Source organism: Coffea arabica, chromosome 9c (assembly GCF_036785885.1).
Source record: "Coffea arabica cultivar ET-39 chromosome 9c, Coffea Arabica ET-39 HiFi, whole genome shotgun sequence".
Taxonomy (NCBI): Eukaryota; Viridiplantae; Streptophyta; class Magnoliopsida; order Gentianales; family Rubiaceae; genus Coffea; species Coffea arabica.
In genome coordinates, this window is record NC_092326.1 from 9,016,787 (window position 1) to 9,088,875 (window position 72,089).

Genomic DNA, 72,089 nt, shown 5'->3' on the forward strand with positions numbered 1-72,089 from the left:
ATTGGATCGAGCCGGCGAGGGCTTGGTCGTGAAGATTGAATTGCCACGGGGACTGTACTGGGGAACCTTGTGGTATTGAGACCCTTGGTTCCGGTATACTCGAGTATTACCAAAAGCTACTGAATTGGAGTGCGGGCCCGGTTGGGGAATGTTGGGTGGAAGGAATGGAAGTAAAGAGTTGTCTACGGTTGGTTATTATTTAACATTGACGGAGGGTCAATGAGGTTGGATCAAGACATAAGCGTGGAAATGGGCTCTTGAGAGCCGTCCGTATCCTTTCACTGATGTGATTTATTGCTTATTTGCATACTTGAACTGAACGGTTGTGCTTATGTGATCTTAGCTGCTATGGTGGTTGTATTCTCACTGGGCATATAGCTCACCCCGTTTCTTTTGTTTTCCTTACAGGAATATGACTCTTTTGGAATGAATTTTGGTTAAATGGTTGCCGAATGAACTAGATGAATGCCTCATTTGTATTGTATATAAAATGGGACCCTAAATGTTTCATTAGGGCCGTTTTCACTTTTGTTTTGGCAACCCACATATGTAGTGACTTTTGTATCACTTTTAAAGGCCATTGTGGCTTGTAAATGGTTAATGTTATGTTGTATATGTTTTCGAGGTTTGGTTGGGTTTCGGACGGGTCGGTTACTATTCGTGGCCGACTCTGGATTTCGTTTCTTTTATTTTGGGTTATTTTGCCCTTTTGCCTTGTTGCGCGCATTATAAGTTTCAAAACGTGATAGATCGCTTTGTACTGCACCGTTAGTCCTGGCGAGAGCTGGGCAGGCAGTCCGCTAACCCCTTTGGTTCGCCTTAGGGGAAGGTGGGGCTGTTACAAGTGGTATCAGAGCCACGTCGCGTGGTCTCTGCGCGGAGTGAGACTGGGCCAAGTGGTGTTGTGGTCCTAATTTCATGAATATGTCTAAGTGCTCGTTTGAGCGTAAGTTATAACCGGGCATGTGATAAGTGTATGAATCATTATTATGGGACTCGAGGAAGTTAGGTATGTATGTCGGGTAGGGATCTTAAATAAGGATGGTTTACCCTTGGGACCGGCCGGCTCGAGATGTGAATTATCTTAAACGAGATTCTTGCGCCCGGATACGAAAGATATGAAGACCTAGGTTAGAAAGGATTTGGTGAACCAGAAAGGCGATTCTATGGAACTTCGTGTGGTTTGTTCGGGTGTGGTTAAGCGTGATCGACCTTGATTAAGATATAAATATTTGGACGAAGCCCTAGAAGGGAAAAAGCTTTTCGTGAGTTCTTTTGCACTTGTGACCTAGTTGTTCAAAGTACTTTTGGATGACCTTTTGGTTCATGGAATGACTTCGTATGTACTTGACTGACTGTTCCGTATGATTGCTTAACCTGGTTATGTGATCTATGTATATGTGTTATGTGTTTAAATACTCTTCGCGGTAAATGTTTGAGTTGTTTATTCTTGTTTCCTTGTTCCTGTCTGGTGCTACGGAAAGGAGGGTTAGGTGCCCTTTAACAGTGTATTTATTTGATGACCTAGATTGACTTAGATTTGATGGAAGGCACCCGAAGTGGTCGAGGCCGTGGACGCAGGGGTAGGCAACCCACACCGGTTAGGGGTACGGGGGAAACCTCTACTGGACCCAATTTGGAACCGCAAGTAAACCCTAATGTGCAAATAGCTGCTGCTATGCAGCAAATGACAAACCTGCTAGCACAAGTAGTGCAGCAACAAGCCCAGAACCCAAACCTTAACCCTGGAAACCCCGAAAACCCTGGCCATCATATCGAGAGCGAAGATAGAGCTCTCGAACGTTTTCAAAAGTTCGCTCCGCCAAAGTTTGTTGGGGGACCCGACCCGGACGTTGCCGAGAGGTGGCTTGAAAAGATGGTTGACATATTTGCAGCCTTACACTACTCTGACGAACGGCAGGTGACTTTTGCCGTGTTCCAGCTTGAGGGGGCAGCCCGTTCTTGGTGGAACGTAATTAGGCAGAAATGGGAACGGGAGCAGACACCGAGGACGTGGGTGAACTTCATCCGGGAATTTAATGCCAAGTTTTTCCCTCCTCTAGTCCAGGAGAGGAAGGAGGACGAGTTTATCCGGCTCCGGCAAGGGGCTCAGACTGTGGCGGAGTACGAGAGTCAATTTACCCGCCTGTCCAAATTCGCGCCTGAGCTAATCATGACTGAGCAAAGACGGGTCAGGCGCTTCATTCAGGGTTTGAACGTTGAGATCCAGAAAGACCTCGCGGCGGCTCAAATCACCACGTTTAGCGAAGCAATGGAAAAAGCCCAACGAGTAGAGAATGCTAGGCTCCAGGTGAAAAATTTCCAGACAAAAAAGAGAGGATTTCCTGGAAACAATTCGGGACTGGAGGATGATAGTATCCCTCCCAAGTTTGAACGAGGAACGGGAGGAGTGAGGATGCCGGGAGTGTCACCAGAGAGGCCGTCAAGAGGAGGCTTAGCTTCTGCAGCACGTGGACCCTGCGGGTATTGCGGGAAACTAAACCACTCGGAGGACAATTGCTGGAGGAAAGGAGGAAAATGCTTGCTCTGTGGGAGTGCCGAACACCAAATTGCTAACTGTCCAGCTCGCCTGCGCGAGCGGGAAGGAACTCTGCCACCAGCTACAACCCACCCTGACCAGTTGAAGGGAGACAAGGATGGATCAAAAGTGTCCTCTCGGGTGTACTCCTTAGAACAACATCAAGTCTTTGACCCATTAGAGGACGTGGAAGGTAAGAATTTACTGAACCTGTTCAGTGAATGGGCACAGATCTGTTAGCCAAGTATAATGCTCAATTTAATCCCAGAGTAGTCAATGATAGGGAATTTCGAGGACGAAATTCTTTTAAGGGGGAGAGAGTGTGAGGACCCGTAAAAACCCTAAATTTTTCCTAGGGTTTTAGTCCCTTAAATTGCATGTTTTCTGCATTTTCTGGCTTAGAAATATTTTCTTGGTGGATTTTATGCGCAATTATAGTTTTAAGATGGTTTTTCTAGCATTGGTGAATTTTTAGAAAATTAAGAATATATATTGGATGTGGGACCCATTAGTGCGAAAAGTTCGGAAAAATTCGGCCAATAAGGTTAAGTTTCGGATACTGTGTAAAATTTATCGGGTGTTAAGAGATAAGTAGAGTGTGTGAAATGATTGATGTGAGAGAGAAAAGAAAGATAGGAATGCATTTATGGAGATGCCACATGTCATCCTCTTATTGGTTGGACTTTAAGAGTTACTATTCACATTTTTGACTTTTTTGACCAAAGGATTAAATATCTAAAAATTGCTCAAAAATCACCATTTTCTTACCTCTTATGGCCGGCCCTCTTAGCTCAAAGAAGAAGGAAAAATCTTCAACTTCAAGCTTCCATATGCTTCAATCTTCCACAAACAAAAGTTTAAGTTAGTTTTACTCCATACAATCTTTCCTTTTGGTGATATTGGTTGGTTTATTGAAGCTTTTTGGAAGAGTTAAGGTGTCCATCATCTTCCTCTCTCTTGTTATTAGGTGAGTGATGCTTCAACCTCTTCCCTATACTTAATGATGGTTATATGATGCTTAATGGTGGCTTGAGTGATGAAATATATGATTTATTTCTTGATTTGATGAGTTTTGGTGAAGTTTTTATTTTATTGGGAATTTTTCTGGTTTAATATGAATGGAAGGTTGTGGCCTTGTATGATTAATGGTTATGGCTGATAATGACTCTATGAGGTGTATTGGATAAGAAAATGCAACCAATTTTGGATTTGGTGTGAAAATTGAAAAGTTAGGGTTCATAAAACCCCAATTCTGTCCGGTTTTGGATCATAGGGTTAGAGGCCGAATTGGACTTTGCTCAAAACATGAAAGTTCTAGGTATTGATGTGTTTGAGGTGCCTGTAAAATTTCAGGTCATTTGGATGAGTGTAGAGTGAGTTATGCCGTTTTTACTGTAGCTGTTCTGTTTTGATCAGAATGCGAAAACTGCGTTAGTAATTGGCCCTTTTGACTGGAATTGGTTTGGATTTTGAAGTTGGTGTCTTCTGATGAAATGTAGCTAAATGTCTTAGCTAACATATGCCTTTGGAATTTCGGCATTTGGACTTGTATGGACTGAGATATACTGATTACAGTTTTCTGTGTTTTGCAAACCTGTTTTGGTGATTCTGGTTTAGTATTTGGCACTTTTGACTAAGTTGTGTTAGGAACTGGATTGAGTGGTCTTCTACATTATTGTAGCCCTGTTCCATAGCTTCGAAACGGTGGGTCTTACACCCCCATCCGATAACCGTAGTGAATTTGACGCCATTACCGCATAATAAGGGCAAAACAGTTTTCTATTGGGGGCCAAGGCTAATGCCATTGTTTGAATTTCTGGTTTGCTATAATGCTTGTATATGCATATGAAACCCTATTGGGGTTGTGTTCAGCATTGTTATGTGACTCGTTATCGAGTCTCATTGCATTTGTTTACGTGTTCTAGGGCGTGACGGTGGTTCACGACATTCTCCTGACGGAAGTGCATGAAATAGCACTTAATTGATTGGTGAGTATACTACTCACTTAAATGTTATTATGTGGCTTTGCTAAATGTATATGTGATGCCTTGAAGGCTTACTTGGATATTGTAATTGATTAAGGTGAGGGTGTACTTGACCGCCCTCACCCCTTTTGATAGTATCACTGATTGTCCACTGTTTCACTGTCTTACTGAACTTGACATATGAGTTATTGCAATTCATTTTATGGAAACTGATTTGGTGTTGTTTGGACGATGTCCAACGACCATACTGTATTACTGAGCTCAACCCCGTTTGGTAGTCAATTGGATCGAGCCGGCGAGGGCTTGGTCGTGAAGATTGAATTGCCACGGGGACTGTACTGGGGAACCTTGTGGTATTGAGACCCTTGGTTCCGGTATACTCGAGTATTACCAAAAGCTACTGAATTGGAGTGCGGGCCCGGTTGGGGAATGTTGGGTGGAAGGAATGGAAGTAAAGAGTTGTCTACGGTTGGTTATTATTTAACATTGACGGAGGGTCAATGAGGTTGGATCAAGACATAAGCGTGGAAATGGGCTCTTGAGAGCCGTCCGTATCCTTTCACTGATGTGATTTATTGCTTATTTGCATACTTGAACTGAACGGTTGTGCTTATGTGATCTTAGCTGCTATGGTGGTTGTATTCTCACTGGGCATATAGCTCACCCCGTTTCTTTTGTTTTCCTTACAGGAATATGACTCTTTTGGAATGAATTTTGGTTAAATGGTTGCCGAATGAACTAGATGAATGCCTCATTTGTATTGTATATAAAATGGGACCCTAAATGTTTCATTAGGGCCGTTTTCACTTTTGTTTTGGCAACCCACATATGTAGTGACTTTTGTATCACTTTTGCCATTGTGGCTTGTAAATGGTTAATGTTATGTTGTATATGTTTTCGAGGTTTGGTTGGGTTTCGGACGGGTCGGTTACTATTCGTGGCCGACTCTGGATTTCGTTTCTTTTATTTTGGGTTATTTTGCCCTTTTGCCTTGTTGCGCGCATTATAAGTTTCAAAACGTGATAGATCGCTTTGTACTGCACCGTTAGTCCTGGCGAGAGCTGGGCAGGCAGTCCGCTAACCCCTTTGGTTCGCCTTAGGGGAAGGTGGGGCTGTTACATAGCACATAACACTTAGCATGCTTGACTAGATGCAAAATCCTAATAAAGCATTTAACATATAACACATAGGCATGCAACTATTACATTTGCTAACTAAAACAAAGGGGAAAGGGAAAATGGACCAAATTACTTGCTACGCCCTATCTATTACAAGCCAAGAGGTGTACAAATACCCCATTAATAAAAATCAAAAGTAAATGGAATAATTGAAAGGAAATAAGGAGAGGCTAGGAAAGCAAATAGACATGCAAATTTCAATTAGCACATTAGTCACATAAGAGAAACAAGAAAGATAAAAGGAATTATACCACTCCCTTTTGTAGTGTTAAATGGACGAGACTTAAACTGGGCTAAGTCACCAACTAACGGGATAGCATGTGCTAAAACCATTCAAAGCAAAGGATTAACGCACCAATTTAATGATGAAATGTAAATAAATCAAATGACATCTATCAAACCATCAAAAAGAAATTTCCTACTAAGGACTCAAACACAACCCTTACCCAAACATTCGAGTCAATCGAACATGTAAGAACTTTAAAGGTCCAAAACAAAGCAAGGGTCAAGCAATCAAACACATAAACATGGAATTGAACAATTAGAAGCGTTTAAATGCCTAATATTTCCATATTCATGAAATAAAGATCCCAACTATTGATTGAATCATCAAAACATCCAAGATCCACACAAATGCACATTACCACATGAACCTAGATGAAACTCTTGAAACTCTTTGAATTCATCCTAAAACCCCTTACCAATCTATCCAAGGGTCAACCCAAAACATATAACCATCAAGTAAGATCCCAGAACGGCAAGGTTAATTAAATAATTCAAGTAATTGAGCCAGGATGGAACTAAAGTAGACATGGAGGTTACGTTACCGTTGTTTTAGGACCTAATTGCAAACACATGAAGTCATTCAAGTTCAAATGAAATGTTCAAGAGTCTCAAAGATTTCCAAACGATAGAATGCCAAACAACGGTTCAAAATTGCAATAAACTTAGAATTCAATTACAAACCAAAGACCCAAATGCAACCACTAATCTTATCAACAAGGTCAATTGAGACATCTTAGGAATTTTAAAAGTCCAAGAGTCAAGGAAGGTCAAGCAAGAGTTCAAATGCAACTATTTCATGACCCAATTGCAAGAATTTAGAGTATTGGTGGGCTTTTGTAGCATTATAGCAAAAATCACAGGGATCCAATTGAAGAAATTATTCAATTGATTGAGTCCTAGTGGGACAAGAGAAGACTTGAGGGGCCAAAGTGCAATTTTCAGAGAATTATTTCATGCAAATTCATGCAAGCTACGTGAGACTTATGTTTCTGCAATTCAGCATTTCACAAACTAGCTTTCCAGCAAATCGAAACAGAAATCCAAACAACATAGCTTGTTCTCAAATTCAGATTTTCAACCCTAACACATATCTTTAAACTAGGCATCAAACTACATAAAAACCATCATCCAAACAGGCAGGAAAACTTAGAGAAACTCTCGTGCAAAATTCTGGAAAAACAATGTAAACATTTGAAGAAACAAAACTGCTGCAACTTTCATGCGTAAGCTTCCACAATTTCAGCAGAACAGATTTAGAAAACAACTATGAAATTTCTCCAATTAAACATGGCTGGATATCCTTTAACAATGCGAAAAATACATAAAAAAGGAACTGATGCAAAAATCTGAGCCAAACATTCAGGTAAAAAAAAAAATGGTTCGGCAACTTGAAGTTCACTTTTTCAGCAACACATTCGAACATGAACCCAGCATTTCAGCCCCCAAACATGCAAACTCAACACCCATTATCCAATCTCTTGCCCTTTATACCAGATTAGACATGCAACTTAAATGTAAAGACTCGATGATCAGCCATAGAAAAGAAAACAGAACAGAAAAATGCAATTTCTTTTGTTCTTGGCTGCGGAATTTTTTTTAGCTATGAATTCGTGTGGATTGAATGCAGAAACGTTGCATAAAACTCACCCTTCATCCACCAAACGTACACACCTTTTCCAAACATCAATCTTAACAGTGAGGAAACAAGAAAAACGTAGCGAAGAAAGCATCAACAGTCACTATTCGAGGAAACATTCCAATTTTTGGACCATGAAACAAACAAAACATTGAAACATCTTGCAACCACGAAGGCTGAGATGTAAATGCCAGCCAAGTATGAAAGAAATCACAACTTCAAACAGCCATAACAAGTAGCATACAGTCCATTGTTGATCAAAGCAAGGAAAGGGCATGAAGAATGCACGGTGAAATTCTATCCCTGAGGGAACCTATAGTGATATCATCAGAGCCCCACTGAAAGTTCACAACTTTACCGCTAATAATCTAAAAAGACAGCCATGACATGGATCCACCATCTCCTAATATAAATGAAAAAAAAAAACGCAGGAAGAAAACTCGCAACAAGTTCGGCAACAGAAATCTACCCAATCATCCAGATGACAGCCTGATGAGCGAGGGAAATGGGAACAGAAGGTTACCTTCGCTCCTTTGAATAGCGGAGAAACAAAACAGCGCCTTTAGCCTGTTGAGAAGGCAGGTCACGGCTTGATATATTCGGAGGATGAAGTCTTTGCTCAGCCCACCGTCAAAGCTCACTTCTTTCTGGCTCCACCACTCTTCTTTCTTTCCTTCTAGCCCGCGGCTTGCTCTCCTACCCACGGCCGTTCCCGCTTTCTTCTCTCAAACCCCCAGATCCACGGTCTTTTCTTCTCGCTATATCTTTTCCCTTTTCTCCTCTTGTTTCTTTCACTGCCGTAGCTTCCTCTCCCTTCAAAACCTCTCTTATTTCTTTTTCTTTTGCCGTTCACTCTGATGAAAAAAAAAACCTCCCTATTCTGTTGCTATGTTCTCTCCTTCTAAATCTTTTGCCGTCTGTTTTCTTTTCTATCCAGATTTTCGGCTCTCCCCTTCTCCCCTCGCGGCTGCCTCCCCTCTATCTATTTATATGGGCATCTCCAATCCCTAAAACCCAGTCCTTTCTCCAGTAATTGCAGCCAAGGAGCCGTCCCAGATTTCTTTTGCAAGCTGCGTAAGTCCGCAGCTTTCATGCTGCGGCAACAATTTTCCTTTTTTTTTTTTTTTTTTAGCTAATTAAAACAGAAATTAATAACAATAAAAATGAAATAAATGATAATAACAAAAATTTATAATAACAGAAATTAATATTGAACAGCAAATTACAACTTCCATTTTTCATCCATTTTCTTTTTTTCCTTTTTTTTTTTTTCTTTTTTTCCTTTTCTTTACTTAAATAACAATAAAATGCAATCAAAAACACAAATGCTTGTAACCTGAAATAATAATATATATTTTTCTCTTTTCTTTGAAAAACAATTAAAATGTATCAAAAAGTAAATAATGCCTATTACGATAAAAACTTTTTCTTCAAATTTCAAACCTTTCACTTTTTTCAAAAATAGGCCAGTATGCATTAAACCATTTTTCCCTTTTCTTTTTCCCCCTTTTTTTGTTTATTTTCACTTTCCTCTTTTTCTCTAAAAAAAAGCTACGCTAAAACTTATAAATTAAAAAAACTAAAGAAGGGAATAAAAATAAAATAAAACCTAAAAAAAACTAGACAAACGAAAAAGAACTAAAATGCAAACCGTCTAAACAAAAATCAACCAATTATCACTAAAACCAAACATACAAAAATTAATTCAAAAATTTGGTGTCTACAATGAAAATCTAGATAGTTGAGTAATTGGTGATATTTTACCAACTCCAATTATTTGAGAAGCTAATACTAGTGTGACTAATCCATACATAAATTTTGTTGTAAAATAGATTGAATAAATTATAAGAAATAAACAACATAGAGCACCTGTGTATTAACAGGATGTGTAACACCACTAACTAGTACAAAAGAACCTATAGTTAGCAAGTTAAGAGTGTGTGTGTGTGTAGTAACTAAAAATAATTGATTTCTACTAACTTCCCAATATTGCTTTAGGTATGCTGTAAAATGAAGTGAACATGTTGTAACATATTAACAATATTGTGTAAATAAATTTCAGTGAATACAAAGCATAAAGGGATTGTGCGATTGTCCATATTTATTTTATTGAATATTATCTGCGAGTTTTAATCAGTTTGTAAAGTAGATCGATTCAAATTGAAATAGATTCAGTGTTATCAATTGTTGGTTTGTGCTTACTAAAGCTTCAGAATGGTGTTGTACATTAATCTATTATAAACTTATTCAAACTGACGGCGCCGTTCCATATACTGCATGATAAAATGAGAGACCAGTGACAATATACATAGGGTGTTACGGATTTGTTGAAATTATAGTACACCTTCGAGATTATAATGTACCAATATTCTAAATCTTGCCTAAAGTAGATGCTCCTGCTATAGTGATAGATATCTAAGTTAAATTTTTACTAAAACAGCTTATATATTACTTATTAGTAATAATAAAAAATTAGTTTTTTTCTCGCCAATTGGTCAAATAAAAGCTGTAATTGTCTAAAATAAGTTGTAAATTGGACTGAATAATATATATGTAAAACATTAACACTAGAAAATAAAATAAACACAAACAGAAGATATATAGCCAGCATAACAAAAACCCAAAGTTAGAAAAACAGCTTTTCCACATGTAGCTAATTAAAAAACAAAATTGATTTTCAACAGAATCTATTATTGCCCTATATGTATTGTAAAACAGACTGAACATGCTCTAAAACATTTGCAATACATGGTAAATAAAGGTCAACAGGAGGTAAAACACCGAGATAATAAAATCAATATTTAGCAAATTAGCCTTTTTGGTTTTTGATTTTTAAAAACTTTTAAGCAACTCATTGGCAATTGTAGACACTAAAATTTTAATTTAATTTTGTTTTAATTTTATTTAATTTTATTTTTATTTAACCAAAGTTCCCGAAATGATAGTTAGCTTTTTTTTTATTTTTTTTATTTATTGAATTAGGTTCATCATTTTTCTTTTTAAACATTTTTTGCATTTAATTTCCGAAAAAAAAGAAAAATTTCACAACTAAAAATTTCAATTTTTTAATCTTTTCAAATTCAATTTTTTCAAAATAAAATGAAAATTTGCAAGGCAAATCTCGAAAAAGAATTTAACATTTTTGTTTACTCTAAATTTTTGCCTTGAAAAGTAAAAAGAAAAAAAAAGAAACAAGAAAATAGGTGGAATGCATGCAAGATAGCTAAATGAATTGAGTGAATATTAGCCATGTGTTTTTGTTTTTTTGCACACCACAACACTTGCTAGAGGTGGGTGGCAAGGACAGCTGTTAAATGAAAAATCTGGAAAGGAAAAAAGGGCTGGCGGCACAAGAAAGAAAGGAAGAAAAAAGGAGCTTCGGGGGAAAGAAAGAAAGGAGGGAGAAAAGGAAAAAAAAGGAAGGAGAAATAAGAAAAGAGAGGAAGAGGAGAGAGGGTCAGAGGACAAAAGAGAGAGAGAGTAGGAAGCGGAAAAAAAAGACCGAGAGAAAAGAGAGGGGAAATTGAGAAAAAGTGCAGAAAATTTTTTCTGCAAAACCCACGATCAGGCTGACGGAGCAGCTAGGTTCAGAGCAAAATTCCGGCATAATTTCTACTTTCCTTAACGAAATCTCGATTTCTAAACTACCTATGAACATAGTAGGACAACTCTTCTTTTGAAAAATTCCAAATAAAACATCTCCAGGGTGACCAAATCAAACCCCAAAGAAGCGCGATCATCAGCGCTGCTCCATTTGTGAAAAGTTTCTTGGCTTCGTTCCAGCAAACAACAAGCACTTCTTGGGAGAACCTCACGTCCATTCAACTGTGCAAGCATTCCCAGGTAGTTTACAACTCCTTCCCTTGTTAGTTTAACGTTTTTTTTATGATGGTTGAAGATCATTGGACATGAGTTCTTGTCGCTTTGCCGTCGGTTCCATCTTCTGGTTTCATAAGTTTTTGTTATGCTTGTTCGATAATGACTGACTATAGGCATGATAAAGTCTCATTGAAATCAAAGAGATGCTGTTGCTCTTCGAAAAAAGAAGAAAAGAAAAGAGAGAAAGAAAAATTCTTGGCTGAATCAGTTCTCTTGTTGTTTCTTCGGTTAATTGCAATCTGCTTGTTTGTCTTGCAATTTATCTGGTTAGATCTCATGGCATGATGTTGGGATAGATTTTGTCTGTAATTTGGGTATATAAATCTCGTGCATTTGGGCCTGAAATCTTGAGAAAACAACCGAAAACCAGGAATGTTGTAGGAGAAAGAATAAGGGTTGCGAAGAAGATGCATGAATAATTTTGAAAATTCCACCTCAGCCCCTCAAGTTCCTCATAATGCTACTATGACCCCAAAATATGGAAAATCAATCAATTTTACCCTTTTGAAATTCAATCATTTTTTTTATGTTTTAATCATGTTGTAGGCAAGTTTATTTTCTGGTTTTAGGAGACAATTAGAGCTTAATTAACTTTTAGAGCTTTATTTTGCTTTGATTTCAACCCCTAATATTTATAATAATTATAATTTAGCCTCAAAACTTCTTTAAATTTTGCAATTAGGTCCCTAGTAGTTTTGATTTCTTAAATACAAGTTGCTTTTCTTCTTTAATTGTTAATTATACTTCATTAAGTGATTTAATTGGTAGATTTCATGATTATTTCATTTCTTTATAAATAAATTGGTGCTTTGATCATTTTGTTCATTTTGGAGCATAAATAGGATAAATCCAACCCCAATTAGCTACTACTTCAAGTGAGGTATCTTTTTTTATATTATATTATATTATTTAAAAATATTTTATGTGCTCCTATGTGTTTTATGTGTAATTGCATGATTTTGAGTGTTTTCTTTATTTATTTAATTACTCGATTTATTTAGCTCAAGTTTCATTTATTTAATAATCATTTGAGAGGCATTAAAATGTTGAATTGTAATAGATAGATGCTCAAGACATGTATTTAGCTAGTCTATGTAATAGATAGGTTTTAATTTTTGCTAAAAATTTATATTAGTTAGATAAATGTAACAGTTAGGGTATTATTTTAAAATTCCCCTCTTAGATTGTAGTTAGGGCCCTAAATGTAATAGTTAGGTCCTCATGTGTGTTTATTTGCTAATGTACTTGCATGTATATGTGCTTACGTGTTTTACCCGCTTTCTTAGGAGATTTGCATCTAAATATTATGTTTATGTGCTATGTGCTTACGTGTTTACTTGCTTTAATTATATTTATATGATTTCTTATGTTATAATAAATGTGTAACGTCACCACACTAGTCCAACGCTAGTTGTAGCCTATTTCCTTGATTTCTCGCTAGCCCAATGCTAGTGAGAATTTATAGACATGGGTTAATCTAATGTTAGACCCTTAGGAACTGTCCACGCTCTAGATCACATGCTTGCGTGACAATTACTAATTTCATGCATACTTTTCATTTTTTTAGGATATTTTCACATCTTGCATGATATTTCCTCTATATATTATCCCCCTTATCCCTATGTGTGTAAAACATGATATTTAGATTTGCATTCCATTTAGGTTAGTTCATTTATTTGACTAGATTAGAAAAGTTATCCTTCAAATATGGGAAATGGATGAGTATGGTTTCTTAACCTTAGCACGCTCGTGTCTCCTCTATAAAAAGGAAAATTGAGTCACGAATCTTAGTCCGCCCGTACCCGTTATGTTACATTCCTCTTTTTTAGGTTACGCATATTTATGTATAATAATTTTTCTTTTTCTTTGAGTCTCGCCTTTGCATATTCGTGACCTCTTCTAAAAATCATTCTTGGGTATCACAATTAACGTGATTTGCACCAATTGAATTTTGAAGAGATATTTCGACCCTCCCGATATCTATTAGGTCTAGATTTGCATCCATATAGTAAAATTCAAATGTGATAAGTTTTACAGGTTAAATTGAGAAAATTTTCGACTAAATCACACAACTAGCCTTGGTTAGGTTGAAAGGGTGCCTTAAATCAAATCTTTGCCTTCTTTTCTTCAACCGTGACTCCCGAACTCTTTTTTCTTGTTTTAAAAGACCTGGATTCGTTTAAAAGGGGTTTTTTGTTTATTTTTTTTTATTGAAAACATATTTTTTGGTTACTTGATACACCTTAACTCAATACCAAGTGGCAACTCTTATTGTTCTTAAAAATCTTTTTTAAATTATTATGTTGGGCCAAAATCGTCGCACTTTTTAAGTCCCATTTTTAGGCCTTTTTTCTTTATTTATTCTCTAAAAATCGAAAACTCATTTTCACTCAAAATTCATAAAAAATTTATTTTTATAACCTGGAATTTGTTTTTTCAAAAAATGGGCCGCAACAACTGGCGACTTCACTGGGGATTTTTAGAAAGTCCAAGTATTTAATTTAGTCGATTCTTTTTCTTTTCTAACCCTTTTACATATCACATTGGGATGTTTAAGTTGCCTTTTTTTTCCTTTTTGTTTTTTAGGATTATTGCATTTCACACGTACAATCGCCTCTCGCTCTCCGTGTATACGATAAAAATTTGTTTACTTACATTTATGTTATCACACTTTTGCATTTTGGGGTGGGGGGAATGTCACCCTAGAGCCTTCACGTGTATTTGATATTAATCCCTCTCCTCAAAGGAGCACTTCATATGTGCATACGCTATTCATTTATAACCTTTCATTTTATTTTTTTAGTGGTTGTCACACCACTCCTCCCTATTAGGATTAGGATCGATCCACTTGAACACGTGGCCGTGGCATGACGTGCGCGTAGCAATGTCTGAGGGATCACTCGAACCATTGACTAAAGGTCTTGGGATTGATTACCCCTCACCTTTTGGTTTGAAGGTTTGGGAGCCTAAAACCTTAATCGAGTCTAGATGCATTAGTGAACCCAACCTCATGCATCAACATTAGAAATTACCTGGAATAGAGTCAACCTTACCCAAATAGGAACACTAGACACGAGGAGAGGAGTTATACCCTTTTTTTTAATTGCCTTCTATTTTTCATATTATTTTTATTTGCTCCAATGTGTTATGTGTCATTTATCAATTGAATTAACCTTTCTTTGTTCTATTGCATTCATAAGTCTTAGAAATAAGAGTTCTGTCATGATACTCTTTTAGAACCTATCTCTTAGAAAAGTTATTGCACGTTTAAATTTCGATGTATTGCATTTGTAGGTTAGTAAGTGCACATCATTTTAGGCCCACCCTGGCGTACAAAGGATCCCTTAGATCATATTTTCATTTCAAATTGCATATTTAAATTACTTTGATAAATTGGCATCATGCATAAACTTTAGAGGGAATGCCATTTAAGGAATCCCATGTTAAGAATAAGCCAGCCCTACATTCCCATGGGTATTTAACCCTGTTTTGGGATTTTCACATTTAAATTCTAATTTAACCGGAAAAGTGGGACCTGTAGGTAAGGTACTTGACACCAATTTCTTGTCTCTAGATGCAACGCTCTCGACGAATCCAGGAAATGCTAGTAGCATCGATTGAGGTGCAGAGGTGGCCCGCATTGCTTTCACCTAGTGAAATTTATCAAGTAGCTTCTCACTTAGGACCAATCAGGGATTTTAAAGATATCAAATCAGACGGCTACTTAGTAGAGGCTTTGGTACATTTGTGGGACCCTATTTGTTCTGCATTTAGACTAGGCAAGAAGGAAATGACCGTGACAATTGATGAGGTATCTGACCTTCTTAATTTACCAATTCATGGTACTGCTGTAATATTTTCATTTGTGTCTAACAAGGCTGAGTTTTGCCATTTCACTGGATTAAAGCAATCCATAGGGTTTGACCAAAGTATAGACGTGAAATTCCTATTCGACCAATTTGCATTGAGAGATGGGTTCGAGAGACACTTAGGAGATTTTTCAGTTACGTTCGAGGCAATATAGGAGCGTAAAAGACTGTGGGTGTATGGATTGGTTATGGCCGGAACTTACCTTTTTCCGAGAAAAGACAAGAAGATAGCCTTTAAACTCACCAAAGTCATGTTTGATTTGTTTCTAGGGATAAAAGATAGGCAATGCTCTATTGTTCCGAATATCTTAGCCGATATCTTTGTAACTTGTACTACTTACCAAAGGAGTGAAAAATTATTTCATGGATCAAATTTAGTTCTGCACAAGTGGGCTATGGAGCACTTTATGAGACGATCACCTATTCTTGATAGTTTGCCAATATTTGGGTATAATTGGATAGTTATGCATCACAAGAGGATTAATGAAAATGGTTTGCCGAATAATGCATCTGAGTATGTGGATTTCTTAAAAAACTTGCCTGATCAGAATGTTAGATGGGTTTTAGATTGGACTAATTGTATTAAACCCATACTTAGCACCAAAGCATCGGAGTTCATTCCATTGCTAGGCACCCATAGTATCATGGTTTATACTCCGAAGAGGTTTCTTTGACAGTTGGGCTGCATTCAAGAATTACCGTATACACTTGATTTAACCGAATTCACCATTATTTTTGACAAAGAGATGTGTCCAAGTGAAATTTTGATGAAAATTCCTATCATTGAGGCTTGGGGAACATTGTCCGACGACGAGCACGTTAAGTATATTCCGGAACTCAAGCAAAAGGGTTTAATAACTCCGCAATATGAGGATTGGTTTAAGAGTTTTGGTATGCAAGAATCGTAAGACGAACTATCCGAGGAAGTCAAGAGATTGATGGCCATTATTGAAGCCAAAGACAGAGAAAATTTGCTACTAAAAGAGTCAGTCAAAACTAGCAAAGAGATGGCAGAGAAACATAAGGGGGCATATGAAGAGATACGAGAGAAATATCAAGAATTGAAAAGAAAATATGGGGAATTGTACGATCAAATGAAACGCATGAGAAATCGCTATACCAAAGAATCCAAAGATGCTGTAATAGATAGGTTGAAAAGGTTTAATGACTTTGTACGAGACCGTCTCCAAGGAATGATGTAAATAATATTTATAAAATTAGAAATTTGAAAATTTGAAATGACTTTTCTTTTGTGCACAATGGTGGTCAAAAGCAGGTTTGATAAACGGATCCTACTTTAAAGGTATTGCATCATGTTAGGCCTATCTTTGGCACAAAAGGGTTCCTCAATAGGACATGCATCGAATTGCTTTAATTTTTACTAACTCGCATTACTCGATATGAAATGCTTGAAGAGTATGTTTACATGACTACTTGAATTACTCGACATGAAATACTTGATTAGCATATTTACGTGATTACTTGAATTATTTGACATGAAATGCTTGAAGAGCATATTTACTCAACATGTCTCTCAATTAACCATTAACCGTTAACCGTAATTACTTACCGTTTATCAACCTAATTGATTACCTACTTATTTGACTACTTGAATTACTTGCTTACCGTAAATCACATGTTTATATGAAATTATCTACCATTTTAAGGCCAGTGTGTACTTTATCTCACTCGACCTATTCAAATGATAAAATTTTACCGTTCGTCGATTTACTTGATTACTTGTGCATGTTGTAAGTTCTAAACTGAACTTGGATCCTGCCTTTGGTTACTGATCTACTCGAGCCAGGATTGGGCTCGGTCAGGTAGATTGGAACCCTGAGCCACCGTTTCGGTATATTCGAGTATTACCACTGGAGGGATAAGGTGATGGCCAGACAGTACCGTGGGGACCGGAAATCATAAGGTGCAGATGATCGAAATGGTTCCAATGGAACACCGTATCCTTCAATGTGTGTTTACCTTACATAATGATAACTGTTTCATGCAAATGTGCTATACCTGTGATATGCTCAAATTGATGAGAATATAAAGACCAAGGCCCATTCAAGCACATGGGGAATTGGAAGATTCAAGAGAAGACTAGTTGATTGCACGAATGCTTGAGTTTAGTAGGATTATTTGATTTTCCTCGTTGATTTTGGTTATTTCTCGTTTTAAAAAGTCTAGGTAATTAAGATAGTTTAATTGCGGCCCATTTGTTAGTAAGTAAGACCCAAAATCTTTCTTAAGTATGTAGGGTAGTCTGGTCAACTTTTGGATTAGGGTTAATGCTTGTAAGGGCTATAAATAGCCCCACTTCCTCTTTGTTTGGGACCAGTTTTGGCTATTAAATGCAATTAGTGAGTTTTCACTTTCTCTTTGGCAAGAGAGTTATCTTTGAATACTTGAGAATCTTCTCAAGTTATTCACCTGAACTTATCAATCGAGTATTTCCTTGATTGTGGCGTTCTACTACCTCCAATTTGGTTCGTTAATTCGAATAGTGACGGGTTGAGATAATTTCAAAATTGTTCGTGACTTCTAGGGATTAGTTGGATCAAATTTCCGCTGCCTAAGCCATGGTGTTTTGGTTGTCTAGATCGGGGTTTCACATCAGTTGGTATCAGAGCTAGTCGACAACCACCAGGTTATATCTTTTTTTTTTCATTTATTTCGAGTCATATATGTTTATCCCAATCTGTTCGTTTGTTTAGATCCAAAAAAAAAAAGAGTCACTATTCACATGGTACTGTTCACACTAACACTGTTCACCGACACTGTTCATAGTTACTGTTCATCCGAATATACAAATCTGTCCAGCCTTGTTGTTTGTGTTATCCAACTTGTTTACTCAGTTTTCAAATCTGAATTTTGGCAAAACTTGTTGGAATTTTGTGAATCTTGAAGAGAACTTACAATAATCTTGAGCTTCTTGCATTTTTTATCACAATTTTGAAATTTCTGAAGTTCTTGACAACTTTCTTGAAAGTTCTTGAAAGATCTTGAAGTTCTTGGTAGTTATTATTTGTGGACTTTCTTGTTTTGTGTCGTGGTTGATAGCTGTAGTCAAGAAAAAAAAACAGAAAACAAAAACGAAAAGAAAAAGAAAGAAAAGAGGAATCGGTTGGCAAGAAAAAAAAAAGGAAAGGAAAGAAAGTGGCAACCGAATTGTTTTGAATAGGGGACCAAATCTGATTTGTGCAATCTTTCTTGGAGTAGAATTTGGAAGTTACCTAAAGATTGTTTCAAGAAGGTTACCAAAAGTTGTTTCAAGAAGATTACTAAAAATTGTTTCAAGAAGGTTACCAAAAGTTGTTCAAGAGGAAAAGGATTTTCAAAGGGTTTCCAAAAACTAACTTATTTCCAAAATCAATTAGGAAACTAAGTAAAGCACTTGGATAACTCTTTGTACTCATTTGGACACTCTCTCTCCTACATTTTTTAGGAAACTTTCCCAAACTCTCTCATCCATTTTTTTTTTTTGAAACTTTCCTAAATTCTCTCATCCATTTTTTAGGAAACTTTCCTAAACTCTCTCATCCATTTCTTTGGGAAACTTTCCTAAAGTCTCCCATCTATTTTTAGGAAACTTTCCTAAATTCTCTCATACATTTTTAGGACCTTTCCTATATTCTCTCATCCATTTTAGGAAACTCTCCTATATTCTCTTCCTAGATTTTAGGAACACTCTCCTACACTTTCTTCTATATTTTCTCATAGTTTTTAGGAACACTTCCCTACACTTTCTCCTACATCTCCATGATTACTCTTGAGGAAGAAGTTGGTGACAATTATTTGGGTTTGAGTAGCATTTCTCAAACTACCTAACCCAACAGGTAAAGGTGTTTGGTAAGTCCATTGGAGTGCTTTGAGTGACATACACGAGGGCGAGTGGATACACGTAAGGGAGCGTGAAAGGCAATATCTTCGGTTTCGTTGCTAACTTTTTGCAGGTTTCCTCATACGTCATGGCGAGTATAAGACGCATCAAAGTTAGCCCACAACATTGTCTTCCTGATCCTAAGGGAGTCAAAGAAGTGGCATTACGTGGTGTAGATGAGCAATTGGACCTCGTCAAATCTCAGTTGCTTGGTTGGTTTTATACTCGTTGCGGTGTCAAAGATAAAATTTGTAGCTTGGCCATTGATGGTAGTTGTGAAGTCAATCTTGCAAGTGCTATCATGGTTGAGAAATTAAATCTTCCAACCATTGATCATCTTCAACCGTACAAGTTGACGAGCACTCATGGGGATGTTTGGGTTACTAAGCACACACTTGTACCTATTCAAATCGGCAATTATATGGATGAGGTGTTGCGTGATGTAGTCCCAATTCAAGTGACACATGTGTTGTTGGGCAAAGCATGGATGTCGAGGCGAGAAATTAAAATTGATGGACATACTAATAAGTATTCCTTCGTATTTAATAGTCGTCGTCTTGCACTTGTATCACTTACTTATGACCAACTTTGTATTGATCTAGCATGAATGAAAAGTGAGCTTGAGCGTTATAGAATGGAGAAAAAGCTAGATGAGGGAATTGTGCCTGCAGAGGTAAAACTCGAGGAAGTTGAAAGTAATGAGATAAAAGGGTCAGCTGTTGAACTAGAAAAAGAGATGGAAAAATCTAATGACATGGTTGGTAAAAAGGAAGAAAGAAGAGAAAGTGGGCTGATCTTGAGCAACCCGGTGAAGGCCTATTATTTTCTTAACAAACTTACCTTTGCTTTGTTTAGTGTTTCTTCTTTTATACAGATCAAGCAAAGGCAAGTTGAGCTGATCTTGGTGCGTTCCAATTCAAAATCAATTGTAGACGTTGCAAGCCTCCATGGAGTTGGTACTCCAAGAGTTAAACCCCCTTGGTATCCATTCATGGAACCAATGTCAACTCAAATCAGTCCACACCAAAGGGGAGTTGATTCGAGCTCATCTTGAAGGGAACACTCCATATTTTAGGAATGGTTGTGTATCAAGGGTTCGTTTAAAGAACAAGTACCTCAATGACCATTATGACTTTCGTCTTGCTCTTAGTCCACATGCAGCTCCAACATCACCAAATCCGCCTTGGTGCCTTGCAAGGGTGTTCGAGCCGAAGTTCGATTTCACGGGATACACTTCATACCACTTTGAGGACCCTTACCTCATAACCACAAACAATAAAGTTGAGCATACATTGAAGATGGTTTGTGAGAGTCAAGGTTCGACGAGGGTTATTTTCCAACTTAGCACATGGGCTTTGCATTGGATGCCATCTGTAGCCATCATAACAAGATTGAGTCGAAGGCATGTAACTCGTCTTGTTACCATTCGTGCTTCAATTTGTGGGCAAATTGCTTTTAAGAGGAGGGGAATGATGAGAATATAAAGACCAAGACCCATTCAAGCACATGGGGAATTGGAAGATTCAAGTGAAGACTAGTTGATTGTACGAATGCTTGAGTTTAGTAGGATTATTTGATTTTTCTCGTTGATTTTGGTTATTTCTCGTTTTAAAAAGTCTAGGTAATTAAGATAGTTTAATTGCGGCCCATTTGTTAGTAAGTAAGGCCCAAAATCTTTCTTAAGTATGTAGGGTAGTTTGGTCAACTTTTGGATTAGGGTTAATGCTTGTAAGGGCTATAAATAGCCCCACTTCCTCTTTGTTTGGGACCAGTTTTGGCTATTAAATACAATTAGTGAGTTTTCACTTTCTCTTTGGCAAGAGAGTTGTCTTTGAATACTTGAGAATCTTCTCAAGTTATTCACCTGAACTTATCAATCGAGTATCTCCTTGATTGTGGCGTTCTATTACCTCCAATTTGGTTCGTTAATTCGAGTAGTGACGGGTTGAGATAATATCAAAATTGTTCGTGACTTCTAGGGATTAGTTGGATCAAATTTTCGCTGCCTAAGCCATGGTGTTTCGGTTGTCTAGATCGGGGTTTCACATCACAAATTACTCGTAGAATGATAATTGTTTCATATTCATATGTCAACGTGTAACCCTAAACCATACATGCGGTATGTCGCACCCCATTTTTTTGAAATAATAAAAATAAAAGACGGGTTTAGAAAAAATGGCTTTTGATTGAAAAATGAATTTTTGATTTAAAAAAAAAGTGAAAAAAAACTTGAATCAAAAGCCATTTTTTCTAAACCCGTATTTTATTTTTATTATTTCAAAAAAATGGGGCGCGACAGCTGGCGATTCCACTGGGGACTTTGAGAGTTCGAGCAAAATTGATTTAGTCAATCTTTTTTTTGTTTTAACCTTTTCATATATCACATTTGGATGTTTAGGGTTGTATTTTTCCTTTTTAGGATTTTTGCATTTCGCGCGTATCAACTCACTACCTCACACATTTGCGTACGATTGTTTGGATGGATGGATGGTTTATTTATGTGATCTCGCGCTTTGCATTGCATTTGGGTGGGAGAAATTTTACCCTAGAGTCTCGCGTTGGTTCTCGATCCCTCCCCTCCAAACGAAGCACTTCATACGTGCATACGTAGTTTTAGTCGCCCTATTTTTCTCTTTTTCGTGGGCGTTTCCCACACCTCCTTGTAGGATTAGGATCGATTGCCTTGGGTAGGCGAATGGTGTGCTCTGCGCCCATAGCGCTACCTAAGGGATCACTCGAGCCACCGATCGAAGGTCTTGGGAGTGATGACCCTTTGCCTTTAGGTCTGAAGGCTTGGGAGCCGAAGCCTTATTGAGTCTAGATGCATTAGTGAACCAAACCTCATGCATCCATATTAGAATTGCCTAGGGTAGAGTCGATCTTACCCTATTAAGGACACTAGGCACGAGGGGAGGGATCCTACCCCTCTTTCCTTATTTATTTTTGTTGCTTTTTATATCATCTAATTGTCCAATGTGTTATGTGATTATATGTTGAACTGACGTTTCCTTGTCTCTTGTCTTTTGCATTCACAAACGTTAGGAAATAAGAGATCTGGCATGATCCTCTTTTAGGACCTACCCTTATAGATAGGCTATTGCACGTTTAGAAATTTCGGTATATTTCATTCGTAAGTTAATAATGGCATGTCATTTTTAGGCCTACCCTGGCATACAAAGGGTCCCCTTAGGTCATATTTCATTTCAAAATTGCATGTTTTATTGCTTTAATAAACTGGCATCATGCATCCACTCTAGAAAGGAAATGCCATTTAGGGGATCCCGTGCTAGTAATAAACCGCCCTGTGTCTCGGATATATAATCCAATGAGGCTTACACGTTTACATTTTGTACCATCCGAAGGGGTAGTGCACAAGGTAAGGTAGGACCCGATCTTTTCGAAGACAGCAAAGCAATCTTTGCGCATTGGAATATGAGTATCTAACAATCATCTTTTGGCCATTTTTAACATAGTTGGTAAAAATCCCTTGCTTAAAGGACATTGATTTGAAGAAATTCACAAATGATTCCTCATTGTTGAGACGACAAATATATTGAGGCCAAATCTTGATTTTAGGGGGGCTCATAGACTAATGCATCGCAATGAATTTTTGAAAATTACCAATAGGTGGACAATTCAACCCATTTTTGAATAAATCATCAATTTCAATCAATTCATTTGACCAATTTACCCTTTTTAGGGTGATCTGGTCGATTTTTAAATAAATCATCAATTTCATTCAATCTATTCGATCAAATGTGTCTATTTTTAGAGCAATCCAGCAAAGTTTATCAACTTCATTCGATCCATTTGACCAATTAGGATTTCTATGTCAAATCTAGAATTGGAACTAGTTGTTTTTAAGAAAATCACCCATTACATTCATTGCATTTGGATAGATTAGGGTTTCGACCCATGTTAAAAAATGTCCAATATGAAGTTCGTCAAAATTAAATTGATTTGTACGCATTCCGGTGCCAACTAAAACCATTCCTTCATTTAGAGGTTTCCTGCTGTTCAATTGGCCCAAAATTTTCAAATTGCTTTCCAACCAACTGTCAATGAGTTGATCGGATTTATCAGGTATGGTATAGTGCCTACCTCAGAGGATTGCATTCTCATGCTAGACCTACCCTTGGCACTAAAAGGGTCCCCTAATAGGACATGCATCCGAATTACTTTAATTTTTACTAACTCCTGTCTTTTTCTTTTCCTTTTTTCTTTCTTTTTGACAACAGTCAATCAAGAAGGGCATCTAATAAGGGTTTTCTTACACTCTCAGGTAGTAATCACAAATATTGCCACACAAAGAAGCCCCATTATTACCCGATCACATAGCCGAATTTCAAGAGAAAATGTAAACATGAGTACCCATCCAGAACCATCTGATAGGCCCGTAACAACATCATCAACTGATTTGGCGAATCTGGGAGCTCAGCTGAACGAAGTTCTCAACCGATTTAATGAGCTAAGCGTTGAAATGATGGCCCAACGGCGCGTGATCGACCAATTGGTCACTAGTGGTGCTAGCAGTGAGCAACAACATGAGCCTTTACCCCCTGGCCAATCTGAACCTCAACCAATACTCTTACCTTATACTTAAGCTCCTGTTATTTCACATGTCATAAATCCACCTGAAGAGGCCTTTACCTATCCCACTCATGGCCCACCACTTACTTATGCACCTAACATCCAAATTAACCCTTCTCATGCCCAAATTCCCCAAAGTTATCCGTCAATTGCTATGAGCATGCCATTCGAACCTCAGGGACCCCATTATTACTCCACCGCTAAGCCATTCACCATAGATACCGTTGCCCAAGGAAAAGCTGAAGTTGGGGAATCATCCGCGCCAGTGGATAAAAACTTGCTAAAGAGATTGGAGCGGTTTGAAGAGTTCATAAGGAAAAACCAAGGTTCGAACAAGCAAGGAGGTTTGGACTACAACGAGCTGTGCCTGTTTCCGAATATGCAATTACCAATGGGTTTCAAAGCACCCAAATTTAGCAAGTACGATGGAACTGGCAATCCCAAAACACACCTTTGGATGTTTGCAAACAAGCTAGGGAAGCCGATAGATGATGAGAATCTACCTATGCGCTTATTTTCCGAGAGTCTAGAAGGCGACATGTTGGATTGGTATTCCAATTTGAAGCCTGAGGATATGAGATCTTGGATGGGTTTGTCAACTGCTTTTATGAGGCAGTACGAATACAATTGCGAGCTGGCTCCCACGAGGACCACATTGGAGGGAACCAAGAGGAAACCATCCGAGGACCACAAGACATATGCAAAAAGATGGAGGAAATTGGCCGCCAAGGTGGAGTCTCCTATGATTGAAGATGAGATTGTTCGTACGTTCATCAAAGCTCATGACCCGCCCTACTTTGAGGAGATTTTTCGCATGACCGGGTGTTCATTTGCAGCAATTATCAATAAGTTGGAGGAGTATGACGAATATGTCAAAGCAGGAAAAATTGTCAATGTATCAGCTTTAAAATCACAGTTGGACGCCTTGCAAGGTCAGAGTAATAACAAAAGGGAGCCTCAACTTCAGAAGAAAGAGGAGGAAACTACTTTTGTGTGGGGCCAAGGACCGTTTTCAAGACCCAGATCTCAACGTTACCATACATATTCATCTCGCTACCCAAACCCACGCCCTGTTTACCATACTACTATCAATCATCCTCGACCTCGGCAAAACTGTGCAAGCCCACCTACAATACCCTTCCCAATGTCTCACAACAATCCTCAAATTCAACCTTGTCTACCTTATAATCCCAGACCTACTCCACCAAACCAACAGGCTTACAACCCTTCTCAAACCAATAAAATACAAAAACCTGGTCGATCTCGAACTTTTACCAACTTAGGCCGACCCATTGACCAACTATACGAACAGCTCAAGGCCGCCGGTGAAATTGATGACATACCTCCTCCAAACTACTCTCGTCGAGGTCTCTCTTCTAGGTACGACCCTCAAGCCGCATGTGCCCACCATTTTGGAGCGCCCGGTCACTCGACCAGTAACTGTTGGGTACTAAAACATCAGATCCAGGACATGATCGAAGCAGGAGATATAGTGTTAAGGAAAAGGGAAGAACAAGGACCGAACATAAGTATGAATCCTTTTTCTGAACACAAGGACACCTTTGAGGCATTTACCCCCAATGAAGAAATTTGAAAATCCTGGAAATGGCTGAATTAGTGAGGTTCCTCTTGAAGGGAAGTTTCAATAAATTTGGGGAGTTGTTTTGGTTAAAACCAATGAAAATCGTTCATACATATGTCTTTTGTTTAAACATGTTTTTTGTAAATAGTTTTCAATCAAGTGACTGCTAAAGACATGTTTCATGATATTAAGTTTGGTTTTTGTCTGGAAAGTCAATAAAATGTACAGTTTTATATATATTGTGACTTATACATTCTTTTCAGATGGCCCAAAATAAAACCATCTGACCCTTTGGATATCACTGTTCAGAAATTTGATGGCAGCGATCTCACGAATGTGAATTTGAATTTCAAAATGAGAGGAGTGGGGAAGAGGCATCCGAAAATGTTTCAAAGAAGCCCGAATGGAATAAAAGAAGTTCAAGCCGAATCGGGATCAAGATTAGGAATAAGAAGCAGTTGAACACAGTCCATCGTGGTTAATATGATCAAAAGGATTGGTCCGTGATTACCATTAAAGGGTCAAATCATGACCATTCAGACGAGAAGGCAAAGCATTAAGGTGATTTTCGTCACTACAAAATGAAGCCAAAAGGAGAGTTTGCCGCGAATTGGTAAGGTGCTCTTATTATCAAAAAGGTATCGCCTGGTGGAGCACTTGTTCCCTCAATCAATCAATTCGGAGATGTGTAAGAAATTTTCATCTGATAAATGAAAGTTTTCTTTTAGAGTTAATGCGAAGAATGGAATGAAAGTCAGGCCCTCTTCTTTTCCCATTAAGACATTATATCTCTAGTTATCCCTTTTGAGCCTTCAGAATAGATCATTTCGTTTGGCAACCTCTGAGAATCGCAAACCCCACACTGGGGTAAATTCAATTTTTTAAGGAAAGTCGAAAGAAAAGGAAATGAACAAAAGAAAGCCTCAATTAAAAAATAAACTGGGGCAAATTTTCAAAATTTTGAAAGATGAATGAAAAAAAAGGGGAGAAAGTCTGATGACGGCTGGGGGGTTTGGCAGAAGGAGAGGAAACAGAACGAGAGAGAGTGTTCTGTGACAGCGGAAAAGGAAAACAACGGAGGAAAAGCGGTCTGGGGAAAAGGAGAGAAACCGAGAGAGTTAGGAGAAAGGATCGGGTAGAGAAACAGAAGCAAGTGAGGAAGCTCGGCTGGAAAAAGAAACTAGAGAAAGAGGGACTGAGTGAGAACTTCAAAGGCTACTGAGGGGGGAGTAGCGAGAAAGCTAAGGAAAAGTCTGGGGGGAAGTAGTGAAACCAGACGAAGAAGAGAAGAAATTCAGAGGCCAGAATTTCAAACCCGCGTTTCTTCACCGAAGTCTGTAAAAATTCATCCTTTTCGATCCCTGTTGGGGCATATTCAATCTCTTACGGGTTCTTGCTGCAGATTCAAGTCCTAGAGCAATTGAAATAGGTAATTTTCAATCTTTTCTCGGTTCGCTTTAAGATTTGGGCTGTAAAGTCAGTTTTGTACATCCGACCAAGCTGCCTGTTTCTTGTTTGTTGTTTTGTTGTTGATGGAACTATCATGGCTATGATTCTTTGGTCTGGGAATGTCCGGTCAGAAGTTTTTTTTTTTGAAAAATGGAGTCTTGCTCAAATCTGTTCATGAAATCTAAGGGCTTTGCTTGTTCTCTTGTCTGCTTGTTGTGCCTTTATGATGGCCTGGCATGGTATTTTTCCTTTTTTCACGGTGATCTGGCTGCTAGCATTTGGCTTGGGGTTGAAACATTTGGAGCTCATTTGAGCCGTGTAAGCTCAGAATCTTTAAACCCGCATGATTACCAGTAGGGAAAGGGAAAGTGAATCTTGTTTTTGGCGATCATTTTCTTGTTCATTTTATGGTTTGGAATCTGATACCTTTAAGAGCTGGAATTTGAATTTTCAACCAGTATTCATGGCTGTTTTCCTGCGTCTTCTTGAAGCCGAAGACAAAGTGCTGCAGGAAGGAAAAAATTTCCAGCTTTGCATGTGTTTTTCTGTTAAATACTTAAACCCATGGCATGTTTGGCATCTTGTTTATCTTAGGGTCTGAGCTTAAGCATGTTTTCTTGAACGTTTGGTTGGCAATTTCAAACCAAAGTTAAAGTTTGTTTGCTGCACTACGTTTTTATAGCTCACAAAGTTAACAGCTTCTAAAGCCGTCGCATAACAGCCCATTTGCATGATAGCTCCCGTTAGCTTTGCATTCGGTGTGTGATTTTGTATGCATGATGGAGTATTTGGGATTATAATATGGGGTAGGAATTTGAGGTTGGGTTTAGCTTTGAAATGTTTATCGACGTTTGAGTGCATAAAAGAACTGCTGCAACAAGTTTAAAGATCTCGGTTTGTTACAGCAGCATGAACAAAGGGATTCTGTTTCCTTCTCTGGTTTGTTCAAGCATGGGTTTGTTTGAAGCTTTGCGTTTTTTTTAGGCTTTTGGTTGGTATGTTGTGTGCATGTTCACTGCGAGTTTATCTTTTCGTGCCTTTACTGTCTTCTTACATTTCTTTGCATCGTAGAGCTGCTGATGCTTGTGCTGTCTTTTTGATGCATTAAACCTCTTGCATTTCTTGCAGCATTTCTCCCTTTTTTTTTATGTTGGCCAACTCAAATGCTTTGCTACAATTCTGCAATAAGAATTCGTGTCTCATTTAGTCGGTAGTTGATAGGTGAAGTCTTGATATTAGATGAATTCATTTGCATGTTGAAATGGAAAGAAAGTCACGGCTTGCATGTTGTAGAAGAATAGCTCCAGTTACAGAATGTCTTCCTTCGTAGCTTTGCATGCTTTTGCATGGAAAATGTTCCAAAAAGTTGCATGCCAATCCCTCAAAGTCTCTCCTTGTCCTACTATGGCCCAATTATGTTTTAATTCCTTGCAATCAGGTCCTAGAATAATTGCAATTTCAATCGTTACTTGACCCTTTCTTTGCTCTTGGACCCCTGAAGTTCCCAAAATGTGTTAATTGGGTTTGGATGATTTGTTAATATTTGCAATTGGGTCCTTGGTAGTTTTTCCATTTTAGAAATTTGATCAATAATTTACTTTTCTTGGAAATTATGCATTATTTGATTTCATTTAAGTCGCAATTGGGGGAGGATTTGGTGGTTTTGTTTATACTTTACTATTTAATTGGTGCCTTGACCCTTTTATTGTTTTGAAGCTAATATTTCCTTCATTTCATTACCATTGCAAGGGAGGTAACCTCTATCCTCTTGATTTTATTTCTCCTACGTGCTCCTAAGTGCTATGTGTGAATATGCATGCTTTAATTCGCCTTTTTAATGATTAATTGCATGTTTCACTTTCTTTTTATTTAGCCTTCTTTAATTGGCAAGTCATTCGAGGGCATTTGGACCCCAATTTGTAATAGTTAGGTTTTGGCGTCTCTCTTGAAGATATGTCTTAGCTAGTCAATGCAATAGTTAGGATTTACTTTTATAAGTCCTTTTCCCCCTTTTAGATTGTAGAAGGGTTCCCCGAATGTAATAGTTAGGGCTTTATTTGCTTTATTTGCCTTGTGTGTTTTTGCATGCCTATGTGTTATGTGTTACTCGCTTTCCTAGGATCTTGCATCTAGACACCATGCTTATGTGTTATGTGCTATATGTGATTTATATGTTTATTTGCTTTATTAAGCTTTACATGATTTATTTGATTGTAATAAATGTGTGACGTCACCACACTAGTCCAACGCTAGTTGTGGCCCTTCATTCCGTTTTTCCACTAGTCCAATGCTAGTAGGAATTCATAGATATGGGCTAGTCCAACGCTAGATCCTTAGTGATCTAACGCCCCTGACCAATATTGTCCCACAGTTAACCACCCCATTGGGCCGTGGGTTTTGTTCCTGGAGGTGGGGTTATACCCACAACAAGTGAAGAGCCCAAGCCCGCAGGTCAAGAAGCCCGCAGATCAAGAAGCCCAACACCCCTCCAAAAGGCTTCGGTCAGGTGGGAGAGACCACTACAGGCTATTAAAGCAGCCCCAGGACTTCCTCCCTAGCTGATGTGAGATCATTACAATCCACCCCCCTTAGGGAACCCAGCGTTCTCGCTGGCACACCGGGGTAGGGAGTCGACTCTGATACCAACTCTAATGCCCCTGACCAATATTGTCCCACAGTTAACCACCCCAATGGGCTGTGGGTTTTGTTCCTGGAGGTGGGGTTATACCCACAACAAGTGAAGAGCCCAAGCCCGCAGGTCAAGAAGCTCAGCACCCCTCCAAAAGGTCTCGGTCAAGTGGGAGAGACCACTACAGGCTATTAAAGCAGCCCCAGGACTTCCTCCCTAGCCGATGTGGGATCATTACAATCCACCCCCCTTAGGGAACCCAGCGTCCTCGCTGGCACACCGGGGTCGGGAGTCGGCTCTGATACCACCTCTAACGCTCCTGACCAATATTGTCCCACAGTTAACCACCCCATTGGGCCGTGGGTTTTGTTCCTGGAGGTGGGGTTATACCCACAACAAGTGAAGAGCCCAAACCCGCAGGCCAAGAAGCCCAGCACCCCTCCAAAAGGCCTCGGTCAGGTGGGAGAGACCACTACAGGCTATTAAAGCAGCCCCAGGACTTCCTCCCTAGCCGATGTGGGATCATTACAAGGGACCTCCTACGCTAGATCATGTTTGTGTGAATCACTACATTTCATGCATGTTTTTCACCTTTTAGGGTTTTTACCATATTGCATGACACTTTCTTATGTACATCCTTTATCCCATATCCCTCCTTATACGTATATCCCTTTCCCTGTATTTTCCCTTATATGTATATTACTTACCCCTTTGTATGAAACATGACATTAGACTTGCATTTCATCTAAGCATTAGACCTAGGCTAGTACATTTGCTTGATTAGATTAGGAAAAATCCCTTGGATATGGGATATGGACGAGTTTGGCTTCTCTAGCCTTAGCACGCTCATATTCCCTCTATTAAAGGGAACATTGAAAGCCAACGAACATTAGTCCCTCGTACTCAACATGATGCATTCCTTTCGGTCATACACATTTGTATATTATTATTTTCTTTACTTTTTCTTTCTTTCGAGTTTCATGACTTGCATTATTCGTGACTTTTTCGAAGAGTCTTTATTGGGCGTCACAATTAATGTGATTGGTACCAAGTAAGATTTGAAGATACATTTCGACCCTTCAATACCCTCCTAAGTCTAGGGTTTGCATTCATATAGAACATCCAAATGTGATAAATCATTAGGTTAAAATCAGAAAACCTTTGACTAAATCGCGCAACTAGCCTTGGCTAGATTGAAAGGGTGCCTTGGATTCTTATCCTTGCCTTCCCTTTCTTCAAATGTGACTCCCAAATCTTTTTCTCTGATTTTCGTAGATTTGGAGTCGTTTAAAAAGGGTTTTTCTACGTTTTTTTCCTTTTCATTTTTAGGTGGTTTGGTACACCTTAACTCTATAACAAGTGGCGACTCCATTTTTCATTCAAAAACCCTTTTTAAACTATATTTTGGGTCAAATCGTCGCATTTTCAAGTCCCATTTAGACCCATGTTTTTTTTTCACATTTTCTTTTTAAATCAAAAATTCATTTTTCAATCAAAACTTGAATCAAAAGCCATTTTTTCTAAACCCGTCTTTTATTTTTATTATTTCAAAAAAATGGGGCGCGACACGGTATGCTCAATTACTTGATTTATTAGAACTGCTAGAGTGTCTTGGAACCTCACTGGACTGTGTAGCTCATTCCACATTTTTGTTTTCCTTAACAGGATTCGAGACCAAGAGCGCTCGTGAATAGTATTAGATAGTTTTCTTTTGAAAACTTTAAGTTGTATTACAGCAGATGGCTGTAGTAAATATTCTTTTGGGTTGTATTACGCTTGAGAGCTGATTAATTGTAAGTGTGAGATATTTTAGAGTACTTTAATTATGTATTGAAGTTATTTGAAGTATTTATAGTCTTGAATTATGGATTATATCGAGTCCTGCGAGAGTTGGGCAGACGTCTCGTAGATACCCTTTGGTTTGCCTTCTGGAGAAGTGGGAGTGTCACACTTAATACCTACCCAAATGACGGAGTGCCATCACGGGGGTTTCGGATCGAGCCTTGGCGAAGCAAGTGGAAATTAGCACCTGAGTGCTCCCGTATCCTTAGCAAGTGTGTTATATTATAAATTGTGAATTGTGACAGCCCCACCTTCCCCTAAGGCGAACCAAAGAGGTTAGCGGACTGCCTGCCCAACTCTCGCCAGGACTAACGGTGCAGTATAAAGCGATCTATCACGTTCTGAAACTTATAATGCGCGCAAACAAGGCAAAAGGGCAAAATAACCCAAAATAAAAGAAACGACATCCCGAGTCGGCCATGAATAGTAACCGACCCGTCCGAAACTCAACCAACATCGAAATACATATACAACATAACATTAACCATTTACAAGCCACAATGGCATTAAAAGTGATACAAAAGTCACTACATATGTGGGTTGCCAAAACAAAAGTGAAAACGGCCCTAATGATACATTTGGGGTCCCATTTTTATATACAATACAAAAGAGGCATTTATCTAGTTCATTCGGCAACCATTTAACAAAATTCATTCCAAAAGAGTCATATTCCTGTAAGGAAAACAAAAGAAACGGGGTGAGCTAAGTGCCCAGTGAGAATACAACCACCATAGCAACTAAGATCACATAAGCATAACCGTTCAGTTCAGGTATGCAAATAAGAAGTAAATCAAATCAGTGAAAGGATACGGACGGCTCTCAAGAGCCAATTTCCACGCTTATTTCTTGATCCAACCTCATTGACCCTCCGTCAATGTTAAAAGTAACCATCCGTAGACATCACTTACATCCAACCGTCCAACTATCATACCCCAACCGGGCCCGCACTCCATTCAGTCATTTTGGTAATACTCGAGTATACCGGAACCGAGGGTCTCATTACCACACGATTCCCCAGTACAGTCCCCGTGGCATGTCAATTTTCACGACCAAGCCCTCGCCGGCTCGATTCAATTGACTACCTACGAGATTGAGCTCAGTAATACAGTAAGGCCATTGGATATTCGTCCAAACGACACCAAATCAGTTGTCCATGAATGGCATTCAATATTTCATATGGCAAGTGCAGTATTTCAGTAAAACGGTAAACAGTCATGAATGGAATCACAAGGGGTGAGGGCGGTCAAGTACACCCTCACCTCTATCAATTTCCATAACCAAATAAGCCTTCAAGGCATCAATTCACATAGAACAAAGCCACATTGTAACATTTAAGTGAGTAGTATACTCACCAATCACGTAAGTGATATTTCATGCACCGTGATCAAAAGTGCGTCGTGAACCACCATCACGCCCTAGAACACGTAAACAAATGCAATGAGACTCGATAACGAGTCATATAGCAATGCCAATCATAACCCCCAATAGGGTTTATATGCATAAATAAGCATCATTGGTAACCAGAAATTAAGAAATGGCTTTAGCTTAATCCTTAACAAAGAAACCGTATTTGACCTCAATATGCGGTAATGGCACCAAATTCACTACGGTTATCGGATGGGGGTGTAAGACCCACCGTTTCGAAGCCAAGAAACAGGGCTACAACAATGTAGAAGGTTACTCAGTTCAAAACCTAGCACAACTAGGTCAAATATGCAAAATACTAAACCAGAATTACCAAAACAGGTTTGTAAATCACATAATGCTGTAATGAGTCCAACTCGGTCCATACAAGTCCAAATGCATTGATTCCAAAGGAATATGGTAGCTAAGACATCCCTCTATATTTCATCAGAAGACACCAACATCCAAATCCAAAGTAATTCCAGTCAAAATAGCCAAATACAAACGCAGTTCTGCCATCCTGATCAACCCAGAACAGCCACAGTAAAATCGACATAGCTCACCCTACACTAATCTAAATCACCTGAAATTTTACAGGCACTTCAAACACATCAATACCTACAACTTTCATGTTTTAAGTAAAGTCCAATTCGGCCTCTAACCCTATGATCCAAAACCGGACAGAATAAGGGGTGATAAAACCCTAACTTTCCACAATTCAATCCAAACCCAAAATTGGTTGCAATTATCACTAATTCACACCTACTAGAGTCATTCCCCCTCATTATCAACCATCATAGATGACCACAACATCACATTCATATTAAACCAGAAAATTCCTTAAAAATATAAAAACTTCACCAAATCACTTCAAATCAAGAAATAAATCACAAATACCATCACTTTAGCCACTACTAAGCATAACTTAAGCATCATTAGGTGTAGGAGTATGTTCAATCATCACTTACCTAGTATACAAGAGAAGAGAAGTTGTAGACCACCTTAGCTCTTCCAAAAACTTCACCAAACTCACCACTAACACCAAATGAAAAGGTTGTATGGAGTAGAAACTAGTTTAGGCAATTGGTTTGGATGATTTGAGCTAGTTGAAAGCTTGAAGTTTGAAGAAGTTTTCTTCCTTCTTGGCTAGAGAGAGGGCCGGCTATGGAGGAGGTAAGAAATGGTAATTTTTGTGCAATTTTTAAGATATTTGACCATTTTGGTCAAAAGTCAAAAACATGAATAGTAAATCATAAAGTATACCCAATAAGAGAGTGACACTTGTCACCTCTTAAATGCATTCTTATTTTTCTTTTTCCTCTCCCATCAATCAAATCCCACTCTCTACTTATCTCTTAACACCCGATAAATTTCACACAGTATCCGAAACTTAACCTTATTGGCCAAATTTTTCCGAACTTTTCGCACTAGTGGGTCCCACGTCCAATATATATTCTTAATTTTTCAAAAACTCTCCAATACTAGAAAAATCATCTAAAAACTATAACTGCTCATAAAACCCACCAAGAAAATAATCCTAAGCCAGAAAACGCAGAAAACATGCCATTAAAGGGTTTAAACCCTAGGAAAATTACTAGGAAAATACGGGTTCTCACATGAAGTACTTGAACTTTCTGGCTTTAATTCTTGTACATATGTTATTGTTACTTGTTACTTGAACTATGTGTTCGCATGTACATGTTTTGTTTTTTTTCTTGGCCTCACGAGCATTCGCTCACCCCGTTAGATTTGTTTTTCTTAACAGGAGATGAAATGGAAGGAATTTTGGAGAAGCCTACTTGATGGCTCTTTTGACTAGAATTTTGGGAATGTACTTGATTGGACATCTTATGGAAGTTGTCTATTTTGGGAAAGTGGAAGTATTTTGAAACTTGTAATGTAAGATTAAATATCTATGTATGGAAGTGACTTCTTTTCTTATGTCGTATGGTATTAATAGTTATTATTGTATTAAGCTTGAACGGGAATCGTATTTAGTTCTGGCGAGAGTTGGGCAGGCATTCCGCGGATACCCTTGAGTTCGCCCTTGAGAGAAGTGGGGGCATCACACAACATGACCTTAGCCTTTATTCCCCTTAGTAACGACTCAAAAATAACTCAAGACTAACTCTAATTAACTAACAATTATTGCTGAAAACTTAATTAAAGAAACAATAACAAAAAATAAGCATGACACAGGTTCAGATGTTCAATAATTCTTGAACTTGATTGCATCATCAACCATCATTAGAATGTGAAGACTTGTAAAATGAATTTCCATGGAATTGAAGGGGATTCGGATCTTCATGTTCTCATCATTAGTTTAGTCATTTAAGTGGTTTAGTTAAGTGATTAAATTCGGCCAGCTTAGTGATTAAAGGGAGCTGAGTTTTAATCCAGGTTCGATTAGGGTTTTGAGTCATTGTACTACTATAAATAGCCTAGTCTTCCAACGTTATTGGTTAATGAGATTTTTTCAGAAATAATGTGAGTTTTATTCAATTTTCCCTTGTCCTAGAGAACCTATCTTGAATACTTGAGAGTTTGTTGAGGGTATTTAATCAAACTTATCAATCAAGTATCCACTTTGATTGTGGCGTTCTTCTACCTTGCAACTTTGGTTCATTAATTTGATTAGTTATGGGTTTAGATCATATCAATAATGTTCATGACTTCTAGAGTTAATTAGGGTCAAGTTTTTCCACTGCCAAACCGAAGGTATTGATTGTCTAGATCCAGGCTTGTGAAATATGGGTATTGTCTTGTGAAATAGGAAATCTAGCAAAATTTACATATATAAAGCTCAAAACTAAGCTACATACATCTTGCATCAAAGCTGGAAATTTCAATAAAAGCTAACAAAATCATGACATCTTCCGTAAGCATGCTTCCTTTAGCTTCTATCATTTACATTTATCGGATAAACTTCAAGATAAGCAAAGAAAGGGAAATTTCCTAGCAAAATACCTCAAAATCCTAGGATGGAAAGCAAACTAAGAGCTTTCTTCTTCCAAGACTTCACCAAGAGCTTTTTTTTGCACTTGCCTCTAAGATCTATGGAATAGATTAGGGTTTCTCGTTGAGTTTCTCACTAATAAAGCAAGAAATCAAGGCTTGAAAATTGACTTTTTCTCTCCCTTTTTCCCTCTCAAATTTCGACCACCACAAGGAGAGAAAGAAGAGGTGATGAAATAAAAGGCTTGGTTTGGATAGGAATGAACTTAGTCTTGGTCAAGACTTTGTAGATGAGTGACACACTTGGCGAAGCTTGGTCCATCTCTATCTCTTTGTTTCTTGTTTTGTCTCTAATCACTAACATATCTTGTGCTCCTCCAATTAACTCCTAAGACCTCTTGTCACGTAATCCCTTTTGCACAAAACTATGAGAACTTGAAAATTAACCTATATTTTCCTTATAATTCTCTTTTATTTTGAATAAGTTGATTTATAATTCCTTTACTACTAATTTACCCTCTCAATAGTTGTAATACATCATAGAATCGAAAGTTTTACTTTTACTTTTATAGTTAGGTTAAACTAGGGTTTTTACGCATTTTGGTAGTGTGATCAGTTGGTGAGGTGTGTGTACTAAATTTGGTGGATAGGAGTGGGTATTAGGTAAGAGGAAGTGTGTGATTAGAAGTGCTTAATAATAAGCTAGTGAATCATAAGTTAAAACAAAAGTACAAGAGATTTAAAGAAATAGGCTTAAACCGATGTGGGCCGCTTGTTACCGGTTGAGTACACCACTTGACCAATATTTTCTTACCCTAATTTTCTGGTTTTTATTTCATCTAATCATCTCTAAATTATCCCTTAATCCAGCTGAAATCTTTGACTAAGAAAAGGAGAGAAAAGAAAAAAAAAAGAGGAAAATTGGTGGTTACAATTGTTGGCAATCCAAGGCTTGGTTGACCAAGAAGCTTTCTTCCATCTATATCATTCTTTTGGGCCAAAATTGCTTCCATTTCTTCTTGTCTTGGCCGAGTCTTTGGGGAGAAAAAAAGAGAGGAGAAAACTTCCATTTCCATCTTGATTTTGCTTTGTTTGAGTTGAATCACAAAAACTAAACCGAACAAACTAGCATCAAGGGAGTTAGGAAGCTTGGAGTGGAAAGTTTCTTTGGAGAAATAGCTTGGTTCTTCACTTCTCAAGAGGTTTTGAAGGTATAAGTTCTGTGATAGCCCCACCTTCCCCTAAGGCGAACCAAAGGGTTCGGCGGACCGCCTGCCCAACTCTCGCCAGGACTCACTCACTCGTATCACGTGCATACATCCATAGATAATAAATAATGTCACAATTCAAACTTACAATTTATATCGATGCACATTCAAAATACAAAGCCCCTATATATCCAAACTGGTTTAAAGTGTATACAATCCAAGTACAAATCATCCTAATCGAGTGATAGCACGAGTACAAGTCAAAAGGCAAAAACAACTAGGCTACGCTAGTCTGTACATGTCTCATGCCTCGCTCGTACCCCCTATAAGGAAAACAAATGGCGTGGAATGAGCTAAAAGTCCAGTGAGGTTCCAAATAACAAATTGACCATTTTAAAAGTACGAATATCAATGTAGCAAGTTAATGGCATCAAAAGTTCATAAGAGTGAACAATAATACTTCAAGTAGCAAATCTCAAAGTGAGCGAGTGTAAAAGTTTTTCAGAAGAATCAATAATCCAATAAGCAATAATCATTCCAAAGTATAAGGATACGGAAGGCTCTTAGGAGCCAAATTCCCAGTGTATCACCAGAGTTTGATCAAGTAATAGTTGACACTCCGTCAACCTTCAAGTAAGTAACTAATCTAGTAGATCACCACTTACACTACTCTCCGTCCACCATTCACACCCCCTACTGGGCCCAAAATCCTCAATAAATACGGGTGGTAATACTCGAGTATACCGATTAGTCGAGGCAAAACAAGAAACCCAGGGTTCGTTATCCAATCGACCAAGCCCTTGCCGGCTCGACTCGAGTAACTCACCACAGGGTTTCTGGAATTTCAGGAAGTGCGCACATCATAAACAAGTATATCAAATCAATTACAACAATAAACAAGTATATATCACATGAGGGTAAGTACGATAAAGTACACTCTTGCCCTAACAATTCACATATATAACATGTAATCACATTGGTCATGTATGAAATACAAGTATCAAGTTCAATTCGATATTTGAAAGCACTCACCAAAAGTCTAGTGCCTCTCAAAAATCACGTTCCGGTCCAATTCATTGGTTGGAGTCCAAATCTGCGATAAAACTTGACTTAAGAACTTTGAAAATCGACTAAGGTTCGAAACTTAGACGTTTCGTTCAATAAGAATCAAGAAATTGAAATTCACTTGGGGAATATTCGTGAAACACTCGCTCGCTTTTCAAACTATATAACTTTATAACATTTATACTTGGAAATGTCATTTGAGTCGAAAGTACAAGGAAAACATATTCCGAGCAGTCATTATTTCATTTCTCAAGGGTACAAATTCGGCCAAATCCTTACTTATATACCTCGATAAAAGAAGATGCAAATATCCTAGATAGTTCAAGTGGTAATCATTCTTAACCCTTACTCAAGTTGCCAGTATATTTCTCTAGTCCTCAAGCGTAAATTTGGACAGCACGCCCTTTGTATTTTCCTATTTCCTAGCCATTTATGGCTTCACTTTTTTCCTCAATCAATACCAAAGTCATACACAATATAAACTCATTACAATAGCCGTTCAATAAACTCAAGGTCATACAAGTACAAAATCAAGCTAACGACATGTACGGAAATGAGGTTTAGTAAAAGACAGATTTGACGTGGTTTTGCATAACGGATACAACCGAAGCTACGCTTATCGGATTGGGATAAAATTTGTGCCGTTTCGAAACTAAGACACAGGACTACAATTTTGATGAAGACCACTTAGTCCAAATTCCAGTGTAACCTAGTCAAATTCCCAATTCACAGAATCAAATTCCAACTAATCGGCTAATTAACCGTACTACTTTCAAATGACCATATCTCAAGCTTCCAAAGTCCGTTTATGATGTTCTTGGAGGCGTTGAAAATCTAAGACAAAGTACTAAAACTTTCATGTTTTGACTAAAGGCTAGTTCAGTACGTATCAAGGTGAACAAATGCAACCAACTTTGTGTACTGTCAAACTATCCACTGATTTTACTCCTAGGGCAGTCAGGGTATTTTCATCTTTTCACAGGGTACACTGCTCCGATTGAGCTGAAATTTTGTAGAAAATCACAAAATATTATTCTATACAACTTTTGTATTTTATGCTAAACCTAATTCGGCCTCTAACATAGAGAAATAGAATCAGACAGAACTGAAACTAAATTTTCCAGAAAACTAGAATTTTTGTTATTTCAAGCTATAATTCACATTTTTACCTTGAAACTACCACTACTATCACCTTTACAAGATCATGTACCACATATATGCATCATACAACACCTAACCCGCAAGAAACCCTAACTCAAAAATAATCCAACTAGTCATCAAATCACTTGAAACAAGCATCATAAGCACAATACTAACATTAATACCCAACTTAGTCATGATTAATGGAAAAAGAATGGCTGATCAGCCATTATACCTCAAGACAAGACCTTGCTAGGATGATCCTTCACCTCTCCTTGAAATTCTTGGTTCCTCAAGCTTCCCAAGCTTCCAAACTAGTGATTAATCGGTTTAGTTTTTCTTGGTTGCACTCCAATGGTTCAAACTCAAGATGGATTAAAGTTGTTTCTCTTGCTCTCACTCTCTCTCTCTTAAGCTCGGCCAGACCAGAAAAGAAATGGGGAAAAATGAGCTGAAATGGGATATAAGAAGACAAGACAAAAAGGTTTGGTTAAGGCCATAGGTGGCCGACACTTGTCACCACCAAAACCATCCAAATTTCTCTTTCTTTTCCTTGTATTTTGGGCCACATGTTTCGGTTATAAGGCTGAGGATGAGGGGGGGGATATTTTGCAAAAATATCAAGGGTATGTGGTGGTAAGGAAGTGGTGGTCAAGTGGTGGGTTCAATCGGTAGTGATCGATACCCGTCGGTTTGAGCCGATTTTTTTTTAAAATTGCGTATACTAGGGATTTTACCTTCTAATCACTATCTTATTATTATCACTTCTAATCATATAATATTTCCTCATCCAAAAGTCACTCTTACCTACCAAATTTGATCATCACTCGGTACCGAATAATCATACTACGAAAAAAACGTGAAAACCCTAATTCGCTCTAACTTGAAATCGAAACGTGAAACCCTACTTTCTAGGTTCATTTGCACTTATTGTGGGGTGATTGAGTAGTAGGGCTATTATAAATTAATAATTTTCAAATAAAAGGGTATTTTTAAGAAAAACGTGAGGGTTTTACAATTCCATAAATTGAATTTAGAGTTTCGGTTGAAATATGAGAAATTTGAGAAAACGGTCAGTCACAAGTGAAACTAGGGTTTTGATTAGACTTTTAGGGTTTCGAGTCTTTTAAAATAAAACAAGATTTTAAATCAAACCCAAAGAAATAGCTTTAGTTTCTTCTTTAAAACAAAATAATATTTTTTTAAATAAAAAATAAACTAAAGAAACCGTAATACCCTCTTTGAGACTAAACAAAAGATGATCCTAAAAGTTGGGGTATTACAAGTTCAACAACTTCCTTTCTCTTTCTTATTCTTGTAAAATATGGTGTAGATGACTTGAATCTTGGAATATTATGGATGATACTCTAGATTTGGTGAAGATTAGTTAATTTCAGCTAGGGTTTTGCAATTTTCAGCCTTGATTTATGCTGTTTAACTATAATATGTTGGTATTGAGCTTGGCTTTGGACTTGTGAGGTGATTAGTAGCCTTATTGTGACTTTTTAGCTTTAAAAGAGGAAATTCCAGCTTTATTAAGAATTTTCCAGCTTTGGTATTGTGATGATTATTTGCTAGAAATGAGCTACAATTGGACAGTTTTATGGCCTAGATCAAGAGCTATCTTTATATTCTTGTAGTGTTGGTTTGGGGCTGATTTGGAAAGAAAATGAAGTCTTGAATGGCTGGAAAAATTGGTAAACACAAAGGAAACGCTTCCCGGTTTTTCTCTCGTGGGATAAGTGAGTGAAAGCAGAAATAAGTGTGTGACTTATGCTCGATTTGGGACTTAGTTATGTAGGGATGTAGGTTGACCTTGTGGGTGACTTATAAGCAAAAATTTTGCTCAAAAGTGTATATTTTTCAAAGATAAAGTAGCGACCACTTTAAACACGATTTCCTAGTTTTTTCCACCAAGTTGCGAACTCAAACGTTTTGAACACTTCTTTATCGAAACCAAATGAGCAAGCATGAATTTTCTAGGATTTGATAAGTAAAATGAGTACCACTTAAATGCGTTCTATTTACTTGGTTTTTTAAGCAAAACTTCCATATTTGAAACCCTAGTTGATTGCAAATTGTTAAACAGTATTTTATCACAGATTTGGACTCTAGCCAGGGAGTTTAACCTGAGCTTAGTTTTGGAAAGCAATAAATCATTGATGAGTGTTTTCAAATGCATGTTTGAACTTATTACTTGAATGAATCACTTTGTTTGATAAGGCAAGGGTGTACTTTATCGCACTTGCCCTAATGTGACTTATTACTATGCATTGGTTACAAATGGGTTGATATATATAGATGTGTATGACTTGAATACTGCTTGGGATCCTAATCCTATTAGTTAGTCAGTCAAATCAAGCCAGTAAGGACTTGGTCGAGGAGACTGGTGAGCCATAGGTACTGTTTATTGTTTATCATTTATTGTTTATTGTGTAATCCTTTGGATATGGTCTATTGGATTCGGTACACTCGAGTATTACCACCACTGTTATTTTGGAGTTCAGGCCCTGTAGGGGGTTGATTGGTGGATTGAGATTGGAGTTAAGTGGTGATCTACTGGACTAGTTACTCTACTTGAAAGTTGACGGGGTGCTTACTACTACTTGGTGAAGCTATGGCGGAGTTAACTTGCAAGAAGTACTGTATCCTTTTATCTGGAAATGTTGGATATCTAATGATTTGTTATTTAAAGTGTTATTGCCTACTTTTATGAACTCTTATGCTCATTACTTTGATATTTCAAGTTTTGCATAGTGGTCAACTTGCTACTTGATTCTTGCATGATGTTTGGAACCTCACTGAGATTTGACTCACCCTATTAGTTTTATTTTTCTTACAGGGGAATCGAGCCTGGGCGTGAGGCTGGTACAAGCTAGTATAGTCTAGTCGACTCACCCTATTAGTTTTATTTTCCTTACAGGGGAATCGAGCCTGGGCGTGAGGCTGGTACAAGCTAACATAGTCTAGTTTTTGAATTTTGTGATGTACTCACGCTAAGCCTCTATTAGGGTTGAAAACGCTCTGGAACTTGAATCTTTTGTTATAATTGGAAATGTATGAACGTTTGAGTTGGAACTGGATATAAATGTATATTCGAAGTTTGGGAACTGTTGTTTCATTTACTTTTGAAGTTATAACCCGTTTTCTTGAAGCGAGTGAGTGAGTTCTGGTGAGAGCTGGGCAAGCGATCCCCTAACCTCTAGGGTACGCTCTAGGGGGAGGTGGGGTTGTCACAGGTGGTTTCAAACTCTAGGTTGGAATTGGTCTGGGTAAAATGAGTGACTTGTAGATGATATGGCTTGTGTATGGCTGTTTAAGTGTGAAATCCTAGAGAGTAGGCGATTAACTTAGTGGTACTTGTTTACATTGCTTATTCTTTTGATGCTATTTTTACAGTAGGCAATGGAAAGAAATGGCGAGAATGGGAATGCCAAACGACCTCGGCGAGTGCTTAGCTATCAGGAACTTCCCGGAGAGCCGGTACTTTAGTGGGCCCCGGGACGTAGGGTCAGGCACTGTGATTGCTGGTGAACCTACTCATATCTCGATAGGGTGGTCCTTGCCATAGAGGATGAGAGGGAAATGTTGGCCAGTGCAAATCGTAGGGCCCAAACTGAGATCGAGCGCTTGAGGGCAATGCTGGGAGAGCAAGGTGCTAGAATTCGGGAGCTCGAGGCTTCTATTCTCGAGGAACAGGAGCGAACCAATGCTTTTTGAGAGCAAGCACAGGAGGCTAAGGGTCGCCTTGTTCTTATAGTAAGGGAAGTAAGGGACCGAATTGATAACATTTTAACTGAGTGTGGGGCACTTGTGGAGGAATTAGTACAGGCGAACTTGACCGAGGAAGGTCAAGGGAACATAACTCCTAGTGACTTAGGAGCCAGCTGCACCTGAAGAGGTGGTGGAATTAGCTGGATCAGTGACAAACTAAGTTAGAGGTCTAGGGTTTGGGGTTGTGCAAGGTAGCTAGGACATAGTATAGGATGGTTGGGATGACACGTCACCTTTCTTGTTTTGCTTTTGATATTGACGTGTTACGGTTGATGTATATAGCGTACACTTTTGTTTTATGTCCTTTGGATGCTATAAGTACTTAATTTGGTTAGGTTGATATGTATAGTACTTCATGACTTGATATGTGAATTGCTATGATATGTACATAAAGAAAGTATATTATTTTAAATGTGTTCTATTATTTTCATTTTATGATTTGGAAATGCTTGTATTGAGCTTTATAGCTACTTTATTTTGCTTATACCTATATAGTCTATTTTTCAAAAAGGGGTATGGAAGGTAGGCGAAGTCAAGGATGCGGAACCAGTTAAGGACGCGGTTCTAACCGTGGACATGCAGTTAGACAAGTACAAGAACCGAGAGAAGAGAGAGATGCGACAGCTGAGCAACAACCTGAACCAAGGGTTGAAGGAGGGGATCAAGTAGCAACGACAATCCAGCAAATGACCAATATTTTAACTCGATTGGTAGAGTAGCAGGGTCAAGCCCCTATCAACCTAGGGACCCTGAAATAGGGGAAAATAGGGCCCTAGAGTGATTTCAAAAGTTTTCTCCTCCCAAGTTTTTTGCAGGACCAGACCCTGAAGTAGCAGAGAGATGGCCGAAAACGATGATCAATATTTTTGCTACCTTGAATTATACGGAGGAAAGGCAGTTAAACTTAGCAATATTTCAATTTGAAGGATCAGCCAGAGCCTAGTGAAGTGTAATTAGGGCTAAGTGGGAGAGAGAGCAGACAGCATGGACTTGGATGAACTTTGTGCGAGAGTTTAACGAGAAATAACTTCCACCAATAGTCCAGGAGAAAAGGGAGGACGATTTCATTAGGCTACGTTAGGGAGGCTCAAGTGTATCTGAGTATGAGACTTAGTTCACTAAGTTATTCAAGTTTGCTCCTGAATTGATAGCTACGGAGCAAAAGATGTGAGGACCCGAAATTTTCATATTTTATTTTATTTTTCTGGCTTAATTAATTATTTACTCACCTGTTTTCTCTGAATAATTTATTTCAATCATTTTAAACTTATTTAAATGGAATAATGTCTCAATTATATTGTTAACACGTCTCGTTAGTAAAATTAATTTTTCTAGAGCTCGTTTAGCGAGAAATAAGGAGTACACATTTTTTGAGACTATGTTTGATCCGAGAGTACATTAGTCTTGGAGAATTAAGAATGATCAATAGTAGATTAAGAAAAGTTAATTGAGAGATTAGATGTGAGTAAGTTAAAATTAAGCTTATACTGTGCGCGCGTCGAATGTTTTCTGAAAGACGTGCTGGTACAAATTAATTGGAGATTTGAGAAATTAATACTAGACTCATGTAAGAACTCATGTTTTTATTTCTAAAATAGTTATTTTCATGATTATTTACCCTAGTATTAGTTAGTTATATCATCGTTACAAGAATTTCTTAGAAATTTCACTTTATCGAGCACAAGTCGGAAGTTCGCGTTTTCACGCGCGCGAGTAAATGGAGGATTTTAGAAATTACTGTTAGACTACTAAGAGCGGATAATAATAGTGTTAAAGGAAGTGCATTAGAGATTTAGTGCACAAGTGAAACAAACCCGAGAGGAAATGGGGCACGAAACGCGTGCGTACGCGCACTATTGGAGAGTTGACTTTTGTGCACTTAAAGCTTACACCTACCAAGCTTCTCTTATATAATTTAATAGGGCCCTAGTACTGAATATGAATTGAGAATAAACCAGAAGATTAGATCTACCAGTGTATAATGGATTAACCTAGTTGGGAACTTAGTGAGATTTTCCTATGCGAAATTTTAATAGTTGCTTTATACGTATATTATGAGTGGTCCTGTGGCCATATTTCAACTTTTATGAAAGTTTGAACTTTGAAAGTATTTCGTTGGTTTGGTAAGATGACTAGAACTCATTACCTATTTGTTCTACTTGAACAAAAGCGCATTCAATTTTACTTGACTATTACTATACCTAGATTCACTTATTTTACTTTTCCACAAAATATATATATATATATATATATATGTATATACATTTTGAACTCATTTGAGAATCAAAATCAGATAGAGTTCAAGTTCGAATCTCTTCTTAGGAACATGAATGCCTATTTGTTATGAATTAGAGGTTAGAAATAATCAGGCTTTATGTGCTAGTAGAGTTAGCTTTTGGTTTGGATATAAAACAGTGGTAAAGGTGTTGGATCACAAGTTATACGAATATGAACCTATATGTCTATTTATCTTTCTTAAAGGTATTTTCTAAAATATACGCTTTACCCGAACATAGTTTTAACTCAAAACTTTGAGGAAAAGTGTTGGAACACCCTCCATGTTTATGTTATGATTATTATGTATATGTTTTAAAATTTATGCATTAAGTTGCATGATTAATCTTCTTAAACCTATTTGAGAGATTTGAAAAATGTATTGATGATTGTGGTAAAATATTATTTGAAATCTCTTAGTAAGAAAATTTAGTTTTGGATCATGAAGAAAATTTGTATCTTTAACACTAATTTTGAAAATTTTGAATTGCATTTTGCCACATATACATTCAAAATACATCAAAAGTCTCGACTTTATCTTGTAGGTCATGATTGGTTTGATTTAGACAAAATTTTGAGGAAAAGGATTCTGGTCCTACTAGTGTGTAACAGTTTTTAGTCACGGTTTGGAACTTGTTTCATATGGCGTATAATTTATGGTTTCACTACATATGTGAGTAAGACCTTAGAATGGAAGTACATATCATTATATCAAGTGGCATTACTTTATTCGTATGTGTGGATTTCCTTAAGTATCAAATTCGTGGAGAGGTAAGAGTAAATATACCTGGATGACTTAGATGCGTGAGAATTTATAGGTTGTGGATAGTTAAGTTTCAAATTTTGATTTGCTACTCATTTAGATGCTTTGAGTTGTTGATAGGCTGACAGTCAGGATTAAGCAAAAGGATGAAATGAAAAGTTTGGAAGAGATGCGTATAGAAATAGAAGTTCTTCGCAAGGAGTTGGAACTCCAAACTAAATTGGTTGAATTCTAGGAAGAACGATGCAAACAAGAGTTTGTAGAGAAGATGGAATTATGGAACAAGAACTTGGAAATGAAAAAGAAATACGAAGGACTATAGGAGGAACTTCAGAAAAAAAAAAAAAGCTCGACAGGATGCGATCCACTATTCAAGTTTCACTTCAGTATATTTCTAGCAACCAAATTAAGGGTAGTGAAGGAAACTCCCATAATGAAAAAAGGGAAACGTAAAGAGACATGTGAATATGAATTTGATGTGGAGCAGAGAGAAAAGAAGAAAAAGAAAAAAGAGAATTCTCAAGCAAATCAGACTGTAACTTCTAGAGTAACTTGTGGATACTGTGGCAAGTTTAATCACACTGAGACTGTGCTGGAGGAAACAAGGAAATTCTTGCTATGCGGGAGTCCTGAGCATAAAGTTTTAAGTTGCCCGAGGAACTCCTCTGCAGCTCGTTATGTCTGCTGCAAAACAGTCGAGTGTTAGAGGGAGTGGTTAATACTAATGGTTATGAGAAGAACCAAAGTATTAGAAGCTCTACGAGTGAAGATGGATCTGACTTTACTTAAAGACAGGGATTATGATTATAACCTAACCTATACTGAGACTTTTGAAGGTTGTAATCTTTAGTGTAAGGGATAAAATCTTTTTGTTGCTTTGAACATGGATGACTTAGCATGTTTTGCTACAATCTTGTTTATTTCCTTTTTCTTTTGAAATGATTTGTTAAACTTATCTTAACTTGATGAAACTATTATGGTCTTTTATAGCAAATGAAAGTTTACTTTGCATTTAATCAATTTCATGACTTATTCATATATCTAAATTTTGTTACGCTTATAACCTTGTGAGAAGGCCATGTCTATAATATCGAGGCTGGAATCAAGTGGGTATTAGGAATAAATATCTTTTACCTCGCATAAATGAATCATTTGAGTATCTACAAGAGACAGTAGTACTTTCCAAGTTAGATTTAATACAGGACTACAACTAATTGAGGATTCTAGAGGAAGATGTGATTAAGGCTAGTTCATCAGAAAAAATAAGCACTTTGAAATTCAATTATGCCATTGGGAGTAATTAATACACCAGTAGCATTGATGGATTTGGGTATATAAGTCGTATTTGGGTTAGAAATTGGCAGTAATACTCATAAATGATTTGGGGACTACAATAAGATATTATTGAATTTAAGGTTTCATGTAGTACTTCGATATTTGCATACATGTATACGGAACCAGATATGATTTTTGAAGTTATTGATTCTTGAGGGCTCTTACTATCTATTTTGAAAGATTACTAGGGTTAAGGTCCAGTAGGACAAAACTTGTGTGCTATTAACATCTTATCGAATTTGATCTGCGAGATATTTAAAGTTCATTGCATATACCAATTTAAAGGGCTATTACATCATTTGTTCTTGAATTGACAAATTTCTTAAGGCAATTGAATCTGTGAATCGCATGAAAGAATTGTTATCTCGCTCATCGTGAATAGATTAAGAATATAAGACTTACGTGATATTTAATGCGGAATAAGTTTTACAATTCGTAAGAGCGTGCAAAAGAGACATCTGGAGTTTTCGAGTTAAGGTATGAATTTCGAGAACGAAATTCTCTTACGGGGGAGAGGATGTGAGGACTCATAATTTTATTATTTCAAAATATTATTAAATGGGTCATTTTAAAAATATTTCGTACTCGAGTTACCCAAAAAAAAAAATTTACTAAAGTACATGAATTTCTCAAAAAAAAAATTTACCGATTGGATCTTTAAGCGCATATTCTTTTAATGCCCAAATTTATTCAAGATGAATTGCTTATCATGATTTTTATTATTATATACACTTGGATTATCATATTGTAGAGTTTTAGAATCGAATAAGTTGAATTTCCAAGTTCAAACGAGAAAACCCTTAAATTTGATCTTTATACGCGAGCGAGAAAAGGCCCCGACAGGCACATTAATTTGATTAATTCAAGATTTTAAGAACATGAGACTACTAGTAATGTACTATAAATGTACTAGGGAAATTACCTCAGAGGTTTAGTACACAAAAGTTGCAAACGAGCGCGAAAATTGGACACGCGAAGACCCTAAATGGACCTAGCATGAGTTGACACTTAAGACTTAACCATTAAGTCACCAATTCTCTCCACTTTCATTATAAAATCTGATTTCACTCTCTCTCCTCTCTTCACTCTCTATTTGGCCGAAAATAGGAAGAAAAAAAAAGGGAAGAAAAAAATCTAGCCAAATCCTCACAAACTTGCTTCAATCCACTTCCAAATTTCATCATCCAATAGAGGGATTTGATCCTAGCTTGGAAGAGGGGGGCTGTTCATCGGTTTTCTTGGAGGAATTTCGGTCAAAATTTCTGCCCTAAAACTGTCCAACTAAGTTCTTGAGGTAACTCACTCACCCACACTTCAATCTTGCAAAATTATAGCTCAAATGGAGCAAAGGTAGCATGGGTTTGCAACCTATGGTAGAATTTGGGTTGATTGGTTGAGTAATTATTTTCTTGCAATTTCATAACATGCTTGAGGGCTTGAGGATGCTTATTGGTGGCTGATTTGATGAATTAACATGTTGTGGTTGCTTATATTGTGCTATGTTACATGTATATAGAATGATTGATGGAATGAAGTTGGAAGAAAGTTAGAAATTTCGAGAAAGTACTGTCCGAAATTTCAAGGACTTGCTGCCCTATTTTGCTTTGATATTTTCATGCATAATTTGGCTACAAATGTGAGTGATATATGTTGTGTTATGTGTGTGGTGGTTGTCTACAAAACAATTAGCCAATGTGGTTGGATAAATTTTGAGTTATGAGCAAAGAGGCAAAACTGGACTAGGTCCAGAAATTTTCTGACCAATGATCTTGTGAATATCATAACATTTTTCTCGATGATCGAAATTGAGTACCGTTTGTGGCATTTGAAAGTAGACTCTTAGAACTTTAAAATGGTACCAAGTTCATTTTCTAGTTCGTCCCGAGCGATTTGTGGCGAGTCTTGAAAGTTGGCTGCCTGTTTATTACTGTTCATCCGAGACTGTCCAGAAAATCCATTTTGTTGCTTGATTTTGAACCACTTATGTCTGGATTTTGGAAATGATTTCTCTACACAAATATATCCTTGTAAACCTAGTTTCTAAAGCCATCAACCATTTCAATTTCACTAAGAATCGAGTGAGATATGGCCTAATTAGCGAAGGACATTAAATCTGGAAAATTTCTGGAAAGGCCAACAGTCCAGGAATTTTAGCGAAACTTCAACTTTTATTTCTTGAGATAGGAACATCGGAATTGAGTTTCATTTTTTTTATTTGAAACCTGGATTGGAACTTTACTTAAATATCAAATTTCAAAGGCTGGTTTTGATTCTATGATTTTGGCAAAATTCCAAAGTTATTGGAAAAACTTGGACTGTTTTGACCTATCTTCAATGAATAGTAAACTTTCTTGGAGAAATTGACTTGTTTCTCATTTGATTCTTGGAAAGTGACCTTCTACAAAGTTGTTATGCTTCGAATGAAGTTTCCGATGGTGTAAAATTTTCCATTTTTAGACTTTCCGAACTTTCGGACTGATTTTTCCAAGAATGACTTGAAAAGTGAAAATTTCCAATTTGGACCTAAATGTTGTTTTAAGGGCCTAGGTTATATTTTACAACTCTTAGAGCATTTCAAACCTATTTTCATGGTGAACTTGAGTTCACCTATCACTTGAGACCTCATTTGAAAGTCGGTTCCTTATGAACTGAAATACTTTGGAAACTTGAATTTTGGAGTCAAAATTGACTATTTCTTTTCTTTACACGAATACTGTATGGCCTGGAATTTGATATACAATGCATTATTGCATACCTTCAGGTTCTCAAGAGGACTTCGAGGGAACTCCCGGCGAAGCGTCTTAGAGCTAATTTCTCAAACTTTGACTTTTGATACTTGGTGAGTGTCAAGTGCATGTTTACTTGTACTTCACTTGAGATTTGTTAGCTACATGAACTCTACTTGAACTTGTTGTTACATGAACTATACTTGTTTAGGGAAGTGTGTACTTTACCGCACTTCATCTCCTTTACTTAGATCAATACATGACTTTCTACATGAATTACATGAAATTACTAGATTTTACATGTACATGACCTGAAGTCGAATGCAGAGAAAATATCCTCGACTAAAACTTGATTTGTTTTTGAAACCAGACCTGTGGGGACGCCCAAACCCAATGGTTAAACCTCGTAATCTCGCAGCCAATCATGAGGTCTTGGTCGGGAAAACTTGGTAAACCTTAGGACCTGAAGCTTGATCTTTTGATATCTTGCTTGACATACTTGTATAGTATTGCCTTTACATGCCTATTGGTTACGGATTCGAGAGGGTGAAATGATGGATAGAGGAAAGTAAGTGGAGATCTATAGATTGGATATTTATTCGGTTGACGGAGTGTCAACCCCTCGTTCGTGGATCGGGACCATGGCAAATAATCTGGAGATGAGCTCCGGAGAGCTCCAGTATCCTTCAATTGTTTCTGTTTATGAGTACTTGCCGATACTTGGAACTACATGACAATTACTTTTGATCACTTGATCATGTTACTTAAACTACATGCGCATGTTATATATATGTATTTTTTTTCCTGGCCTCACTGAGCGATTGCTCACCCCATTAGTTGTTTTCCCTAATAGGAATTTGGATCGGAGATGTTTTGAAGAGATCGACTTGTTTTTGATATTTTAGAACTTTGGACATGAAATTTAAGGGCTGGTTATGGACTTGTATTTTGGAAATCTGAATGTATATATTGGATTCTTGTGTTGTAAGTTTGAATATATCGAAGGAAACAAATTTTATTTAATTTGCCCTTTTAGCCATTAATTTCTCGTTAGTTTAAGTATAAATGGACCTGAGTCCTGGCGAGAGTTAGGCAGGCGCCCCGCCGATACCCTTGGATACGCCCTTGGGAGAAGTGGGGCGTCACAAACTTTGAAAACGTTTTCTTCTGATAAAACGAAGCATTTTAACCTAGTTTTCAACGCCACTAACTATTCTCAATTTCAAGTTGTATAGAATAAGATATGGTTCAATTTCCAAACTGCGGCGAAGCTGGAAAACTGAAAAAATCTTTCCTTCTTGCTGGTCGACTGGTCTAGCTTGTTGTGGGATGTTTCACTTCGAAAATTTTCATGTCCATCAACCATTAACTACTTATTAAATGTTTATAGGACCTTGGTTTCAAAAATGAATCGAATTGTGGCTGATTTCATTGTGCAAAACATTTGAAAAGAAATAAAAGCAAGAAAGCAGATTAGCCTTGAAACATTTTACGAACTTTAGTCATTTTGTTAACTGCCTTCCCACGTCCGTTTTTGGTGAAATTTGATACAGGGATAGTCCATATATAGAGTTTTAAGTATACCAAAATCCAATACCATTTTGATACCCAAATAACGCCCCAAAGTTGGCTCTTCAAATCTGGAAAATTTCTGTAGTGTACAAATTCAGCTGACTTTATACTATTATATCTCGATGCTCAAAACTCCGAATTTAGTTTCGTTTGTCGTGTTTGAAACCTTGGTTAGAGATCTTAGTGTGTTATGAATTTCAAGGGCTGATTCATTTTCTGTGAACTACACCGAATTTCCAAAGATGACTGTAAAACCAAGACTGGTTTAAACCTGTCCTATTGGAACTGAAACTTTGAGTTGAAAAATGAATGCTTTCCATTTAGAATCTTGGAAAAGTGTCTTCTAGGAACTTTTATACTTTGGATCTAATTTCCAACGGTATAAAATTTTCCATTTTTCGACCTACGGAGTGTAAGATTTGATTTTTCTAGATTTGACGCACAAAACTGAAATTTTCTGAGTTGTTGGGAAATGAGTTTTTGGAAACTTTTCCCTATCCTTTGATATTGATTGATCGTTCTAAACTCGATTTTATGAAGGAAATCAATTTCTCTTGTGTTATTAAATTCTCACTCTCCAATCTCGATTTTTGAATGATTAAGGTTCTCTTGGAGACTTTGATTTAGTCTAAATAAGTGAACCTTCTTTCTTGGTTAATACATGGTTGTGAGTGAAAGTACTTTTTATTTGTTCAGGCGCTAAAGGAGATCTTCAAGAGAATCTCGAAGCGGACGCCTAAAGGCTTAATTGCTCGCTCACTCACTTTTGTTTTGACTTGGTGAGTGTCAAGTGTATGAAGTGTTGTTACATGCTTAAGTGTTTTCATTAATTGAGTGTTGTGAGAGTGTCGAGATGAGTGTGTACTTTATCGCACTCGTTCTCTTTTAAGTGAATTGTAATTGAATTGTATGAAGTGAATTTGCTAAGTGAATAAAGTGAAGTGTTGCAATAGTGAATTATGCTAAGTTTGCATATGTCGATTGAAGTGAATATCCTCGACTTATAGTGATAATAGTGGGGGACGCCCAAACTCATCGGCTGACCTTGAGACTCGAGCCAGCATGGGCTTGGTCGTAAAGCTTGGTGAGCCATGAGAAAAAAAAAGTGATAAACTTGATCTATTTGAGAGATCTCGCTTGGCATACTTGAGTAGTATCGCCTTATATAAAAGAAGTGCATGCCAGGAGCAGGGGTGTAATGGTGATCAGAAGTGCGAAATAAGTAGGGTTCTACGGATCTAAAACCTACCCGATTGATGGAGTGTCAACTTGTGGAGGTATTGGATCGAGTATTGGCAAAGCAAGTGGAATATAGCTCTTGAGAGCTCCTGTATCCTTATCAAGTGTGTTTTATGTTATTTTGAAAATTTCTTGAATGTTATCGCTTTATTTCTCGTATAAGTGTCATTGATTGCATGTGTGTTTCTTGGCCTCATGAGCATTCGCTCACCCCATTAGATTTGTTTTCCTTAACAGAAACCGGAATAGAAGGAATTATGGAGAAGCCGACTTGATGAACTTTTTATTAGGGTTTGAACATAACTGATTAGATGACTTTTGAAAGTTGTATATTTTTGGGAAAAGTGATGTACTTGGTATCTTAAAATGTAAGAATTGAATACTTATTAAGGAAGCGACTTTTCTTTATACCTTCGACTTTTATTCAGTTATTTATCCTTAAGCTTGAATCGAAATTGTATCGAGTCTTGGCGAGAGTTGGGCAGGCGTTCCGCCGATACCCTTGAATTCGCCCTTGGGAGAAGTGTGGGGATCACGTCAAACAATCATGAGCTTCCATTAGCTTCCAAGTTTCCACTATCTAAATATCAATTAGATCTGCCAAGAAGGAATCATATTGGAATTTAATAGCCTTTTGTATAAATAGTAAAATGGCAATCTTGTTAAATCACAGGTAACATACCAGCAGTTTTTGCCACACTTCGTTGCAAAATTTTAAGGAAATACTAAAGCACCAATTATAAAACATCAAGAACACATTCCCTACTCCTAAGTTTGAGCCACCATTACATTTGAATAATACCTCTTGCTAGTCAACTTTTTCTCAAACATTAATACTAGATAAATAAATAAAGAGTAGAAGGCAAAAAACAATGCATGCATTTTAGCCTATAAATTATGTAGATATATTTCATTCATGCCACATTTTCACCAACACAACATGAATGAACATAGGACATCAATTTAAACTAAAAGAAAATTTCCAAAAGCAATTTCTTCTCTAGGTAATTCTTAGATTTTAGTTTTCTTTTTCACTTAAAGGTGCTAGAAAATTCTAGTTGTCTAATTAAGAATAGGTGGAGGAGCTAAGGAATAATCACCACCATTGTGATCGTCCCCCAGTATAAACAATTTGGCTAGAAATTCAGGGGCAATTGCATTTAAACTTACAACTTGGATAGAGCACATGAAGATTCTTTTTCTAAATACAAAGATCTTATCTTAGAGGTTCTTCTAGCCATTTCAATTACATCATATCGACTACTCAAACATGAAAGCATTAGGAGGGATAGGACAACTAGTATTAAAAGCCACAATTAGTCAATGTACATCATTTTCTTACAAATTACTATGTCTAAAGAGTTGTTGGAAAATGACACTATCAAAGCAGAAGCAAATTTTAGAATGATTTCATCAGTAATCATAACTTTCAATGAAATAGAGTGAAACCAAATGCAATTATACCTCGACTAAAGATCTTAATGGAATGGAGCAGCTGAAGAAGACTTGTAACCTTTTAATGATGAATTTACCAAAATAGGTAAACTACGAAAGAAACTAACTCTAAATCTAGAGGAAATATGGTATCTTCACAAAATTTCATACTCCACTTTTTTCAAGACCAATAAATAGGGTAAAGCGAGCAGAAAATTATAGTAAACTACTAACAAAGAAAAGAAGAGAACACCAAAACATCAAAACATACCTTTAAGGCTAATGATGAAAATTAGCCTCATTTTATCTTTGTTCCTTCATCTAACAAAAATTTAGAATAAATAAATATCCAAAAAAACCAATTTATTAGGAAAAATAAAAGGAAAAAAAGAAACTATATTAGCTTTTCTCTATGGAAAAAATTCAGGGAGATGAAACAATGCTCATCTTGAGAAAAGAATTTGCAGATCTTAACATCTCGAACTACATGAAACTTACGAGAGCATAGAAAATTAATATGTTAGACCATCAAATCTAGCATAGGAGATGTCAGACAACAATAAGAAACAACAAAACAACAATAAAGCATAAGGATTAGCATGAAGTCAAGAAATTGTGTTTCCCAAACAATAACCAGACATTAAGCACTAAACATCTGAATGCATTTCCAAAATTTCACATCCAGTTCATGCTGATGCAATACTTTTTCAAGTGGAATAGATTACTTTGTAATGTCAGCAGATAACAAAGGATATAAAACTCAAAATGTCAAACAATTGAACCCTTAAAAACTTACAAAGTTACTTTTGGCTGTCCGCCTATGAGGTGGACTGCATCTTTATATACCTTGAATGTGAGACCCCGAAATTTTACTTGTCTTTATAGCTCTTATTTGAACTTACTTGCCTTAGATTCTTGGTTGTTTTAATGGTTGAATTTGAGCCAAGGGAGTGAATTTTGTTAAGAAAAGTTTCATAATCTCAAGTTGTTAGAAAATCTAGAAATTTTCGCAAGAGGCTCTGCGCAGCTTTGAGAAATTGGCTATAACTTCGTATAGAAAAGTTGGAATTGAGTTCCGTTTGTTGCATTTGAAACTAGACTCATAGAGCTTCCTACGGTATAAAATTAAGAGTTTGATTTAATCTCTATAAATTCCAGAAAATTGGCAAAATTGACTGAAAATTCTGCCATGCACAAGTAACAATAGGAATGTTGTAGTAGTTTATGGCTCAATTTGGACCAACTTATGAACTAAATCTCTTTGAGGTGTCTCTAAAGATTATTAGTATTTGAAGTCTAGTTTTTAACTGGCCAAGTTGTCTGAATTTTTTATATTTATAACTCAAATTATGATTTTTCTAAAGGAAGGGCACAAGTTAGGGGGTTTTTGTGCATACTAGGGTTTTTGGTGTGTTTTTGGTGCGTTTTGGCCGTGTGATCACTTGGTGAGGTGTGTGTACTAAATTTTGTGTTTAAGAGTGTGTTTTAGATAAAAAAAGTGTGTGATTAGAAATGATAATAATAAGTGAGTGAACTATAAGTAAAAACACAAATACGTGCGAGTTAAGGAAAAACGGCTTGCACCAACGTGCACCGTTTACTACCAATTGAGTGCACCACTTGAACACTACTTTATTACCTTAATTTCATTGTTGTTAATTGAGCAAAATCAGCCCTAAAATATCTCCTAATCCAGCCAAAATTTTGGACCAAGAAAAAGAGAAAAGAAAGAAAAATGAGAATTCTCTAGAAGATGGTGACAAGCCTCTTTCTTTGACTTTTGACCAAAACTTTCTTATCATTTAATTCTTCTTTCTTGTTTTAAAACCAAACAAAACAAACTTAAGAGTAGGATAGAGAGAGAGAACCATGAGCTAGGGGGAAAAACAAAGAGAAAAAAAATCTATCCAAGGTCTTGACCAAGTCCCTTTGACCAAGCCTTTCTTAGTCTTCATTTGACCAAGTCTTTCTTAGTCTTCATCTTGTACACATTGAACCCAACAATTTCATTTTCTTGCAAGCTTGGCCGAGAGAGAAAGGAGAGGAGAGAAAGAGAGAAAAATTTCATCTTGATTTGTGGAAAATCCAAACACTAACCCAAATCCATACCGATTAATCTTAAGTTAAGCTTGGAGAGAAGACCTTGGTGGAGTTTTTGGAGGAATAAAACTGTTGTTTGCTTGGGGTTTGAGATAAGTTTCTAGAAAACATCTTTTTATTTGTCTCTTGAGATTCATTCAAGATAAGTTATGATTGAAGCTAAAAGAAGCATGGTTATGAAAGATTTTATGGTTTTGGCTAGGGTAGCATGTAATTTCCAGCCTTGATATGCATTTTCGAGCCATGAGATGAACTTGATAGTTTTGATATGAGATGGTTTAATTTTGATGTGAACTTTTAAGCTTTGATATATGATTTTCCAGCTTTGGTTGAAATTTCCAGCTTTAGTTTTAAAATTCCAGCTTTAGTAGAGAAATTTCCAGCATTGATAGTGGAATCTGCCCTATTTTTGACCTGTATGATTTGTCCATGTTAGAAGCCAAATCAGGTCTAGGTTAAAACATGAAAGTTGTATGGAATGGAGTTAACTAGCTTCTTAAAAAATTTCAATTCAATCGGAGCACAGTAACATGTGAAATAACTAAAATACCCCTAACTGCCAAATGCCCTGTTTCGCGGACAGCTTTCTATTTTCTCTGAGATTGCACATTTTGACCTTGAAAATGCCTGAACTAGATGTTGATGCCTTCATGGGAAATGTATTTCTCTATCTTAGCTTAGAAACGGTATAAAGCGTACCCCAAACCGATAAGTGTAGCTTCAGTTGTGACTGAAACGCCAAGAGACGTCAAACCTGCTGTTTTGTTGTTTGTCCTTAAACTTGATTTCCGGTCACATTACTGGTATTGTTTTGTAATTGAATGACATTAAGCCTAATTGAAGGGCTATTGTGGTAGCATTGCTTGTGTGTGACTTTGGGGCTAATTTGAGGAAAACAATGAAGCCATAAATTGCTGGAAAATAGCTAAATACAAAGGGCATGCCGCCCAAATTTTCACTTGAGGACTAGGCGTGTGTAGTTGTGATTCGAGCGAAGATTTGAAGTTGAATTGAAGTTGAATTGTTTAGGTTATTCGAGTCCTCTTTCGTAGAGGTATATAGGCTAGAATTCGGCCGAAACGTGTACCCTTGGAAAAATGAAAGTAATGACTAATAGAAATACGTTTTCCTCATTTGGACTCAAATGGGGATTTCAAAGTTTAATCGCTTCAAAGTTTCAAAGTTTTAAGAGCGAGCATGAGTTTTACGAATATTCCCCAAATGAGTTTCAATTACTTGATTTTCGTCAAACGAAACGTTTAAGTTTCGAACCTTAGTTGATTTTCAAAATTCTTAAATGATGTTTTATCACAGATTTGGACTCCAAACAAGGAGTAATACCTGAACATGATCCGTAAAGGCACTACATCTTTGGTAAGTGCTTCCAAATACATGATTGAACTTGATACTTGATTAAATTCTTTAGCAACGTGATCGGATAAGACTTGCTTGGTTTGGTCGGGCAAGTGTGTACTTTATCACACTTGACCTAACTTAATTAATCACTTGATATCTCATTCATGTTTGTACAAGTGACTTGATTCGCATTGACCTGTACTTGTATTTGTACTTGTGCTTGATTTGTAAGTGCTGAGCGGCAGTATGTACCACACTCTATATGAGTGGGAGGTACCTCTTATTCCCGTCTCCGTACTTTTCTCTTGACTAAGTTGATTGGTCATCGACTATAGTGACTACTTGGGACCCAAACCCCACTGGCTAGTTAATCGAGTCGAGCCGGCAAGGGTTTGGTCGATTAGATAACGAACCATGGGTCTCTTGTTTTGTCAAGTGGAGTGATATCTCCTCAACTAATCGGTATACTCGAGTATTACCACTAGTATTTAGTTGGTATTTGGGCCCAGTAAGGGGGTTGAATGGTGGACGGATTGGTGTGAAGCGAAGTACTACTGGATTGGTTACTTTACTTGGAAGTTGACAGAGTGTCAACTAATACTTGATCAAGCTCTGGTGAAGCAACGGGAATTTGGCTCCTGAGAGCCATCTGTATCCTTATACTTTGATTGTCATTCGTAGTGTTATTGTTTCTCTTAAAAAAGAATTTTATACTCGCTCATTTTGAGATTTGCTACTTGAAGTGTTATTGCTCACTTTTATGAATGTATTTGTACATTCCAAACTTGAAAACTGTTGTTCCCTCTATGTTCAAGGTTGTGAATTATTTTATCCAAAATAAGTGAGCGAATCCTGGCGAGAGTTGGGCAGACGGTCCGCTAAACCCTGGGGTACGCCCTAGGAGGAGGTGGGGTCGTCACATTGAATATCAAGAAAATGACTGACAAGCGCATCTTTAAATATGTCAATGAGGTCATATACTGTCATCACCTTCACTTCCAAGATTACATGTTTAACCTGAAATTTTGCACAATTAAAGAAGTTATTTATCTTCTCAATTAGAAAGTATGGAAATTAACAGCGAAAATTAAACTTCAAAAAAGGTCATAGTGTAAGGACCCGAAAATTATTTTATATTTTATTTTATTTCTTTGAATACATTTTCCTTACTTGACTTTATTGCCTTAATTTTCTAGATATTTTTATAAGTGAGTCAAGATTTTTTATCATTTTTTTCTATCAGTTAATGCATGTTAAGTTCGTAGTGCATTATGGAAGTGAGACCCACTAGTGAGGTATGTATTAAAGTTAGTGGACAAACGGGAATTTTTATAAGAGGGTTTATGTGATTAGAAGTGCTAAGAGTGATTAGAGGAAAACAATATAGATTAGCCATTAGAGACAAAGGAAAGACAAAGAAGATAAGTTTTAAACCCTAAGCCGACACTTGTTGGCCATCCAATCACCCTTTGACCAAGACTAGTCTTGGCTTTATCTTGAAAAATTGAAGCAAAACTCTTCATTTTCTTCCTTCTCCTTGGCCAAATTTTCTAGCAAGAAAAGAGAGAAAAGAAACTCCAATTTCTACTTGATTCCTTGCTTGAATCCTTTAGAGTTCATCCTAAAATCTTAATCCAATCCATAGAAAGTGGTATTAAGGAAGGAAGAAGGGTTTTTGTGGAGAGATTTGGGGAGATAAGAAGCTCTTGGTTGCATTTCTTCATTTCTTCATAGGGTTTAAAGGTATTTATGTCTAGAAACCAACTTTTATCTTGTATTTGAGCAGATTTAAGACTTGATTATGGTAGATTCTATGAAAAATTTCATAGTTTGTGTAGTAAATCGAAATTTCCAGCTTTGATTGAGAAATTTGAGCTTTGCTATGACCTATTAGCCTTGTCATGTGATTTTTCTAGCTTTTATATGCTCTTTTAGCTTCATTATAGAAATTTCCAGCTTGTGGTTATAAATTTCAACTTAGGGTTTACATTTTTCCAGCCTTGGGATGATGGTATAAGAGTTAGTTTTATGTCCAATTTGGTTAGCTTTGTGGCCTAGAATAAGTACCTCTTATAGCTTATAACTTGAGGTCTTGTTTAAGGTGGATTTGCCATGAAGTTAAGTGTTGAATTTGGAGGAAAATTTAAGGAGAAATAGGGGAAATGCTGTCCAATTTGGAATCATCTTGGTTTCCTTTGATTGTGGAGTGATTTTTTTTTTTGTGGTAAATTTGCCTAAGATACTTGGTAAACCTTTAAGCTTTACTTATGTGTTGAATTTTAGATGAAATGGAGGGTTTTTGTTGGTGATTTTCTCTAATTTTTAGGGTTGCAATTTTGCTTGTTGGCCGAGTTGATAGTGATGCATTTTCCCTTGTTTTTCCTCAACTTTTTCATGTTGAGTTTCGGCCAAATATTGTTCCAAATCCTTGATAAGATTCTTGTGGGTTGAACTTGAGTAGAAATCATGAGTTTTGAAAGGTGAAAACCTCATATTGTGCTTGTTTCTTTTCAAAAATTCTAGTAGGTTGGCAGCCTAGATTGCTTTGCTGTTTTAGCCTTAAAATCCTTTCGTTTGGTGGTCTTTTGGACTCAATCTTGGTCATTTCACTTGATAAAACCTTGAACTACAATGGGGGATTGAATTGGAGTGAATATCATAATTTAAAGAGGTAAACTACTTTGTTTTTCTTCTTTGTTTTACTGCTGGAATTTTCCAGCCATGAATTAAAATGAGGAACTCTTTGGTTACTCATGTTTTTTGGGTCCAAATGCTCTCTTTTCACTATAAAACCATACTTGAATCATTGTCCTAGTATCTACTTGGATTTTCCTTGGTTCAGCTAAGATTTGGATGGTTGGACCATAATACTTGTATCTTGGTTGTTCTTAGAGTTTGTCGGTGAACACGAGCATAACCCGAGGACAAACTTTTAACGTTGCTCTGCTTGAACTGGTGAGCGTACCACCTGCATGACTTATTGCTTATGTGAACCACTATGTAACTGAAATTTATGAATATATGACTATGGTTGGTTTACTCTGGATTGGACGGGTGTGTACTTTATCACACTCGGTCCCACTTAATTGTTTGACTACTCTGCTATTCGTTTGAAGTATGTTACTTGTGCTTGAATTGAATGTCGTTTGGAAGTTACTATCCAATGACCACTGTGTGAACCTGGGCTTAAACCCCATTGGTGAGTTAATCGACTTGAGTCAGTAAGGGCTTGGTCGAGATAGATTGACAGACCATGGGGAATCTATCTCTGAATATTGTTTATTCTGGAATTTGGTATACTTGAGTATTACTCCCCTCTATTTGCTGTTCAGGCCCGATAAGGGGTTATGAATGGTAAATGGGGATTGGTGTAAAGTGGAGGTCTACGGGCAATATTATTGGTTCTTTAAACAATGATGGAGTGTCAACGGGTTTGGATCAAGCTACTGTGACTGGGAATTTGGCTCCTGAGAGCCAACTGTATCCTTTTACTCTGTAAATTGTGGTACTTGTTTATCTCTCAAAATGTTACTCATATGTGATTTTGCTTTCTATTTTATTGTTAACTACCTGTCTCTGTGGTATCTCATTGGGCGAAAGTTTATTCCGTTATCCTTATTTTTCTTTCAGGGGCAAAGACTTGGGCTGGTGATTTTGGGAAAGAGTTGAGCTAGGTTTAGACCTTAGGTGTTTTGTTTAATCTCCTCTATATTAGTATACCTCATGTGTATTTGTATAAGATTGAATACTTTGACTTGTACCTTAAGCTTGAATCATTAATGACTAAATTGTGTATAACTTTGGGTTGCGGTGTTTTGAAGTTATGTTGTTCATTTTTGTGCCTATTGAGAATTTTGGATTAGTTAGTTCTGCCGAGAGTTAGGTAGGCAGTCCGCTAACCCTTGGGGTATGCCCTAAGGAAGGTGGGCTGTCACACATAGTCTAATATAATATGGCATATAAAGGAGAAGTAATAGTTTTAAGCATTCATTAGTCATCCTTTCTTAACTTCATAGACATTAGACATACAACACCTATTCATATGTAAACAATTTAACAACTATAGTTTGGCCGGCAAAAGAACACCAAAAATACAAAAACAATCTAAAACAAAATTAAGTCCAAAAGAAAAGAAATGCATAAAAGCAAAAACAATTGCAGCAAATCTTTTGTCCCACTCTTAGGTCAACCAAGGGATTTGTGAGACAGAAGCTTTGAGTAGGAGGTAATTATGCTATAAAAAATTATACGATGGGAACTAATTAGCTTCTCAACCTTGAGCCCAACCCCTTTGCTGTAGATATTGGAATTTGAGCAAAAATATCTAGTTTTGCAACTCCCAATATTCTACAAACTAGCAAAGAGAGGAACAATTATTTTTTTGCATAGAAAAAAGGGGTGATATTTGTCTTTTTATTGACAAAAAGGATTGCTGAGAGATGGCTCTAAGGTTTTTCTGTCAATTTTTCTCAGGAACACCCTGAAGTGAAATAGCTCCAGCAATAATTTTCTAGATTTCATCTGATTCAGCATCAACCCATCTAACAATTTACCATTCATTCTTTATCTTGCTCAAAATAATTATTTAATTTTTTAAATCACACAAACACACATACTAAAAAGCTTTATTCTATTTTGTCCATTTGACTAGATATTCAGAAAAAAATGGAGCACAAGACAAAAGAAAGAAACTTTTGAGGGCTAAGAAGTAGAGATTATATGAACAAACATGAAAAATCCTTTATTTATCTAATTCTTAAAAACCCAAGGAACCAAAAGGAATGCACTTTGTGAGCTATGAGTTCAACAAACATTTATGGAAGAAAACACACAAAATCATTAGAAAGAAAAACCTACCATCATGTGTAGTTCATTCTTTCTCTATCACATAGCTGCCATTAAAACAAGAAGCAAGTGGGTTTTAGAAGACAAAAAAACATTGGAAAAAAAAAAGAAATTGTAAAAAAAAATTGACTAAAAAAAATCACATGAAGAGTAAAATAATTACCTTTAGGGTTTTTTAGTAAAACATCTAGAACCAAAGAAAAATGTCAAAACCTCCATTAAAATCACCATCACTTCCTCTTCAATCTTAATTATCTTCTTTCACCTAAAAAAGAAAAAAAAACATAGCCATCTCTCTAAAGCCAAAATAATCTAGTAAAAATTATTGAAAGAGGTTAGCTAAATCCTTAAAAGTTAGAATAAATGAAGATGGAAGAAACAGTTCTCTAATATGAGGAATAAGTATATCAAAGCCCAAAAAAAAGAGAAAAAATTGAAGTTTTCTTGCTAATCTTGGAGTATAATAGAGAAAAAAAAAACCCAAGAGTATAACATACAAAGGACACAAAGAAAGGGGAAAAGTGAGTTGTTGCTTTAGCCAACGAAAGATTAGCAAAAAATGGCAGGAAAAAAAAAACCAAAGGCAAATCTGAAGTGAACATTGTTGCTAAAAGTTGAACCATTCATTCCTTCCTTTCGTGCTTCATTAGTCTTCAAGATGCGCAAATCCTATCGATCTTGATAATAAGAAAACAAAACAAAATATTAACAGATCATGATTTCATTTAGCGGGTTAAGGAGACTTGCCTTTTCTTTTTTTGGAACACTCGTTTATTTCCTTTTCTTACAGGCCGAGGGAAATTTTTTGTGTGACCCAAAAGAAAAAAGAATTATACAGAAAAGTTATGGCAAGCAAAAAAGGAAGAAATTATATGTAAAAAAGGGAAAATGAAGGTGAGAAAAAAAAACCTGTGATTAGCCAAACAAAAACATAGACGGCGATGTACAAGATCACGCAATAAATTATGGGCCAAGAAAAGTAAGAAATTAGGCATAAAAAAAATTAGCAAATTGACAATATAAAAGAACGTGGTATATGATTTTCAGCTTTCAATAGCGGAGAAAAAATTAGATAGAAGAAGAGGAGATAAGAGGAAAGTTGACTCTAAGGGAGATTTCTTCAAAAAATGAATCTTTAGAGGTTTTGGCATGGAGAGAAGAAAGATGATTTTTTATGGAGAAAAGGAAAGTCCAGGAGTGATGGATAGGTGAGTTGCAGGAGAGAGTGGTAATCTCGAGCCACACCCCTTTCGTTTCTAACAATTGGCTTTAAAAAAAAAAAAAAAACCAGGGACTAGCACTAGCTCCACCTTAGCACCGACCAATCTCCAATTGCCACTTGGAGGACGACCATGCTGAGGTGTGAGGGTGGTGTTCATGCTTATTCTATATGGTTAATAAGGATATTCAATTTATTTTACAGTAGAAGAAAAAAAAATTACAACTTTCATTATATTAATTGGTGGAAGTTAATTACTATCTATTACTAAGGGGTTGTTTACATTTTGATCGAAAAAAAATAGTTTTCTAACTTTAGGTTTTCTTATGTCAATATTGTACATTCTATTGATACTAGTTTACTAAGTATTATTAATCACTTTGTTGTACAGTATGTTTAGAATAATGATAGCTTCTATAGTACAAATTATTGAAAATGAATTGCCTTCTATTGCCAATGAATTGCCTTCTATAGCTGTCGCAGCCATTTTTTGAAAAAACAAATTACGGGTTATAAAAATGAATTTTTTATGAATTTTTCATTTTGAGTGAAAATAAGTTTTTGATTTTTAGAGAATAAATAAAAAAAAGGGCCTAAAAATGGGACTTAAAAAGTGCGACGATTTTGGCTCAACATAAAAGTTTAAAAAGGGTTTTTAGGAAAAATAGGAGTCGCCACTTGGTATTGAGTTAAGGTGTACCAAGTCACCAAAAAATGTGTTTTTCAATAAAAAAAAATAAACAAAAACCCTTTTTAAACGACTTCAGGTCTTTGAAAACAAGAGAAAAGAGTTTGGGAGACACTGTTAAAGAAAGGGAATGCAAAGATTTGATCTAAGGCACCCTTTCAACCTAGTCAAGGCTAGTTACGTGATTTAGTCGAAAATTTTCTCAATTTAACCTATAAAACTTATCACATTTGGATGTTACTATATGGATACAAACCTAGACCAAATAGATATCAGGAGGGTCGAAATATCTTTTCAAAATTCAATTGATACAAATCACATTAATTATGATGTCCAAGAATAATTCTTAGAAAAGGTCACAAATATGCAAAGATGAGACTCAAAGAAAAAAAAATTATAATATATAAATATACGTGACCTAAAAAAGAGGAATGTAACATAACAGGTACGGGGGACTAAGATTCGTGACTCAATTTTCCTTTTTATAGAGGAGACACGAGCATGTTAAGGCTAAGAATCCATACTCGTCCATTTCCCATATTTGAAGGATAACTTTTTTAATCTAGTCAAGCAAATGAACTAACCTATATCTAATTTCCTGAATGGAATGCAAATCTAAATGTCATGTTTTACACACATAGGGGTAAGGGAGATAATATATAGAGGAAATATCATGCAAAATATGAAAATATCCTAAAAAAATGAAAAGTATGCATGAAATGTAGTAATTGTCACGCAAGCATGTGATCTAGCGCGTGGATGGTCCCTAAGGGTCTAGCATTGGATTAACCCATGTTTATGAATTCTCACTAGCATTGGGCTAGCGAGAAATCGAGGAAATAGGCCACAACTAGCATTGGACTAGTGTGGTAACGTCACACATTTATTATAACATAAGAAATCATATAAATATAATTAACGCAAATAAACACGTAAGCACATAGCACGTAAGCATAATATCTAGATACAAATCTCCTAAGAAAGCGAGTAAAACACGTAAGCACGTAAACATGTAAGCACGCAAGCAAATAAACACACATGAGAACCTAACTATTACATTTTGGGCCCTAACTATAATCTAAGGGGGGAATTTTAAAATAATACCCTAACTATTACATTTATTTAACTAATATACCTTTTCAGCAAAAATTAAAACCTATCTATTACATAGAATAGCTAAATACATATCTTGAGCATTTATCTATTACAATTCGGCATTTTAATGCCTCTCAAATAATTATTAAATAAATGAAACTTGAGCTAAATAAAACGAGTAATTAAATAAATAAAGAAAACACTCAAAATCATGCAATTACACATAAAACACATAGGAGTACTCTGAGGACCCGTAAAATTTTCTTATTTTATATCATTTAATTCTATTTCTTTTCATGCTTTTTCTTTGTTTTATTTTACTACCTTAATTTTCTAGACATTTTATAAGTGAATATAGTTTTTAAAATATTTTTCTAGTATAAGTTAGTTCGGGTTAATTTGGAAGTGTATTAAGGACATCGGACCCGCTAGTGCGGTTAGTGCGATGAAATTTTGACGATTAAGTGAAGTTTTGCATACAGGGATTATTTTACTAGGTGTTATGCGATAATTAGAGATTAGTTAGATAGATTACCATTAAGAGACAAGAAGATAGGTTTAAACATAAAAGGCGCTACGTGTCGCGTAACTAGTAGAAGTTGGACTTTGACCAAAGGTTTTACAACTTTCCTAAAACTAATTTTGACCAAAATTTTTCTCATTTTATCCCTTGCTTGGCCGGCACCTTGAGAGGAAAAACCAAGAGAGTTTTCTCAACTTCAACTTTAATTCTTGCTCAAATCTTGAGTTTCAACCGTTGAATTATCAAATTACTTCATCAAAGTTGCTTACTAAGGAGGATAAAAGCTTTTAGTGGAGGGATTTGTGAAAGAAAAACCCTAAGCTATCATCTTTCTTGAGGTGTCAAGGTACTTTGCTTAGAAATTTCCTCTTTGTTCTTGATAATGTCAAATTAGTGGTTTGTAGTGGCTAAATATGTTGTTTTGTGGGAGATTTCATGGTTTAAGGGAGAGTTTTGATAAATTCCATATTTTTTGTGATTTTTCTGTCCTCATATGATGATTAATGATTGATCATGGAATGACAGCTTTATATTGTGTAAAATGAAGCTTTTATGTGTTAGTTGTGGTTGTTTACGAAAAATTTCAGCTTTAGGGTTTCAATTTGGGGGCTTTCTTGTGAATGATCTTAGAGCTATTAATTGCTTAAATTGAAGGGTATTAAGACCCTAATTAGGTGTGTTAAATAGCTTGTGAGTTATATGTGCAATTGTGGTTGGTTGAGATGAAACTTGGTGTTGATTGTAGGAGGGAAAATAGAGAATTTAAGGGGAGGTGCTATCCAATTGTTTAAGTCATTTGTTTCATACAAGTTTGAGTTGAATTTTGGAAGAAATGAAGGGTTTCGGGGTCGTTCTTGTCCCTAGGACCAACTATTGCTTTTTACTCAAAAAGTTACATTTTATCTCTTTGCATTTGTAGTCCATTGGTATAGGCATACGACTAGTAGTCGAGCCTTACTTGTGCATTCCGTTTACTGGGTTTGTGGATGTGGAAACCATAATTGTTTTACCTTAGTTATTCTAGGATTTCTCGGTGATTAAAACCATACGTTGGGTGAAGACTTTTGACGTATTTTGCTTGAATTGGTGAGTGTACCACTCGCATGACTTGTTGCTTAATTGTTTTACCTGTACCTGCAAAATGTGACTTGATTGACTATAATACCTGCTTAATTTTGGACGAGACGAGAGTGTACTTTATCACACTCGTCTCTCTTACTTATTTGTCAAGTCCCTGTATGTGCTTGTACCTGTTACCTGAACCTGTTGCTCGTTCTCTTGCCTGTGTGACTATTTACTGTATAAACTGGAAATTGGTACTGTGCTTGACCTGATGTCGTTTGGAGGTGTATCCAACGACCTTCTTGTTTACCTTGAGCTCAAACTTCATGGGGAGTTAATCGAATCGAGCCAGCGAGGGCTTGGTCGAGGAAAATGACAAACCATGGAGACTATTCCTGGGGAATTCTGGGTATTGGAGACTCTGGATTCTTGGTATACTCAGGTATTACCATTCTTGTTCTTGTTTGGAATTCGGGCCCGGCAAGGGGTATATTTGGTGAATGGGATTTGGTGTTCTAAGAGGGGTCTACGGACATGTTTATTTCATTAAACGTTGACAGAGGGTCAACGAGTTTGGATCAAGTACTGCAAATGGGCATTTGGCTCCTGAGAGCCACCTGTATCCTTTCCATTTAAGATGTTTATTTATTTTTTTATTTGTCGTGTCTATTTGAGTGAATGAAAATAAATCTCCATGGTTCATGATTGCTTGTGTTTTGGGTACCTCATTGAGTGTAAACTCACCCCTTTCCGTCACCTTTGTTTTCCTTACAGGGTTCAACATGCTGGAAATCATGATTTTGAAGAAAAAAGTAAAGCTAGTGATAGACATCCCTTTTGATTATGCTCATTTGTATAAGAAAACCCTAATCGTACTTTGAACAAGTATCTCCCTTTGACTTGTAAAGTTCAAACGTATGTATATAGGTAATTATTCATGTCTCCTTTGTGTATTTGTTGATGAATGTATGCCCTATGGGTCTATATGAACTTTTCTTGTATTAGTTGGAAAGCCGGGCAAGTTCGGAACTTGAATGAGGAAGGAAAAAATTTTGGCGGGAAACTGTTCACAACTCCGGCCGAGTATCCGGCCAGTTCTTGGCCGAATATATGGCCGGATTTGCAGGGGAATTTTGAAAAATTTTGGATCGAGCTACTGCTTCCAATCCGGCCGGGTATCCGGCCATATCTCGGTCGAATTGTGATGTGGCAGTCACTGTTCATTCTCAGTTTTGTTTGTGTTCTTCGTTATTCGTTGTACGTGGATCATTTGATCACAGTGTTATCGCTCAGTACAGTTTGGCCTTCGTGTTCTTGGTTTAGTAAGCTCCGATTGTGGGTTTCTTGGGGTTCTACCGCGCGTTACTTAAGGGACTGCGAGTGTTTTGACTGCGTAGTTCTGGCGAGAGTTGAGCAGGCGGTCCGCCGAACCCTTTGATTCGCCTTAGGGGAAGGTGGGGCTGTCACAAGCACATAAAAGATTTTTAAATAATATAATATAATATAAAAAAAAAGATACCTCCCTTGAAGTAGTAGCTAATTGGGGTTGGATTTACCCTATTTACGCTTCAAAATGAACAAAATGATCAAGGCACTAATTTATTTATAAAGAAATGAAATAATCATGAAATCTGCCAATTAAATCACTTAAATGAAGCATAATTAACAATTAAAGAAGAAAAGAAACTTGTATTTAAGAAATCAAAATTGCTAGGGACCTAATTGCAAAACTTAAAAGAAGTTTTTGGGCCAAATTATAATTATTATAAATATTAGGGGTTGAAATCAAAGCAAAATAAAGCTTTGAAAGTTAATTAAGCTCTAATTGTCTCCTAAAACCAAAATATAAACTTGCCTACAACATGATTAAAACATAAAAAAATGATTGAATTTCAAAAGGGTAAAATTGATTGATTTTCCATATTTTTGGGCTATAGTAGCATTATGGGGAACTTGAGGGCTGAGGTGGAATTTTCAAAATTATTCATGCATCTTCTTCGCAACCCCTATTCTTTCTCCTGCAACATTCCTGGTTTTCGGCTGTTTTCTCAAGATTTCAGGCCCAAATGCACGAGATTTATATACCCAAATTACAGACAAAATCTATCCCAACATCATGCCATGAGATCTAACCAGATAAATTGCAAGACAAACAAGCAGATTGCTATTAACCGAAGAAACAACAAGAGAACTGATTTAGCCAAGAATTTTTCTTTCTCTCTTTTCTTTTCTTCTTTTTTCGAAGTGCAACAGCATCTCTTTGATTTCAATGAGACTTTATCATGCCTATAGTCAGTCATTATCGAACAAGCATAACAAAAACTTATGAAACCAGAAGATGGAACCGACGGCAAAGCGACAACAACTCATGTCCAATGATCTTCAACCATCATAAAAAAATTTTCAACTAACAAGGGAAGGAGTTGTAAACTACCTGGTAATAATGTTTGCACAATCGAATGAACGTGAGGTTCTCCCAAGAAGTGCTTGTTGTTTGCTGGAACGAAGCCAAGGAACTTTTCACAAATGGAGTAGCGCTGATGATCGTGTTTCTTTGGGCTTTGATTTGGTCACCCTGGAGACGTTTTCTTTGGAATTTTTCAAAGAAGAGTTGTCCTACTATGTTCATAGGTAGTGCAGAAATCAAGATTTCGTCAAGGAAAGCTAGAAATTATGCCGGAATTCTGCTCTGAACCTGTCTGCTCCGTCAGCCTGATCGTGGGTTTTGCAGAAAAAATTTTCTGCACTTTTTCTCAATTTCCCCTTTCTTTTCTCTCGGTCTTTTTTTTCCACTTCCTGCTCTCTCTCTCTCTCTTTTGTCCTCTGATCCTCTCTCTTCTTCCTCTATTTTCTTATTTCTCCTTCCTTTTTTTTCTTCTTTTTTTCCTTTTCTCCCTCCTTTCTTTCTTTCCCCCGAAGCTCCTTTTTTCTTCCTTTCTTTCTTGTGCCGCCAGCCCTTTTTTCCTTTCCAGATTTTTTATTTAACAGCTGTCCTTGCCACCCACCTCTAGCAAGTGTTGTGGTGTGCAAAAAGACAAAAATACATGGCTAATATTCAATTCACTCAACCCAATTAATATTTCTTGTTTCTTTTTTTTCTTTTTACTTTTCAAGGCAAAAATTTAGAGTAAACAAAAATGTTAAATTCCTTTTCGAGATTTGCCTTGCAAATTTTCATTTTATTTTGAAAAAATTGGATTTGAAAATATTTTAAAAAATTGAAAATTTTAATTGTGAAATTTTTTTTTCAGAAATTAAATGCAAAAAAATGTTTAAAAAGAAAAATGATGAACCTAATTCAATAAATAAATAAATAGCTAACTATTATTTTGTGAAATTTGGTTAAATAAAAATAAAAATAAATTAAATTAAATTAAAATTTTTGTATCTACAAATTGCCCCTCTATGTCTGAGTTTCGAAAAAACTCGAGACAAAGACGTAAACACCAAATACTTACCTATTATTTTGCTGCGAACTGAAACAAGCAAACATATAAAGGTCAATGGGATAACACCCAAACCTGCCGTAAAAATTGGTCAGTGGGATAAAACCCGAACCTGTCGAAAAATTGGTCAGTAGAATACAGCCCAAGCCTACCAAAAATTGGCCAGTGGAATAAAATCCGACCTGCCATAAAATTAATCAGTGGAATAAAACCCAAACCTGCCGAAAATTGAAAAATTATTGCAGAATGCTTTTTGTAAAACTTTGAAGATTTTGATGGAGACAGATAACTCTTCTAAAAAATTTGCCCTAGTGTGATGTTATTGGATATTTGGATCTGTAAAAAAAAAAAGGAATAATCATAATGACAGATAATGCCATCACCATCCGATCAATCCCTCTTTCAAGAAATGTGTAAACATGAGTATTTGAACTTTCTTCTCCGATGTAGCGAAAACTCAACTTTGCTCTGCGAATTGTATCAAGTTTTCTTAACTTCCAATGCTAATCAAATATGATATTTGGTATCCAGGCACTTTCAATAAATCATAGGATTGCCATTTGATAAACCCAACGAGATAAATGAGACCATGAAACACATGAAAAAATATTTTATTTACACAAAAATGATAAAAATCCCAGTAACATAAAACAACCATTTACCTTTATTGAAAGAAAATTGATTTTAGAGAAATGAACCTGTAAACTCAATAGTTTATGCTTGATGAACCAAAGTATTTTGATCTCAAACAAAATGCCACATTTGACCCTTTGGATATCGTCCCTTTGGAGTTCAATACTGGCAACAGAACCACAGCGTGAAGAGAAATTCAAATGAACTGAATCACCAGCCATTCAATTCCATCCTCACTTTTCCTCATAAAACCCTACTTTAGCGCCCTTTCGGGTTTTCACTAAAGCTACTCCAACCTTTTTTATTTTCTTTTTCTTTTATTTTCATTTTTTGTTGTTTTTCTTTCTTCTTCTTCTCCTGTTTTTCTCTTTTTCTTTTTTTATTCCTCTCTTTTTCTTTTCTTTTTTTTTTGAAAAGGCGCCCTTTTCGATTTTCACTTAATGAATAAATTTTGCCAATAGCCTTTATCAACTCAGAAATGTATTTTAAGAAATGATGACATCAGTGTGACAATCCTTTCCCTTGCAAAATTGGTGAAGGTGTATTGACATCATTTGCCATTTGATTAAGTGATTTTCATTAAAAATACTACTAAGGCGAAGGTCAGGATTTTATGATTTTTGTAACGAGGTCAGTTGTGGTATTAAGAAATGTTAAAGCTCGAAGGCAAAATTTTAAAGGATTTAAAAAAAAAAAAACCTAAGACCGCATTCTATTAACATTTGCTTCGGTATGAGGGTATTAAAACTAAAGAATTGCCCCAATTTGGCTTTTGAGCCTTTTCTTCTTCTTCTTTTTTTTTTTATAACAAATAGGAGATAAAATTTGCCCCAGTGTGAGGTTAGCGATCTTTAGGGAGGCTATCAAATGAACGATTAAATTATTCTGGA

General features: G+C 36.7%; 1 protein-coding gene across 1 annotated transcript; it reads left to right on the forward strand.

The window, feature by feature from the left end:
- Positions 1–23,614: 23,614 nt before the first annotated feature.
- LOC113708337 (uncharacterized) lies at positions 23,615–25,905 on the forward strand. The gene is made up of 3 exons (XM_072064508.1): positions 23,615–23,783; positions 23,892–25,288; positions 25,747–25,905. The coding sequence occupies exons 1-3, from the start codon at positions 23,615–23,617 to the stop codon at positions 25,903–25,905; spliced, it is 1,725 nt and encodes a 574-aa protein (XP_071920609.1).
- Positions 25,906–72,089: the final 46,184 nt, after the last annotated feature.

Coding starts and splice junctions, on each gene's coding strand:
- LOC113708337 (XM_072064508.1), top strand. CDS start 23,615: ATGAGTACCCATCCAGAACCATCTGATAGGCCCGTAACAACATCATCA. Junction 23,784..23,891: donor GGTCACTAGTGGTGCTAGCA/GTGAGCAACAAC, acceptor ATCCACCTGAAG/AGGCCTTTACCTATCCCACT. Junction 25,289..25,746: donor ACTCGACCAGTAACTGTTGG/GTACTAAAACAT, acceptor ATTTGATGGCAG/CGATCTCACGAATGTGAATT.